Below are 72,089 nucleotides of genomic sequence, written 5' to 3'. Positions count from 1 at the left end.
TACTAGAGCTCCCTCGTGGTCAGAGGTTATATGAGGCCGTTTACTGATATATTAATGTCCTCTGCCTTTTTTCTCCCTCTTTCTCACACATTTTCATTGTCTCTGTCTCTCTATCTCTCTCTGTCTCTCTGTCTCTCTCTCTCTCTCTGAATCTCTCCCTGTATCTCTGTGTATAAATATATATATGTATATCTCTATCTCTGTCTATCTCTGTATATCTCCCTCTCTGTCTCTCTCTCCCTCTCTCTCTCTCATTTTGTCTTTCTTTCTCTCTCTCTTCCCCCCTCTCTCTCTCTCCCTCATCTCTCTCTCTGCCCTACTGGACAACACTTGCTGACTGGCAGGAGGGTTCCATGGGGCTGCTATGGTAACAGAACCACGCTGCTGCCACGGCAACCTGCGGTGGAGTCGTTAGCGAGTCTTTTGAAATTAGATTGATTTTGATGACAACTTGTCCTCAGGCTGTATTGGTTCAATCTTGGTCTCCGTCCCAAATATAGGACAATACTTTTGGCCCGGGCTCTTGGCCTGGGCTCTGGTAAAAAGTATTGTCTTAGAAAAAAGGGTTCCAAAAGGATTCTTTGGCTGTCGCCAGGTGGAACTATTTTGGGTTCCATGTAGAACCCTCTGTGTAAAGGGCTCTACAAGGAACTCAAAATGGTTCTACCTTGAACCAAAAAGGGTTCTTCAAAGGGTTCTCCTATGGGGACAGCCAAAGAACCATGTTAGGTTCTAAGAAAACTTGTTTTTTTCTAAAAGTGTAGGGAATAGGGTTCCCTGGATCCGTTTTCACTTCAATGTGGATGGAAGCCTCAATGGATTGGATTTTCTATTGGAGTGTTCCATTCGGGTCACATATAAGGCTCTGGATTGGACAGATTCACTCACTCACTCACTCACTCACACACTCACTCACTCACTCACTCACTCACTCACTCACTCACTCACTCACTCACTCACACACTCACTCACACACTCACTCACTCACACACTCACTCACTCACTCACTCACTCACACACACACTCACTCACTCACTCACACACACTCACTCACACACTCACTCACTCACTCACTCACACACTCACTCACTCACACACTCACACACTCACTCACTCACACACTCACACACTCACTCACTCACTCACTCACTCACTCACTCACCACTCACACACTCACTCACACACTCACTCCCTCACTCAAACACTTACTCACACACTCACTCACACACTCACTCCCTCACACACTCACACACTCACTCACACACTCACTCCCTCACTCACACACTTACTCACACACTCACTCACTCACTCACACACTCACTCACTCACTCACACACTCACACACTCTCACACACACACACACAGTGGGGTTGGCAAGTAGCCTAGTGGTTAGAGCGTTGGGACAGTAACCAGCAGGTAGCCTAGTGGTTAGAGCGTTGGGACAGTAAACAGCAGGTAGCCTAGTGGTTAGAGCATTGGACTAGTAACCAGCAGGTAGCCTAGTGGTTAGAGCATTGGACTAGTAACCAGCAGGTAGCCTAGTGGTTAGAGTGTTGGACTAGTAACCAGCAGGTAGCCTAGTGGTTAGAGTGTTGGGACAGTAACCAGCAGGTAGCCTAGTGGTTAGAGCGTTGGGACAGTAACCAGCAGGTAGCCTAGTGGTTAGAGCGTTGGACTAGTAACCAGCAGGTATCTCAGTGGTTAGAGCGTTGGGACAGTAACCAGCAGGTAGCCTAGTGGTTAGAGCGTTGGGACAGTAACCAGCAGGTAGCCTAGTGGTTAGAGCATTGGACTAGTAACCAGCAGGTAGCCTAGTGGTTAGAGCATTGGACTAGTAACCAGCAGGTAGCCTAGTGGTTAGAGTGTTGGACTAGTAACCAGCAGGTATCCCAGTGGTTAGAGCGTTGGGACAGTAACCAGCAGGTAGTCTAGTGGTTAGAGCGTTGGGACAGTAACCAGCAGGTAGCCTAGTGGTTAGAGCATTGGACTAGTAACCAGCAGGTAGCCTAGTGGTTAGAGCATTGGACTAGTAACCAGCAGGTAGCCTAGTGGTTAGAGTGTTGGACTAGTAACCAGCAGGTATCCCAGTGGTTAGAGCGTTGGGACAGTAACCAGCAGGTAGCCCAGTGGTTAGAGCGTTGGGACAGTAACCAGCAGGTAGTCTAGTGGTTAGAGTGTTGGACTAGTAACCAGCAGGTAGCCTAGTGGTTAGAGAGTTGGACTAGTAACCAGCAGGTAGCCTAGTGGTTAGAGCGTTGGGACAGTAACCAGCAGGTAGCCTAGTGGTTAGAGCATTGGACTAGTAACCAGCAGGTAGCCTAGTGGTTAGAGCGTTGGGACAGTAACCAGCAGGTAGCCTAGTGGTTAGAGTGTTGGGACAGTAACCAGCGGTAGCCCAGTGGTTAGAGTGTTGGGCCAGTAACCAGCAGGTAGCCCAGTGGTTAGAGTGTTGGGACAGTAACCAGCAGGTAGCCTAGTGGTTAGAGTGTTGGGACAGTAACCAGCGGTAGCCCAGTGGTTAGAGTGTTGGGACAGTAACCAGCAGGTAGTCTAGTGGTTAGAGTGTTGGACTAGTAACCAGCAGGTAGCCTAGTGGTTAGAGTGTTGGGACAGTAACCAGCGGTAGCCCAGTGGTTAGAGTGTTGGGACAGTAACCAGCAGGTAGTCTAGTGGTTAGAGTGTTGGACTAGTAACCAGCAGGTATCCCAGTGGTTAGAGCGTTGGGACAGTAACCAGCAGGTAGCCCAGTGGTTAGAGCGTTGGGACAGTAACCAGCAGGTAGTCTAGTGGTTAGAGTGTTGGACTAGTAACCAGCAGGTAGCCTAGTGGTTAGAGAGTTGGACTAGTAACCAGCAGGTAGCCTAGTGGTTAGAGCGTTGGGACAGTAACCAGCAGGTAGCCTAGTGGTTAGAGCATTGGACTAGTAACCAGCAGGTAGCCTAGTGGTTAGAGTGTTGGGCCAGTAACCAGCAGGTAGCCTAGTGGTTAGAGTGTTGGACTAGTAACCAGCAGGTAGCCTAGTGGTTAGAGTGTTGGACTAGTAACCAGCAGGTAGCCTAGTGGTTAGAGCGTTGGGACAGTAACCAGCAGGTAGCCTAGTGGTTAGAGCGTTGGGACAGTAACCAGCAGGTAGTCTAGTGGTTAGAGTGTTGGGTCAGTAACCAGCAGGTAGCCTAGTGGTTAGAGTGTTGGACTAGTAACCAGCAGGTAGCCTGGTGGTTAGAGTGTTGGACTAGTAACCAGCAGGTAGCCTAGTGGTTAGAGCGTTGGGACAGTAACCAGCAGGTAGCCTAGTGGTTAGAGTGTTGGACTAGTAACCAGCAGGTAGCCTAGTGGTTAGAGTGTTGGACTAGTAACCAGCAGGTAGCCTAGTGGTTAGAGTGTTGGGCCAGTAACCAGCAGGTAGCCTAGTGGTTAGAGAGTTGGACTAGTAACCAGCAGGTAGCCTAGTGGTTAGAGCGTTGGGCCAGTAACCAGCAGGTAGCCTAGTGGTTAGAGAGTTGGACTAGTAACCAGCAGGTAGCCTAGTGGTTAGAGCGTTGGGACAGTAACCAGCAGGTAGCCTAGTGGTTAGAGTGTTGGGACAGTAACCAGCAGGTAACCTAGTGGTTAGAGCGTTGGGACAGTAACCAGCAGGTAGCCTAGTGGTTAGAGCATTGGGCCAGTAACCAGCAGGTAGCCTAGTGGTTAGAGCGTTGGGACAGTAACCAGCAGGTAGCCTAGTGGTTAGAGTGTTGGGACAGTAACCAGCAGGTAGCCTAGTGGTTAGAGCGTTGGGCCAGTAACCAGCAGGTAGACTAGTGGTTAGAGCGTTGGGTCAGTAACCAGCAGGTAGCCTAGTGGTTAGAGCGTTGGACTAGTAACCAGCAGGTAGCCTAGTGGTTAGAGCGTTGGGACAGTAACCAGCAGGTAGCCTAGTGGTTAGAGTGTTGGGTCAGTAACCAGCAGGTAGCCTAGTGGTTAGAGCGTTGGGACAGTAACCAGCAGGTAGCCTAGTGGTTAGAGTGTTGGACTAGTAACCAGCAGGTAGCCTAGTGGTTAGAGTGTTGGACTAGTAACCAGCAGGTAGCCTAGTGGTTAGAGTGTTGGGCCAGTAACCAGCAGGTAGCCTAGTGGTTAGAGAGTTGGACTAGTAACCAGCAGGTAGCCTAGTGGTTAGAGCGTTGGGCCAGTAACCAGCAGGTAGCCTAGTGGTTAGAGAGTTGGACTAGTAACCAGCAGGTAGCCTAGTGGTTAGAGCGTTGGGACAGTAACCAGCAGGTAGCCTAGTGGTTAGAGTGTTGGGACAGTAACCAGCAGGTAACCTAGTGGTTAGAGCGTTGGGACAGTAACCAGCAGGTAGCCTAGTGGTTAGAGCATTGGGCCAGTAACCAGCAGGTAGCCTAGTGGTTAGAGCGTTGGGACAGTAACCAGCAGGTAGCCTAGTGGTTAGAGTGTTGGGACAGTAACCAGCAGGTAGCCTAGTGGTTAGAGCGTTGGGCCAGTAACCAGCAGGTAGACTAGTGGTTAGAGCGTTGGGTCAGTAACCAGCAGGTAGCCTAGTGGTTAGAGCGTTGGACTAGTAACCAGCAGGTAGCCTAGTGGTTAGAGCGTTGGGACAGTAACCAGCAGGTAGCCTAGTGGTTAGAGTGTTGGGTCAGTAACCAGCAGGTAGCCTAGTGGTTAGAGTGTTGGACTAGTAACCAGCAGGTAGCCTAGTGGTTAGAGCGTTGGGCCAGTAACCAGCAGGTAGCCTAGTGGTTAGAGTGTTGCGTCAGTAACCAGCAGGTAGCCTAGTGGTTAGAGTGTTGGGTCAGTAACCAGCAGGTAGCCTAGTGGTTAGAGTGTTGGACTAGTAACCAGCAGGTAGCCTAGTGGTTAGAGCGTTGGGACAGTAACCAGCAGGTAGCCTAGTGGTTAGAGTGTTGGGCCAGTAACCAGCAGGTAGCCTAGTGGTTAGAGCGTTGGACTAGTAACCAGCAGGTAGCCTAGTGGTTAGAGCGTTGGGCCAGTAACCAGCAGGTAGCCTAGTGGTTAGAGCGTTGGGCCAGTAACCAGCAGGTAGCCTAGTGGTTAGAGTGTTGGGCCAGTAACCAGCAGGTAGCCTAGTGGTTAGAGCGTTGGACTAGTAACCAGCAGGTAGCCTAGTGGTTAGAGCATTGGGCCAGTAACCAGCAGGTAGCCTAGTGGTTAGAGCGTTGGGCCAGTAACCAGCAGGTAGCCTAGTGGTTAGAGCGTTGGGCCAGTAACCAGCAGGTAGCCTAGTGGTTAGAGCGTTGGGCCAGTAACCAGCAGGTAGCCTAGTGGTTAGAGTGTTGGGCCAGTAACCAGCAGGTAGCCTAGTGGTTAGAGAGTTGGACTAGTAACCAGCAGGTAGCCTAGTGGTTAGAGCGTTGGGACAGTAACCAGCAGGTAGCCTAGTGGTTAGAGCATTGGACTAGTAACCAGCAGGTAGCCTAGTGGTTAGAGTGTTGGGCCAGTAACCAGCAGGTAGCCTAGTGGTTAGAGTGTTGGACTAGTAACCAGCAGGTAGCCTAGTGGTTAGAGTGTTGGACTAGTAACCAGCAGGTAGCCTAGTGGTTAGAGCGTTGGGACAGTAACCAGCAGGTAGCCTAGTGGTTAGAGCGTTGGGACAGTAACCAGCAGGTAGTCTAGTGGTTAGAGTGTTGGGTCAGTAACCAGCAGGTAGCCTAGTGGTTAGAGTGTTGGACTAGTAACCAGCAGGTAGCCTGGTGGTTAGAGTGTTGGACTAGTAACCAGCAGGTAGCCTAGTGGTTAGAGCGTTGGGACAGTAACCAGCAGGTAGCCTAGTGGTTAGAGTGTTGGACTAGTAACCAGCAGGTAGCCTAGTGGTTAGAGTGTTGGACTAGTAACCAGCAGGTAGCCTAGTGGTTAGAGTGTTGGGCCAGTAACCAGCAGGTAGCCTAGTGGTTAGAGAGTTGGACTAGTAACCAGCAGGTAGCCTAGTGGTTAGAGCGTTGGGCCAGTAACCAGCAGGTAGCCTAGTGGTTAGAGAGTTGGACTAGTAACCAGCAGGTAGCCTAGTGGTTAGAGCGTTGGGCCAGTAACCAGCAGGTAGACTAGTGGTTAGAGCGTTGGGTCAGTAACCAGCAGGTAGCCTAGTGGTTAGAGCGTTGGACTAGTAACCAGCAGGTAGCCTAGTGGTTGGAGCGTTGGGACAGTAACCAGCAAGTAGCCTAGTGGTTAGAGTGTTGGGACAGTAACCAGCAGGTAGCCTAGTGGTTAGAGCGTTGGGTCAGTAACCAGCAGGTAGCCTAGTGGTTAGAGTGTTGGGCCAGTAACCAGCAGGTAGCCTAGTGGTTAGAGCGTTGGGACAGTAACCAGCAGGTAGCCTAGTGGTTAGAGCATTGGGCCAGTAACCAGCAGGTAGCCTAGTGGTTAGAGCGTTGGGACAGTAACCAGCAGGTAGCCTAGTGGTTAGAGTGTTGGGACAGTAACCAGCAGGTAGCCTAGTGGTTAGAGCATTGGGCCAGTAACCAGCAGGTAGACTAGTGGTTAGAGCGTTGGGTCAGTAACCAGCAGGTAGCCTAGTGGTTAGAGCGTTGGGCCAGTAACCAGCAGGTAGCCTAGTGGTTAGAGTGTTGGGCCAGTAACCAGCAGGTAGCCTAGTGGTTAGAGCGTTGGACTAGTAACCAGCAGGTAGCCTAGTGGTTAGAGCATTGGGCCAGTAACCAGCAGGTAGCCTAGTGGTTAGAGCGTTGGGCCAGTAACCAGCAGGTAGCCTAGTGGTTAGAGCGTTGGGCCAGTAACCAGCAGGTAGCCTAGTGGTTAGAGCGTTGGGCCAGTAACCAGCAGGTAGCCTAGTGGTTAGAGTGTTGGGCCAGTAACCAGCAGGTAGCCTAGTGGTTAGAGAGTTGGACTAGTAACCAGCAGGTAGCCTAGTGGTTAGAGCGTTGGGACAGTAACCAGCAGGTAGCCTAGTGGTTAGAGCATTGGACTAGTAACCAGCAGGTAGCCTAGTGGTTAGAGTGTTGGGCCAGTAACCAGCAGGTAGCCTAGTGGTTAGAGTGTTGGACTAGTAACCAGCAGGTAGCCTAGTGGTTAGAGTGTTGGACTAGTAACCAGCAGGTAGCCTAGTGGTTAGAGCGTTGGGACAGTAACCAGCAGGTAGCCTAGTGGTTAGAGCGTTGGGACAGTAACCAGCAGGTAGTCTAGTGGTTAGAGTGTTGGGTCAGTAACCAGCAGGTAGCCTAGTGGTTAGAGTGTTGGACTAGTAACCAGCAGGTAGCCTGGTGGTTAGAGTGTTGGACTAGTAACCAGCAGGTAGCCTAGTGGTTAGAGCGTTGGGACAGTAACCAGCAGGTAGCCTAGTGGTTAGAGTGTTGGACTAGTAACCAGCAGGTAGCCTAGTGGTTAGAGTGTTGGACTAGTAACCAGCAGGTAGCCTAGTGGTTAGAGTGTTGGGCCAGTAACCAGCAGGTAGCCTAGTGGTTAGAGAGTTGGACTAGTAACCAGCAGGTAGCCTAGTGGTTAGAGCGTTGGGCCAGTAACCAGCAGGTAGCCTAGTGGTTAGAGAGTTGGACTAGTAACCAGCAGGTAGCCTAGTGGTTAGAGCGTTGGGCCAGTAACCAGCAGGTAGACTAGTGGTTAGAGCGTTGGGTCAGTAACCAGCAGGTAGCCTAGTGGTTAGAGCGTTGGACTAGTAACCAGCAGGTAGCCTAGTGGTTGGAGCGTTGGGACAGTAACCAGCAAGTAGCCTAGTGGTTAGAGTGTTGGGACAGTAACCAGCAGGTAGCCTAGTGGTTAGAGCGTTGGGTCAGTAACCAGCAGGTAGCCTAGTGGTTAGAGTGTTGGGCCAGTAACCAGCAGGTAGCCTAGTGGTTAGAGCGTTGGGACAGTAACCAGCAGGTAGCCTAGTGGTTAGAGCGTTGGGCCAGTAACCAGCAGGTAGCCTAGTGGTTAGAGCGTTGGGACAGTAACCAGCAGGTAGCCTAGTGGTTAGAGTGTTGGGACAGTAACCAGCAGGTAGCCTAGTGGTTAGAGCGTTGGGCCAGTAACCAGCAGGTAGACTAGTGGTTAGAGCGTTGGGTCAGTAACCAGCAGGTAGCCTAGTGGTTAGAGCGTTGGACTAGTAACCAGCAGGTAGCCTAGTGGTTAGAGCGTTGGGACAGTAACCAGCAGGTAGCCTAGTGGTTAGAGTGTTGGGTCAGTAACCAGCAGGTAGCCTAGTGGTTAGAGTGTTGGACTAGTAACCAGCAGGTAGCCTAGTGGTTAGAGCGTTGGGCCAGTAACCAGCAGGTAGCCTAGTGGTTAGAGTGTTGGGTCAGTAACCAGCAGGTAGCCTAGTGGTTAGAGTGTTGGACTAGTAACCAGCAGGTAGCCTAGTGGTTAGAGCGTTGGGACAGTAACCAGCAGGTAGCCTAGTGGTTAGAGTGTTCTTAATAACTGACTTGATAATAAATAAACTCAGTCACAGAAGAACACATGCCAGTGTGTGGCTTTTGCAGATATTATATACAGATATTGACCCCTTCAGCTCTGATAGTCTCCTGAGAAAGTAACCTACATACTATATTAAAGCTCAACACAGACATGTCTGATGGGAGAACTCCACAGGGGCAATTCTGAGTGTGAGTGAGTGAGTGAGTGAGTGAGTGAGTGAGTGAGTGAGTGAGTGAGTGAGTGAGTGAGTGAGTGAGTGAGTAAGTGCGTACCAGCCGGCTTCATTGATCGTTCTCTCTCTCCCAGGGTAAATGGTCAATAGGTAGCCGCAGCCTAAAGCATGGACATGCATGGTCCTTCACAATTACCTAACATCCACCCAAAACACAAGCCTTGTCATAGACATGTTTAACACAAACTGTGTGATGCTTATGTATTTTAAAAATACAGTAGATGACTAGTGACAGTGTTCCTGAACTACAGTAGATGACTAGTGACAGTGTTCCTCCTGAACTACAGTAGATGACTAGTGACAGTGTTCCTCCTGAACTACAGTAGATGACTAGTGACAGTGTTCCTGAACTACAGTAGATGACTAGTGACAGTGTTCCTCCTGAACTACAGTAGATGACTAGTGACAGTGTTCCTGAACTACAGTAGATGACTAGTGACAGTGTTCCTCCTGAACTACAGTAGATGACTAGTGACAGTGTTCCTGAACTACAGTAGATGACTAGTGACAGTGTTCCTCCTGAACTACAGTAGATGACTAGTGACAGTGTTCCTGAACTACAGTAGATGACAAGTGACAGTGTTCCTCCTGAACTACAGTAGATGACTAGTGACAGTGTTCCTCCTGAACTACAGTAGATGACCAGTGACAGTGTTCCTGAACTACAGTAGATGACTAGTGACAGTGTTCCTCCTGAACTACAGTAGATGACTAGTGACAGTGTTCCTCCTGAACTACAGTAGATGACTAGTGACAGTGTTCCTCCTGAACTACAGTAGATGACTAGTGACAGTGTTCCTGAACTACAGTAGATGACTAGTGACAGTGTTCCTGAACTACAGTAGATGACTAGTGACAGTGTTCCTCCTGAACTACAGTAGATGACTAGTGACAGTGTTCCTCCTGAACTACAGTAGATGACTAGTGACAGTGTTCCTCCTGAACTACAGTAGATGACTAGTGATAGTGTTCCTGAACTACAGTAGATGACTAGTGACAGTGTTCCTCCTGAACTACAGCAGATGACTAGTGACAGTGTTCCTCCTGAACTACAGTAGATGACTAGTGACAGTGTTCCTGAACTACAGTAGATGACTAGTGACAGTGTTCCTGAACTACAGTAGATGACTAGTGACAGTGTTCCTGAACTACAGTAGATGACTAGTGACAGTGTTCCTGAACTACAGTAGATGACTAGTGACAGTGTTCCTGAACTACAGTAGATGACTAGTGACAGTGTTCCTGAACTACAGTAGATGACTAGTGACAGTGTTCCTCCTGAGCTACAGTAGATGACTAGTGACAGTGTTCCTGAACTACAGTAGATGACTAGTGACAGTGTTCCTCCTGAACTACAGTAGATGACTAGTGACAGTGTTCATCCTGAACTACAGTAGATGACTAGTGACAGTGTTCCTCCTGAACTACAGTGGATGACTAGTGACAGTGTTCCTCCTGAACTACAGTAGATGACTAGTGACAGTGTTCCTGAACTACAGTAGATGACTAGTGACAGTGTCCCTGAACTACAGTAGATGACTAGTGACAGTGTTCCTGAACTACAGTAGATGACTAGTGACAGTGTTCCTCCTGAACTACAGTAGATGACTAGTGACAGTGTTCCTCCTGAACTACAGTAGATGACTAGTGACAGTGTTCCTCCTGAACTACAGTAGATGACTAGTGACAGTGTTCCTGAACTACAGTAGATGACTAGTGACAGTGTTCCTGAACTACAGTAGATGACTAGTGACAGTGTTCCTCCTGAACTACAGTAGATGACTAGTGACAGTGTTCCTCCTGAACTACAGGAGATGACTAGTGACAGTGTTCCTCCTGAACTACAGTAGATGACTAGTGACAGTGTTCCTGAACTACAGTAGCTGACTAGTGACAGTGTTCCTGAACTACAGTAGATGACTAGTGACAGTGTTCCTCCTGAACTACAGTAGATGACTAGTGACAGTGTTCCTGAACTACAGTAGATGACTAGTGACAGTGTTCCTGAACTACAGTAGATGACTAGTGACAGTGTTCCTGAACTACAGTAGATGACTAGTGACAGTGTTCCTCCTGAACTACAGTAGATGACTAGTGACAGTGTTCCTCCTGAACTACAGTAGATGACTGGTGACAGTGTTCCTCCTGAACTACAGTAGATGACTAGTGACAGTGTTCCTCCTGAACTACAGGAGATGACTAGTGACAGTGTTCCTGAACTACAGTAGATGACTAGTGACAGTGTTCCTCCTGAACTACAGTAGATGACTAGTGACAGTGTTCCTCCTGAACTACAGTAGATGACTAGTGACAGTGTTCCTCCTGAACTACAGTAGATGACTAGTGACAGTGTTCCTGAACTACAGTAGATGACTAGTGACAGTGTTCCTGAACTACAGTAGATGACTAGTGACAGTGTTCCTCCTGAACTACAGTAGATGACTAGTGACAGTGTTCCTCCTGAACTACAGGAGATGACTAGTGACAGTGTTCCTCCTGAACTACAGTAGATGACTAGTGACAGTGTTCCTGAACTACAGTAGCTGACTAGTGACAGTGTTCCTGAACTACAGTAGATGACTAGTGACAGTGTTCCTCCTGAACTACAGTAGATGACTAGTGACAGTGTTCCTGAACTACAGTAGATGACTAGTGACAGTGTTCCTGAACTACAGTAGATGACTAGTGACAGTGTTCCTGAACTACAGTAGATGACTAGTGACAGTGTTCCTCCTGAACTACAGTAGATGACTAGTGACAGTGTTCCTCCTGAACTACAGTAGATGACTGGTGACAGTGTTCCTCCTGAACTACAGTAGATGACTAGTGACAGTGTTCCTCCTGAACTACAGGAGATGACTAGTGACAGTGTTCCTGAACTACAGTAGATGACTAGTGACAGTGTTCCTCCTGAACTACAGTAGATGACTAGTGACAGTGTTCCTCCTGAACTACAGTAGATGACTGGTGACAGTGTTCCTCCTGAACTACAGCAGATGACTAGTGACAGTGTTCCTCCTGAACTACAGTAGATGACTAGTGACAGTGTTCCTGAACTACAGTAGATGACTAGTGACAGTGTTCCTGAACTACAGTAGATGACTAGTGACAGTGTTCCTGAACTACAGTAGATGACTAGTGACAGTGTTCCTCCTGAACTACAGTAGATGACTAGTGACAGTGTTCCTGAACTACAGTAGATGACTAGTGACAGTGTTCCTCCTGAACTACAGTAGATGACTAGTGAAAGTGTTCATCCTGAACTACAGTAGATGACTAGTGACAGTGTTCCTCCTGAACTACAGTGGATGACTAGTGACAGTGTTCCTCCTGAACTACAGTAGATGACTAGTGACAGTGTTCCTGAACTACAGTAGATGACTAGTGACAGTGTCCCTGAACTACAGTAGATGACTAGTGACAGTGTTCCTGAACTACAGTAGATGACTAGTGACAGTGTTCCTCCTGAACTACAGTAGATGACTAGTGACAGTGTTCCTCCTGAACTACAGTAGATGACTAGTGACAGTGTTCCTCCTGAACTACAGTAGATGACTAGTGACAGTGTTCCTCCTGAACTACAGTGGATGACTAGTGACAGTGTTCCTCCTGAACTACAGTAGATGACTAGTGACAGTGTTCCTGAACTACAGTAGATGACTAGTGACAGTGTCCCTGAACTACAGTAGATGACTAGTGACAGTGTTCCTGAACTACAGTAGATGACTAGTGACAGTGTTCCTCCTGAACTACAGTAGATGACTAGTGACAGTGTTCCTGAACTACAGTAGCTGACTAGTGACAGTGTTCCTGAACTACAGTAGATGACTAGTGACAGTGTTCCTCCTGAACTACAGTAGATGACTAGTGACAGTGTTCCTGAACTACAGTAGATGACTAGTGACAGTGTTCCTGAACTACAGTAGATGACTAGTGACAGTGTTCCTGAACTACAGTAGATGACTAGTGACAGTGTTCCTCCTGAACTACAGTAGATGACTAGTGACAGTGTTCCTCCTGAACTACAGTAGATGACTGGTGACAGTGTTCCTCCTGAACTACAGTAGATGACTAGTGACAGTGTTCCTCCTGAACTACAGGAGATGACTAGTGACAGTGTTCCTGAACTACAGTAGATGACTAGTGACAGTGTTCCTCCTGAACTACAGTAGATGACTAGTGACAGTGTTCCTCCTGAACTACAGTAGATGACTAGTGACAGTGTTCCTCCTGAACTACAGTAGATGACTAGTGACAGTGTTCCTGAACTACAGTAGATGACTAGTGACAGTGTTCCTGAACTACAGTAGATGACTAGTGACAGTGTTCCTCCTGAACTACAGTAGATGACTAGTGACAGTGTTCCTCCTGAACTACAGGAGATGACTAGTGACAGTGTTCCTGAACTACAGTAGATGACTAGTGACAGTGTTCCTCCTGAACTACAGTAGATGACTAGTGACAGTGTTCCTGAACTACAGTAGCTGACTAGTGACAGTGTTCCTAAACTACAGTAGATGACTAGTGACAGTGTTCCTCCTGAACTACAGTAGATGACTAGTGACAGTGTTCCTGAACTACAGCAGATGACTAGTGACAGTGTTCCTCCTGAACTACAGTAGATGACTGGTGACAGTGTTCCTCCTGAACTACAGTAGATGACTAGTGACAGTGTTCCTCCTGAACTACAGGAGATGACTAGTGACAGTGTTCCTGAACTACAGTAGATGACTAGTGACAGTGTTCCTCCTGAACTACAGTAGATGACTAGTGACAGTGTTCCTCCTGAACTACAGTAGATGACTGGTGACAGTGTTCCTCCTGAACTACAGCAGATGACTAGTGACAGTGTTCCTCCTGAACTACAGTAGATGACTAGTGACAGTGTTCCTGAACTACAGTAGATGACTAGTGACAGTGTTCCTCCTGAACTACAGTAGATGACTAGTGACAGTGTTCCTGAACTACAGTAGATGACTAGTGACAGTGTTCCTCCTGAACTACAGTAGATGACTAGTGACAGTGTTCCTGAACTACAGTAGATGACTAGTGACAGTGTTCCTCCTGAACTACAGTAGATGACTAGTGACAGTGTTCATCCTGAACTACAGTAGATGACTAGTGACAGTGTTCCTCCTGAACTACAGTGGATGACTAGTGACAGTGTTCCTCCTGAACTACAGTAGATGACTAGTGACAGTGTTCCTGAACTACAGTAGATGACTAGTGACAGTGTCCCTGAACTACAGTAGATGACTAGTGACAGTGTTCCTGAACTACAGTAGATGACTAGTGACAGTGTTCCTCCTGAACTACAGTAGATGACTAGTGACAGTGTTCCTCCTGAACTACAGTAGATGACTAGTGACAGTGTTCCTCCTGAACTACAGTAGATGACTAGTGACAGTGTTCCTGAACTACAGTAGATGACTAGTGACAGTGTTCCTGAACTACAGTAGATGACTAGTGACAGTGTTCCTCCTGAACTACAGTAGATGACTAGTGACAGTGTTCCTCCTGAACTACAGGAGATGACTAGTGACAGTGTTCCTCCTGAACTACAGTAGATGACTAGTGACAGTGTTCCTGAACTACAGTAGCTGACTAGTGACAGTGTTCCTGAACTACAGTAGATGACTAGTGACAGTGTTCCTCCTGAACTACAGTAGATGACTAGTGACAGTGTTCCTGAACTACAGTAGATGACTAGTGACAGTGTTCCTGAACTACAGTAGATGACTAGTGACAGTGTTCCTGAACTACAGTAGATGACTAGTGACAGTGTTCCTCCTGAACTACAGTAGATGACTAGTGACAGTGTTCCTCCTGAACTACAGTAGATGACTGGTGACAGTGTTCCTCCTGAACTACAGTAGATGACTAGTGACAGTGTTCCTCCTGAACTACAGGAGATGACTAGTGACAGTGTTCCTGAACTACAGTAGATGACTAGTGACAGTGTTCCTCCTGAACTACAGTAGATGACTAGTGACAGTGTTCCTCCTGAACTACAGTAGATGACTAGTGACAGTGTTCCTCCTGAACTACAGTTTTATATCTGACAGCCTTATATCTGATGACTAAACTAAATGTTCACATGGTATTTCACAGAAAAGTTCTGTTCTGACCTTAGTTCTTTTTGTTGTCTTTGTGTTAGTATGGTCAGGGCGTGAGTTGGGTGGGTTGTCTTTTATTATGTCTTTGTGTTAGTATGGTCAGGGCGTGAGTTGGGTGGGTTGTCTTTTATTATGTCTTTGTGTTAGTATGGTCAGGGAGTTGGGTGGGTTGTCTTTTATTATGTCTTTGTGTTAGTATGGTCAGGGAGTTGGGTGGGTTGTCTTTTATTATGTCTTTGTGTTAGTATGGTCAGGGAGTTGGGTGGGTTGTCTTTTATTATGTCTTTGTGTTAGTATGGTCAGGGCGTGAGTTGGGTGGGTTGTCTTTGTTTTAGTATGGTCAGGGCGTGAGTTGGGTGGGTTGTCTTTTATTATGTCTTTGTGTTAGTATGATCAGGGCGTGAGTTGGGTGGGTTGTCTTTTATTATGTCTTTGTTTTAGTATGGTCAGGGCGTGAGTTGGGTGGGTTGTCTTTTATTATGTCTTTGTTTTAGTATGGTCAGGGCGTGAGTTGGGTGGGTTATCTATGTTAGTTTTTCTATGATTTTCTATTTCTATGTTCGGCCTGGTATGGTTCTCAATCAGAGGCAGCTGTTTATCGTTGTCCCTGATTCAGAACCATATTTAGGGAGCCTGGTTTCTATTTTGTTTCGTGGGTGATTATTTTCTGTCTTTGTGTATGTTACCAGACAGGACTGTTTCGTTTCCTGTCATTCTTGTTTATCGTTTTGTTGTTTTGTTGGAGTATTCGTTTTCATTAAAAGGCATAATGAATACTTACCACGCTGCACCATGGTCCTCCTCTCTTTCTCCCAACGACGAACGTTACAATAAGGTATCTTAGAATGTGTGTTTGAGGGAACATTAGTTTCTGGTTTGAATTAGAAAGGGGGAGAGAGAGAAAGATGGAGAGAGAGAGAGAGAAAGAGAGAGACAAATATGGAGAGAGAGATAGAGAGAGGAAGAGAGAGAAAGATGGAGAGAGAGAGGGAGAGAGCGAGAGATTGGGGAGAGAGAGAGAGAGATGGGGAGAGAGAGAGAGAGAGATGGGGAGAGAGAGAGAGAAAGATGGTGAGAGAGATGGTGAGAGAGAGAGAGATGGTGAGAGAGAGAAAGATGGTGAGAGAGAGAAAGATGGTGAGAGAGAGAAAGATGGAGATGGAGAGAGAGAGAAAGAAAGATGGAGAGAGAGAGATGGTGAGAGAGAGAGAAAGATGGAGAGAGAGAGATGGTGAGAGAGAGAGAAAGATGGAGAGAGAGATGGTGAGAGAGAGAGAGAAAGATGGAGAGAGAGATGGTGAGAGAAAGATGGAGAGAGAGATGGTGAGAGAGAGAGAAAGATGGTGAGAGAGAGAGAAAGATGGAGAGAGATGGTGAGAGAGAGAGAAAGATGGAGAGAGATGGTGAGAGAGAGAGAAAGATGGAGAGAGAGAGAGAGAGAGAGAGAGAGAGAGAGAGAGAGAGAGAGAAGAGATGGTGAGAGAGAGAAAAGATTGAGAGAGAGAGAAAGATGGAGAGAGAGATGGTGAGAGAGAGACAGATGGAGAGAGAGATGGTGACATTTACATTTACATTTAAGTCATTTAGCAGACGCTCTTATCCAGAGCGACTTACAAATTGGTGCATACACCTTATGACAACCAGTGGAACAGCCACTTGCATCTAAATCTTGTTGGGGGTGAGAAGGATTACTTACCCTTACTTACCCTATCCTAGGTATTCCTTGAAGAGGTGGGGTTTCAGGTGTCTCCGGAAGGTGGTGATTGACTCCGCTGTCCTGGCGTCGTGAGGAGTTTGTTCCACCATTGGGGGCCAGAGCAGCGAACAGTTTTGACTGGGCTGAGCGGGAACTGTACTTCCTCAGTGGTAGGGAGGCGAGCAGGCCAGAGGTGGATGAACGCAGTGTCCTTGTTTGGGTGTAGGGCCTGATCAGAGCCTGGAGGTACTGAGGTGCCGTTCCCCTCACAGCTCCGTAGGCGAGCACCATGGTCTTGTAGCGGATGCGAGCTTCAACTGGAAGCCAGTGGAGAGAGCGGAGGAGCGGTGACGTGAGAGAACTTGGGAAGGTTGAACACCAGACGGGCTGCGGCGTTCTGGATGAGTTGTAGGGGTTTAATGGCACAGGCAGGGAGCCCAGCCAACAGCGAGTTGCAGTAATCAAGACGGGAGATGACAAGTGCCTGGATTAGGACCTGCGCCGCTTCCTGTGTGAGGCAGGGTCGTACTCTGCGGATGTTGTAGAGCATGAACCTACAGGAACGGGACACCGCCTTGATGTTAGTTGAGAACGTCAGGGTGTTGTCCAGGATCACGCCAAGGTTCTTAGCGCTCTGGGAGGAGGACACAATGGAGTTGTCAACCGTGATGGCGAGATCATGGAACGGGCAGTCCTTCCCCGGGAGGAAGAGGAGCTCCGTCTTGCTGAGGTTCAGCTTGAGGTGGTGATCCGTCATCCACACTGATATGTCTGCCAGACATGCAGAGATGCGATTCGCCACCTGGTCATCAGAAGGGGGAAAGGAGAAGATTAATTGTGTGTCGTCTGCATAGCAATGATAGGAGAGACCATGTGAGGTTATGACAGAGCCAAGTGACTTGGTGTATAGCGAGAATAAGAGAGGCCTAGAACAGAGCCCTGGGGGACACCAGTGGTGAGAGCGCGTGGTGAGGAGACAGATTCTCGCCACGCCACCTGGTAGGAGCGACCTGTCAGGTAGGACGCAATCAAGCGTGGGCCGCGCCGGAGATGCCCAACTCGGAGAGGGTGGAGAGGAGGATCTGATGGTTCACAGTATCGAAGGCAGCCGATAGGTCTAGAAGGATGAGAGCAGAGGAGAGAGAGTTAGCTTTAGCAGTGCGGAGCGCCTCCGTGATACAGAGAAGAGCAGTCTCAGTTGAATGACTAGTCTTGAAACCTGACTGATTTGGATCAAGAAGGTCATTCTGAGAGAGATAGCGGTAGAGCTGGCCAAGGACGGCACGCTCAAGAGTTTTGGAGAGAAAAGAGAGAAGGGATACTGGTCTGTAGTTGTTGACATCGGAGGGATCGAGTGTAGGTTTTTCAGAAGGGGTGCAACTCTCGCTCTCTTGAAGACGGGAGGGACGTAGCCAGCGGTCAGGGATGAGTTGATGAGCGAGGTGAGGTAAGGGAGAAGGTCTCCGGAAATGGTCTGGAGAAGAGAGGAGGGGATAGGGTCAAGCGGGCAGGTTGTTGGGCGGCCGGCCGTCACAAGACGCGAGATTTCATCTGGAGAGAGAGGGGAGAAAGAGGTCAGAGCATAGGGTAGGGCAGTGTGGGCAGAACCAGCAGTGTCGTTTGACTTAGCAAACGAGGATCGGATGTCATCGACCTTCTTTTCAAAATGGTTGACGAAGTCATCTGCAGAGAGGGGAGGAGGGAGGGGGGAGGATTCAGGAGGGAGGAGAAGGTGGCAAAGAGCTTCCTAGGGTTAGAGGCAGATGCTTGGAATTTAGAGTGGTAGAAAGTGGCTTTAGCAGCAGAGACAGAGGAGGAAAATGTAGAGAGGAGGGAGTGAAAGGATGCCAGGTCCGCAGGGAGCGGAGTTTTCCTCCATTTCCGCTCGGCTGCCCGGAGCCCTGTTCTGTGAGCTCGCAATGAGTCGTCGAGCCACGTAGCGGGAGGGGAGGATCGAGCCGGCCTGGAGGATAGGGGACATAGGGAGTCAAAGGATGCAGTAAGGGAGGAGAGGAGGGTTGAGGAGGCAGAATCAGGAGATAGGTTGGAGAAAGTTTGAGCAGAGGGAAGAGAAGATAGAATGGAAGAGGAGAGAGTAGCGGGGAGAGAGAGCGAAGGTTGGGACGGCGCGATACCATCCGAGTAGGGGCAGTGTGGGAAGTGTTGGATGAGAGCGAGAGGGAAAAGGATACAAGGTAGTGGTCGGAGACTTGGAGGGAGTTGCAATGAGGTTAGTGGAAGAACAGCATCTAGTAAAGATGAGGTCAAGCGTATTGCCTGCCTTGTGAGTAAGGGGGAAGGTGAGAGGTGAGGTCAAAAGAGGAGAGGAGTGGAAAGAAGGAGGCAGAGAGGAATGAGTCAAAGGTAGACGTGGGGAGGTTAAAGTCGCCCAGAACTGTGAGAGGTGAGCCGTCCTCAGGAAAGGAGCTTATCAAGGCATCAAGCTCATTGATGAACTCTCCAGGGAACCTGGAGGGCGATAAATGATAAGGATGTTAAGCTTGAAAGGGCTGGTAACTGTGACAGCATGGAATTCAAAGGAGGCAATAGACAGATGGGTAAGGGAGAAAGAGAGAAAGACCACTTGGGAGAGATGAGGATCCCGGTGCCACCACCCCGCTGACCAGAAGCTCTCGGGTGTGCGAGAACACGTGGGCGGACGAGGAGAGAGCAGTAGGAGTAGCAGTGTTATCTGTGGTGATCCATGTTTCCGTCAGTGCCAAGAAGTCAAGGGACTGGAGGGAGGCATAGGCTGAGATGAACTCTGCCTTGTTGGCCGCAGATTGGCAGTTCCAGAGGCTACCAGAGACCTGGAACTCCACGTGGGTCGTACGCGCTGGGACCACCAGGTTAGGGTGGTCGCGGCCACGCGGTGTGTGGAGCGTTTGTATGGTCTGTGCAGAGAGGAGAGAACAGGGATAGACAGACACATAGTTGACAGGCTACAGAAAAGGCTACGCTAATGCAAGGAAATTGAATGACAAGCGGACTACACGTCTCGAATGTTCAGAAAGTTAAAGCTTACGTAGCAAGAATCTATTGACTAAAATGATTAAAATGATACAGTACTGCTAAAGTAGGCTAGCTGGCAGTAGCTGCGTTGTTGACACTACACTAATCAAGTCGTTCCGTTGAGTGTAATAATTTCTACAGTGCTGCTGTTCGGGGGCTAGCTGGCTAGCTAGCAGTGTTGTTTACGTTACGTTGAGTTAAAAGAACGACAATAGCTGGCTAGCTAACCTAGGAAATCGGTCTAGACTACACAATTATCTTTGAAACAAAGACGGCTATGTAGCTAGCTATGTAGCTAGCTACGATCAAACAAATCAAACCGTTGTACTGTAATGAAATGAAAAATGTGAGAGAGAGAAAGATGGTGAGAGAGAGAGAAAGATGGAGAGAGAGAGAGATGGAGAGAGAGAAAGATGGAGAGAGAGATGGTGAGAGAGAGAGAAAGATGGAGAGAGAGATGGTGAGAGAGAGAGAAAGATGGAGAGAGAGATGGTGAGAGAGAGAGAAATATGGTGAGAGAGAGAGAAAGATGGAGAGAGAGATGGAGAGAGAGAGAGAAAGATGGTGAGAGAGAGAGAAAGATGGAGAGAGATGGTGAGAGAGAGAGAAAGATGGACATATTTCCCCCAGATCACACAGATCCACAAAGAATTCGAAAACATATCCAATTTTGAAAAACTCCCATATCTACTGGGTGAAATTCCACAGTGTGCCATCACAGCAGCAAGATTTGTGACCTGTTGCCACGAGAAAAGGGCAACCAGTGAAGAACAAACACCATTGTAAATACAACCCATATTTATGCTTATTTATTTTATCTTGTGTCCTTTAATTATTTATACATTGTGTATATATATATATATATATATATATATATATATATATATATATATATATATATATAATATGACATTTGTAATGTCTTTACTGTTTTGAAACTGTTGTATGTGCGCTTGTAACGCCAGGGTAGTGGGTTCGATTCCCGGGACCACCCATACTTAGAATGTATGCACACATGACTGTAAGTCACTTTGGATAAAAGCGTCAGCTAAATGGCATATATTATTATTATTATTGTTGTTTTTCACTTTATATATTCACTTTGTATGTTGTCTACCTCACTTGCTTTGGCAATGTTAACACATGTTTCCCATGCCAATAAAGCCCTTGAATTGAATTGAATTGAATTGAGAGAAAGATGGTGAGAGAGAGAGAAAGATGGAGAGAGAGATGGAGAGAGAGAGAGAAAGTTGGAGAGAGATTGTGAGAGAGAGAGAAAGATGGAGAGAGAGATGGTGAGAGAGAGAGAGATGGAGAGAGAGAGAAAGATGGAGAGAGAGATGGTGAGAGAGAGAGATGGTGAGAGAAAGAGAAAGATGGAGAGAGAGATGGAGAGAGAGAGAGAGATGGAGAGAGAGAGAAAGATGGAGAGAGAGATGGTGAGAGAGAGATGGTGGGAGAGAGAGATGGAGAGAGAGAGAGAGATGGAGAGAGAGAGAAAGATGGAGAGAGATGGTGAGAGAGAGAGAGAGAGAGAGAGATGGTGAGAGAGAGAGAAAGATGGAGAGAGAGATGGTGAGAGAGATGGTGAGAGAGACAAAGAGAAATAGATAGAAAGGGAGAAAGACAGAGAGAAAGATAAAGCGAAGGGTTTAACAGTTATTTTCCTCACCAATTGATGTGTCTCCCTGTAGAGGTGACCTCTATTACTAAGTATAGCAGATCAATGCCTTCTCTCCTCACATTGATCCCATAGTTTTATGATGCAACGCGAGTATTACATTCGGGAAGGAGGCATATCCTTGTAAAACCTGTTTGGCTGGCTAACACTGAGTGTACAAAACATTAGGAACACTCTGCTCTTTCCATGACAGAGACTGACCAGGTGAATCCAGGTGTCTTTCCATGACAGAGACTGACCAGGTGAATCCAGGTGTCTTTCCATGACAGAGACTGACCAGGTGAATCCAGGTGTCTTTCCATGACAGAGACTGACCAGGTGAATCCAGGTGATCCCTTAAAGTAACATTGTGATTGCAACAATCCTTGATTTACTGATGTCATCAAATCAACTGTTATGTGCAGAATACAATAGGTGTAGTAGAGTGAAATACTTCATTACAAGGCCTTAACTCTATTTTCTTAAAACGGCATTGTTGGTTTAAGAAAATATTTACTAAATAAACTCAAGTTTTTAAAAACTTTATCACAATAAAATAACAATAACGAGGCTCTGTACAGGAGGTACCGGTACCAAGTCATTGTGGAGGCTATATATAGGGGATACCGGTACAGAGTCAATGTGGAGGCTATATACAGGGGGTACCGGTACAGAGTCAATGTGGAGGCTATATACAGGGGGTACCGATACAGAGTCAATGTGGAGGCTATATACAGAGGGTACCGGTACAGAGTCAATGTGGAGGCTATATACAGGGGGTACCGGTACTGAGTCAATGTGGAGGCTATATACAGGGGGTACCGGTACTGAGTCAATGTGCGGGGGTATATACAGGGGGTACTGGTACAGAGTCAATGTGGAGGCTATATACAGGGGGTACTGGTACAGAGTCAATGTGGAGGCTATATACAGGGGGTACTGGTACAGAGTCAAATCAAATCAAATCAAATTTATTTATATAGCCCTTCATACATCAGCTGATATCTCAAAGTGCTGTACAGAAACCCAGCCTAAAACCCCAAACAGCAAGCAATGCAGGTGTAGAAGCACGGTGGCTATGAAAAACTCCCTAGAAAGGCCAAAACCTAGGAAGAAACCTAGAGAGGAACCAGGCTATGTGGGGTGGCCAGTCCTCTTCTGGCTGTGCCGGGTGGAGATTATAACATAACATGGCCAAGATGTTAAAATGTTCATAAATAATAGTAAGGCAGAACAGTTTAAACTGGAGCAGCAGCATGGCCAGGTGGACTGGGGACAGCAAGGAGTCGTCATGTCAGGTAGTCCTGGGGCATGGTCCTAGGGCTCAGGTCAGTTGAAACTGGAGCAGCAGCATGGCCAGGTGGACTGGGGACAGCAAGGAGTCATAATGTCAGGTAGTCCTGGGGCATGGTCCTAGGGCTCAGGTCCTCCGAGAGAGAGAAAGAAAGAAGGAGAGAATTAGAGAACGCACACTTAGATTCACACAGGACACCGAATAGGACTAGGGTGGCTGGAGTCTCTGTAAAAAAAATTTTGGGGGGGGGCCTTTTCTCCGACACCAGATAGTATAGAGGTCCTGGATGGCAGGAAGCTTGGCCCCAGTGATGTACTGGGCCGTACGCACTACCCTCCGTAGAGCATTACGGTGGAATGCCCAACAGTTGTCACGATGCTCAGACCCTAGTCTACAGACAAGGTAGTCCTGTAGAACTTAGTAGGGGAAGTCTCTCCTCACATTGATATTCTACCATGCTGCTCAGATAAAGACCAAGAAGAAGGGGAAATTAAGTGTTACTTGTAAAACGAAATCTTTGTAGAAACATCCAGCCAACAGGAAGGAAGAACAACAATTGGGTTTTTTTTGTGTGTGAAGGAAGAAGCACAACGTAAAGGAGAGAGGATGGATGGATGTTCCACAGCTTATTGTATCGACTCTGCAGTTTCAGCATGCTTTTGCTGCACAGTCGAAAGCGCGCTGGACTTCGGGCTAGAAGGTCGAGGGATCGAGACCCGCTCCCTTCCTGTTTCATTACAATATCTAAATTTAACAGATCTCGAGCCTCTCAACATTTGTAGCCCAGTGAAGGCCACTATATCTATAATGGAAACGTATTTCCGTATTGCCCCAATAGTCGTATCAGAAGTAAATGTAGCTGTTTGCTTCTCCTCTTGTGGTATATTGTAAAACCGTCTACAGTTGAGGACCATTCAATATCGCAGTTTTGTTTCCACGGATACGTGTCTAGGGGGGATACGGGGAGAGAGAAAGCACAGGGAGACGACCGGATTACGCTCAGACAGACACGATGCGCGCTTTGGGTGATTCGCGACCTTAAACCATTTTCTGGTAAGGCTCCAGTTGATCGGATTTATGTTGTTTGATGTACTGCATGTTTAACTGTCGGATATGTATAGTAACTTGATGTTTAAGGCTATGATGCAATTCGTCACACTTAAAACGTACACCCCGCAGACGCAGATGGTTTAACGGTTTATGAATAGGCGAATTTGATTTGATTCCTAAACCACTTCGTTAGAAAAGCGGATTGGCTTGGGAGTTACTTCAATAATCGACCATGTGGTATTACAATGATTACATTGGCCACTGACAGTCGCCTAAATAGGCTAAGAGAGAAGGCAGTGAGGGGAATTTAGTCTGTTTACCTGATATGTGTTTGGCTTGAGGTCTATCCTCTTGCCTCTGAACATTGAATGCAGGTTATCGTCTTTTGTTGTCATGAATCTTGTTCTGGATGCAGCTCTGCGGAGTGGTCACTAGCTGGCCACAAAGTCTTTACAATCAGATTAACCTACACTCTAACCTTAACCACACTGTGCTAACACTAATACCTAACCCATACTCTTAAATTAAGACCAACGTGCTCATTTTGGTATTTTCATACTTTAAAAAAAAACATTATTAGAAAATTTTAACTTTGCAGCTGGCCCATCTACAGAAGCAGAAATCGTTTAGTTATGCCTCCATGACAAGACTCATCACAATAAATGTCAACCTGGCATCTTGAAGACCTTTGGCTGTTTCAGTCTATGCGTGGGCAGCGCAATAGCAGTGCTAAACGTATTGTGTCAGTGGTAATATGCTAAGTTGAAGTTTGCTGCCACAAATGCATTTTGTAGCTTACTTTTCTGCGTCTTAAATAGCCCACTTCAGTGAGTCATAGCACTTCAGCAGCGGACATAGCAGGTCTAGTTTGAATTGAGGCAGAACTGGTGAATGTTTGTCATCAAAGTCTGCATGTGTGAAACTCAAGTGAGGACTGGAAAATATATGTTTTGGTTTAGTATGAGAGGCGGATGTCTGTTGAAAACAGGTCTGGACCTTCTCACCCCCTCTCCAGGTCAACTGTCACACGGACTCACGCTAAGCAGAAGAAAAACAGTCTCTTGGGGAAAGCAACAATAGATGTTTCATGCATCTCTGTCCACAGAATAAGTAGGTCTATTTTAACTCTCATCTTTCAGAAACTAATAATACTAATAAAGACAGATACCAGATAATTCAGAGAGGTTGGGTTAAATGTGAAAGACACATTATAGTTGAAGGCATTCAGTTGTACTGACTAGGTATCCCCCCTTGCATTCAGTTGTACTGACTAGGTATCCCGCCTTTCATTCAGTTGTACTGACTAGGTATCCCGCCTTTCATTCAGTTGTACTGACTAGGTATCCCCCTTTCATTCAGTTGTACTGACTAGGTATCCCGCCTTTCATTCAGTTGTACTGACTAGGTATCCCGCCTTTCATTCAGTTGTACTGACTAGGTATCCCGCCTTTCATTCAGTTGTACTGACTAGGTAACCCGCCTTTCATTCAGTTGTACTGATTAGGTATCCCGCCTTTCATTCAGTTGTACTGACTAGGTATCCCGCCTTTCATTCAGTTGTACTGACTAGGTATCCCGCCTTTCATTCAGTTGTACTGACTAGGTATCCCGCCTTTCATTCAGTTGTACTGACTAGGTATCCCCCCTTTCATTCTGTTGTACTGACTAGGTATCCCGCCTTTCATTCAGTTGTACTGACTAGGTATCCCCCCTTTCATTCAGTTGTACTGACTAGGTATCCCGCCTTTCATTCAGTTGTACTGACTAGGTATCCCGCCTTTCATTCAGTTGTACTGACTAGGTATCCCGCCTTTCATTCAGTTGTAATGACTAGGTAACCCGCCTTTCATTCAGTTGTACTGATTAGGTATCCCGCCTTTCATTCAGTTGTACTGACTAGGTATCCCGCCTTTCATTCAGTTGTACTGACTAGGTATCCCCCCTTTCATTCTGTTGTACTGACTAGGTATCCCGCCTTTCTTTCAGTTGTACTGACTAGGTATCCCCCCTTTCATTCAGTTGTACTGACTAGGTATACCCCCTTTCATTCAGTTGTACTGACTAGGTATCCCGCCTTTCATTCAGTTGTACTGACTAGGTATCCCGCCTTTCATTCAGTTGTACTGACTAGGTATCCCGCCTTTCATTCAGTTGTACTGACTAGGTATCCCCCCTTTCATTCAGTTGTACTGACTAGGTATCCCCCCTTTCATTCAGTTGTACTGACTAGGTATCCCCCCTTTCATTCAGTTGTACTGACTAGGTATCCCGCCTTTCATTCAGTTGTACTGACTAGGTATCCCGCCTTTCATTCAGTTGTACTGACTAGGTATCCCCCCTTTCATTCTGTTGTACTGACTAGGTATCCCGCCTTTCTTTCAGTTGTACTGACTAGGTATCCCCCCTTTCATTCAGTTGTACTGACTAGGTATCCCCCCTTTCATTCTGTTGTACTGACTAGGTATCCCCCCTTTCATTCTGTTGTACTGACTAGGTATCCCGCCTTTCATTCAGTTGTACTGACTAGGTATCCCGCCTTTCATTCAGTTGTACTGACTAGGTATCCCGCCTTTCATTCAGTTGTACTGACTAGGTATCCCCCCTTTCATTCAGTTGTACTGACTAGGTATCCCGCTTTTCATTCAGTTGTACTGACTAGGTATCCCGCCTTTCATTCAGTTGTACTGACTAGGTATACCCCCTTTCATTCAGTTGTACTGACTAGGTATCCCGCCTTTCATTCAGTTGTACTGACTAGGTATCCCGCCTTTCATTCAGTTGTACTGACTAGGTATCCCGCCTTTCATTCAGTTGTACTGACTAGGTATCCCCCCTTTCATTCAGTTGTACTGACTAGGTATCCCGCCTTTCATTCAGTTGTACTGACTAGGTATCCCCCCTTTCATTCAGTTGTACTGACTAGGTATCCCCCCCCTTTCATTCAGTTGTACTGACTAGGTATCCTACCCTTCTTCCATCTTCAGCAAGCTTGCTGCCCTTCTTCTTCTTATTCTTCTTCTTCTTCTTCTTCTTCTTCTTCTTCTTCTTCTTCTTCTTTTTAAATCATGTTTTATGACTGTCAAACTGGACAATCAAAATCACATTAACTCCCTAATTGCCACTGTGAATAGTCATTTGAGTTCAAAAGTTATTCATGAATGTGAACCTAAGAACTAGGATAATGAAGACTTAATAGCGTGATTAAACACCTACTGAGGGAGTCAGGGGTGGACGAGGCATTAGTCTCTCTGAATAATAGAGACAATCAATGGTTACGTTCCAAATGGGAGCCTAATTCCCTATCGAGTGCACTACTTTTGACCGGAGCCCTATGGGCCATGGCACCCTATTCCCTATGGGTCCTGGCCAAAAGTAGTGCACTACGTTTGACCGGAGCCCTATGGGCCATGGCACCCTATTCCCTATGGGTCCTGGCCAAAAGTAGTGCACTACTTAGGAAATAGGGTGCCAATTGAGACCAAAGACAATCTTCTATTCACATGAATATTCATATATTATCTTCATATTAATATTCATATATTCTCTTCACATTAATATTCATATCCCTGTGATTGGAACTCATCAACAGCAGACGTCTGCAATCACTAATTAGTGGTTGTTAGTAAAAACTGGACTTGAAAGAAGCGAGAATATTGGTAGAATTGGAATGGGAGGGAGAGAGAGTGGAAGGGATAGAGTGGAAGGGAGAGAGAGAGTGGAAGGGAGAGAGAGTGGAAGGGAGAGAGAGTGGAAGGGAGAGAGAGTGGAAGGGAGAAAGAGTGGGAGGGAGAGAGAGTGGAAGGGAGAGAGAGAGTGGAAGGGAGAGAGAGAGTGGAAGGGAGAGAGAGTGGAAGGGAGAGAGAGAGTGGAAGGGAGAGAGAGTGGAAGGGAGAGAGAGAGTGGAAGGGAGAGAGAGTGGAAGGGAGAGAGAGTGGAAGGGAGAGAGCGAATGGAAGGGAGAGAGAGTGGAAGGGAGAGAGAGTGGAAGGGAGAGAGAGTAGAAGGGTGAGAGAGTGGAAGGGAGAGAGAGTAGAAGGGTGAGAGAGTGGAAGGGAGAGAGAGAGTGGAAGGGAGAGAGAGTGGAAGGGAGAGAGAGTGGAAGGGAGAGAGAGTAGAAGGGTGAGAGAGTGGAAGGGAGAGAGAGTGGAAGGGAGAGAGAGAGTGGAAGGGAGAGAGAGTGGAAGGGAGAGAGAGTGGAAGGGAGAGAGAGTAGAAGGGAGAGAGAGTGGAAGGGAGAGAGAGTGACAGGGAGAGAGAGAGTGGAAGGGAGAGAGAGTGGGAGGGAGAGAGAGTGGAAGGGAGAGAGGGTGGAAGGGAGAGAGAGTGGAAGGGAGAGAGAGTAGAAGGGATAGAATGGGAGGGAGAGAGAGTGGAAGGGAGAGAGAGTGGAAGGGATAGAATGGGAGGGAGAGAGAGTGGAAGGGAGAGATAGTGGAAAGGAGAGAGAGTGGACGGGAGAGAGTGAGTGGAAGGGAGAGAGAGTGGAAGGGAGAGAAAGTGGAAGGGAGAGAGAGAGTGGAAGGGAGAGAGAGTGGAAGGGGTCCTTCTGTAGCTCAGTTGGTAGAGCATGGCGCTTGTAACGCCAGGGTAGTGGATTCGATTCCCGGGACCACCCATACGTAGAATGTATGCACACATGACTGTAAGTCGCTTTGGATAAAAGCGTCAGCTAAATGGCATATATTATTATTATTATTATATTATATTATTATATATTATTATTATATTATTATTATTATTATATTATTATTTATTATTATTATAGTGGGAGGGAGAGAGAGTGGAAGGGAGAGAGAGTGGAAGGGAGAGAGAGTGGAAGGGATAGAGAGTGGAAGGGAGAGAGAGTGGAAGGGAGAGAGAGTGGAAGGGAGAGAGTGGACAGGAGAGAGAGAGTGGACGGATGGGAGAGAGAGTGGAAGGGAGAGAGAGAGTGGAAAGAAGAGAGAGTGGACGGGAGAGAGTGAGTGGAAGGGAGAGAGTGGAAGGGAGAGAGAGTGGAAGGGAGAGAGAGAGTGGAAGGGAGAGAGAGTGGAAGGGAGAGAGAGTGGGAGGGAGAGAGAGTGGAAGGGAGAGAGAGTGGAAGGGAGAGAGAGTGGAAGGGATAGAGAGTGGAAGGGATAGAGAGTGGAAGGGAGAGAGAGATTGGAAAGAAGAGAGAGTGGAAGGGAGAGAGAGTGGAAGGGAGAGAGAGTGGAAGGGAGAGAGAGAGTGGAAGGGAGAGAGAGAGTGGAAGGGAGAGAGAGTGGAAGGGAGAGAGAGTAGAAGGGAGAGAGAGAGTGGAAGGGAGAGAGAGTGGAAGGGAGAGAGAGAGTGGGAGGGAGAGAGAGTGGAAGGGAGAGAGAGTGGAAGGGAGAGAGAGTAGAAGGGATAGAATTGGAGGGAAAGAGAGTGGAAGGGATAGAATGGGAGGGCGAGAGAGTGGAAGGGAGAGAGAGTGGAAGGGATAGAATGGGAGGGAGAGAGAGTGGAAGGGAGAGAGAGTGGAAGGGAGAGAGAGTGGAAGGGAGAGAGAGTGGGAGGGAGAGAGAGTAGAAGGGAGATAGAGAGTGGAAGGGATAGAGAGTGGGAGGGAGAGAGAGTGGAAGGGAGAGAGAGAGTGGAAAGGAGAGGGAGTGGACGGGAGAGAGAGAGTGGAAGGGAGAGAGAGTGGAAGGGAGAGAGAGAGTGGAAGGGAGAGAGAGTGGAAGGGAGAGAGAGAGTGAAAGGGAGAGAGAGTGGAAGGGATAGAATGGGAGGGAGAGAGAGTGGAAGGGAGAGAGAGTGGAAGGGAGAGAGAGTGGAAGGGAGAGAGAGTGGGAGGGAGAGAGAGTAGAAGGGAGAGAGAGAGTGGAAGGGATAGAGAGTGGGAGGGAGAGAGAGTGGAAGGGAGAGAGAGAGTGGAAAGGAGAGAGAGTGGACGGGAGAGAGAGAGTGGAAGGGAGAAAGAGTGGAAGGGAGAGAGAGAGTGGAAGGGAGAGAGAGTGGAAGGGAGAGAGAGTGGAAGGGAGAGAGAGTGGAAGGGTGAGAGAGTGGAAGGGAGAGAGAGTGGAAGGGAGAGAGAGTGGAAGGGAGAGAGAGTGGAAGGGTGAGAGAGTGGAAGGGAGAGAGAGTGGAAGGGAGAGAGAGAGTGGAAGGGAGAGAGAGAGTGGAAGGGAGAGAGAGTGGAAGGGAGAGAGAGTAGAAGGGAGAGAGAGTGGAAGGGTGAGAGAGTGGAAGGGAGAGAGAGTGGAAGGGAGAGAGAGAGTGGAAGGGAGAGAGAGAGGGAAGGGAGAGAGAGTGGAAGGGAGAGAGAGTAGAAGGGAGAGAGAGTGGAAGGGAGAGAGAGTGACAGGGAGAGAGAGAGTGGAAGGGAGAGAGAGTGGGAGGGAGAGAGAGTGGAAGGGAGAGAGGGTGGAAGGGAGAGAGTGGAAGGGATAGAATGGGAGGGAGAGAGGGTGGAAGGGAGAGAGAGTGGAAGGGATAGAATGGGAGGGAGAGAGAGTGGAAGGGAGAGATAGTGGAAAGGAGAGAGAGTGGACGGGAGAGAGTGAGTGGAAGGGAGAAAGAGTGGAAGGGAGAGAGAGAGTGGAAGGGAGAGAGAGTGGAAGGGAGAGAGAGTGGAAGGGAGAGAGAGAGTGGGAGGGAGAGAGAGTGGAAGGGAGAGAGAGTAGAAGGGAGAGAGAGTGGAAGGGAGAGAGAGTGACAGGGAGAGAGAGAGTGGAAGGGAGAGAGAGTGGGAGGGAGAGAGAGTGGAAGGGAGAGAGGGTGGAAGGGAGAGAGTGGAAGGGAGAGAGAGTAGAAGGGATAGAATGGGAGGGAAAGAGAGTGGAAGGGATAGAATGGGAGGGAGAGAGGGTGGAAGGGAGAGAGAGTGGAAGGGATAGAATGGGAGGGAGAGAGAGTGGAAGGGAGAGATAGTGGAAAGGAGAGAGAGTGGACGGGAGAGAGAGAGTGGAAGGGAGAAAGAGTGGAAGGGAGAGAGAGAGTGGAAGGGAGAGAGAGTGGAAGGGAGAGAGAGTGGAAGGGAGAGAGAGTGGAAGGGTGAGAGAGTGGAAGGGAGAGAGAGTGGAAGGGAGAGAGAGAGTGGAAGGGAGAGAGAGTGGAAGGGAGAGAGAGTAGAAGGGAGAGAGAGTGGAAGGGAGAGAGAGTGACAGGGAGAGAGAGAGTGGAAGGGAGAGAGAGTGGGAGGGAGAGAGAGTGGAAGGGAGAGAGGGTGGAAGGGAGAGAGTGGAAGGGAGAGAGAGTAGAAGGGATAGAATGGGAGGGAAAGAGAGTGGAAGGGATAGAATGGGAGGGAGAGAGGGTGGAAGGGAGAGAGAGTGGAAGGGATAGAATGGGAGGGAGAGAGAGTGGAAGGGAGAGATAGTGGAAAGGAGAGAGAGTGGACGGGAGAGAGTGAGTGGAAGGGAGAGAGAGTGGAAGGGAGAGAGAGTGGAAGGGAGAGAAAGTGGAAGGGAGAGAGAGAGTGGAAGGGAGAGAGAGTGGGAGGGAGAGAGAGTGGAAGGGAGAGAGAGTGGAAGGGAGAGAGAGAGTGGAAAGGAGAGAGTGGACAGGAGAGAGAGAGTGGACGGATGGGAGAGAGAGTGGAAAGAAGAGAGAGTGGACGGGAGAGAGTGAGTGGAAGGGAGAGAGAGTGGAAGGGAGAGAGAGTGGAAGGGAGAGAGAGAGTGGAAGGGAGAGAGAGTGGAAGGGAGAGAGAGGGAGGGAGAGAGAGTGGAAGGGAGAGAGAGAGTGGAAGGGAGAGAGAGTGGAAGGGATAGAGAGTGGAAGGGAGAGAGAGTGGAAGGGAGAGAGAGATTGGAAAGAAGAGAGAGTGGAAGGGAGAGAGAGTGGAAGGGAGAGAGAGAGTGGAAGGGAGAGAGAGAGTGGAAGGGAGAGAGAGAGTGGAAGGGAGAGAGAGTGGAAGGGAGAGAGAGATTGGAAAGAAGAGAGAGTGGAAGGGAGAGAGAGTGGAAGGGAGAGAGAGAGTGGAAGGGAGAGAGAGTGGAAGGGAGAGAGAGTGGAAGGGAGAGAGAGAGTGGAAAGGAGAGAGTGGACAGGAGAGAGAGAGTGGACGGACGGGAGAGAGAGTGGAAGGGAGAGAGGGAGTGGAAAGAAGAGAGAGTGGACAGGAGAGAAAGAGTGGACGGACGGGAGAGAGAGTGGAAGGGAGAGAGATTGAGGGAGTGAGAGATTAATAATGACAGAGAGAGGGAGAGCGAAAGAAAGAGAGAAGGTGTGATTGAGCTGGACATGGAGATGCCTGCTGGGTGGTTGTGTGATTGAGCTGGACATGGAGATGCCTGCTGGGTGGCTGTGTGATTGAGCTGGACATGGAGATGCCTGCTGGGTGGCTGTGTGATTGAGCTGGACATGGAGATGCCTGCTGGGTGGCTGTGTGATTGAGCTGGACATGGAGATGCCTGCTGGGTGGCTGTGTGATTGAGCTGGACATGGAGATGCCTGCTGGGTGGTTGTGTGATTGAGCTGGACATGGAGATGCCTGCTGGGTGGCTGTGTGATTGAGCTGGACATGGAGATGCCTGCTGGGTGGCTGTGTGATTGAGCTGGACATGGAGATGCCTGCTGGGTGGCTGTGTGATTGAGCTGGACATGGAGATGCCTGCTGGGTGGCTGTGTGATTGAGCTGGACATGGAGATGCCTGCTGGGTGGTTGTGTGATTGAGCTGGACATGGAGATGCCTGCTGGGTGGTTGTGTGATTGAGCTGGACATGGAGATGCCTGCTGGGTGGTTGTGTGATTGAGCTGGACATGGAGATGCCTGCTGGGTGGCTGTGTGATTGAGCTGGACATGGAGATGCCTGCTGGGTGGTTGTGTGATTGAGCTGGACATGGAGATGCCTGCTGGGTGGTTGTGTGATTGAGCTGGACATGGAGATGCCTGCTGGATGGCTGTGTGATTGAGCTGGACATGGAGATGCCTGCTGGGTGGTTGTGTGATTGAGCTGGACATGGAGATGCCTGCTGGGTGGTTGTGTGATTGAGCTGGACATGGAGATGCCTGCTGGGTGGCTGTGTGATTGAGCTGGACATGGAGATGCCTGCTGGGTGGTTGTGTGATTGAGCTGGACATGGAGATGCCTGCTGGGTGGTTGTGTGATTGAGCTGGACATGGAGATGCCTGCTGGGTGGTTGTGTGATTGAGCTGGACATGGAGATGCCTGCTGGGTGGCTGTGTGATTGAGCTGGACATGGAGATGCCTGCTGGGTGGTTGTGTGATTGAGCTGGACATGGAGATGCCTGCTGGGTGGTTGTGTGATTGAGCTGGACATGGAGATGCCTGCTGGGTGGTTGTGTGATTGAGCTGGACATGGAGATGCCTGCTGGGTGGTTGTGTGATTGAGCTGGACATGGAGATGCCTGCTGGGTGGTTGTGTGATTGAGCTGGACATGGAGATGCCTGCTGGGTGGCTGTGTGATTGAGCTGGACATGGAGATGCCTGCTGGGTGGCTGTGTGATTGAGCTGGACATGGAGATGCCTGCTGGGTGGTTGTGTGATTGAGCTGGACATGGAGATGCCTGCTGGGTGGTTGTGTGATTGAGCTGGACATGGAGATGCCTGCTGGGTGGTTGTGTGATTGAGCTGGACATGGAGATGCCTGCTGGGTGGTTGTGTGATTGAGCTGGACATGGAGATGCCTGCTGGGTGGTTGTGTGATTGAGCTGGACATGGAGATGCCTGCTGGGTGGTTGTGTGATTGAGCTGGACATGGAGATGCCTGCTGGGTGGTTGTGTGGTCTCAAGTGTTTCCCAGGTTTGACATCCGACTGAATACAGACTGATTATAGATACATGTTTATCATGTATCTGATATTATCATGTATCTCTGTTTCTGCCTGTTTATATCTGATATTATCATGTATCTGATATTATCATGTATCTGATATTATCATGTATCTGATATTATCATGTATCTCTGTTTCTGCCTGTTTATATCTGATGTTATCATGTATCTGATATTATCATGTATCTGATATTATGTATCTGATATTATCATGTATCTGATATTATCATGTATCTGATATTATCATGTATCTGATATTATCATGTATCTGATATTATCATGTATCTGATATTATCATGTATCTGATATTATGTATCTGATATTATCATGTATCTGATATTATCATGTATCTGATATTATGTATCTGATATTATCATGTATCTGATATTATCATGTATCTGATATTATGTATCTGATATTATCATGTATCTGATATTATGTATCTGATATTATCATGTATCTGATATTATCATGTATCTGATATTATCATGTATCTGATATTATCATGTATCTGATATCATGTATCTGATATTATCATGTATCTGATATTATCATGTATCTGATATTATCATGTATCTGATATTATCATGTATCTGATATCATGTATCTGATGTTATCATGTATCTGATATTATCATGTATCTGATATCATGTATCTGATGTTATCATGTATCTGATATTATCATGTATCTGATATTATGTATCTGATATTATCATGTATCTGATATTATCATGTATCTGATATTATCATGTATCTGATATTATGTATCTGATATTATTATGTATCTGATATTATCATGTATCTGATATTATGTATCTGATATTATCATGTATATCTGTTTCTGCCTGTTTATATCTGATATTATCTTGTATCTGATATTATCATGTATCTGATATTATCATGTATCTGATATTATGTATCTGATATTATCATGTATCTGATATTATGTATCTGATATTATCATGTATCTGATATTATGTATCTGATATTATCATGTATCTGATATTATCATGTATCTGATATTATGTATCTGATATTATCATGTATCTGATATTATCATGTATCTGATATTATCATGTATCTGATATTATCATGTATCTGATATTATTTTGTATCTGATATTATCATGTATCTGATATTATCATGTATCTGATATTATCTTGTATCTGATATTATCATGTATCTGATATTATCATGTATCTCTGTCTATGAAACAGGATTCTGCAGTCATTTATCTACCCAACAGTGACAGATTCATCTGATTTCTTAGATATTTTTGTTGTTGTTGATGCGTTTTGTTTTTGAAAATCTGTTTTGATATAATATCATATCAAGTATTTATTATTTATATCAAGATATGCCTCAATTAATACTAGAATGGTTGTAGGTATGAAGTCATCATTTCGGGGGATGTACTGAGAAACTACTGTAAATGTAGCAAAGAGTCTTCATCGACACGGCCGACTGACCTCCCTGTTTTCCCCCTCGCCCCTCCCTCTTCTCCCAGGTTGATTGACAAGCCCGTCGTCCAATCAAATCGAATCGTCGACCATGATTGCAACAGGGGGCCTCCTGCGTATAAACCGGTGCCAGGACTCCCAGCACTCTAAGAACCAAGCTGAGAACAAGAGGAAGAGGAAACAAGCCAAGAGAAAGAAGAACGATGTAGTTGTGGTGGGTTAGCATGATGTACTACAATACCCATCATGCTCTGTACTACAGTACCCATAATGTTTTGTGTATTGTATTTAGTTTAGAACGATGTAGTTGTGGTGGGTTAGCATGATGTACTACAATACCCATCATGCTCTGTACTACAGTACCCATAATGTTTTGTGTATTGTATTTAGTTTAGAACGATGTAGTGGTGGTGGGTAGCATGATGTACTACAATACCCATCATGCTCTGTACTACAGTACCCATAATGTTTTGTGTATTGTATTTAGTTTAGAACGATGTGGTGGTGGTGGGTAGCATGTTGGACTACAGTACCCATGATGCTTTGTATATTGCATCAGGTTTAGAACGATATGGTGGTGATGGGTAGCATGATGGACTACAGTACCCATGATGCTTTGTATATTGCATCAGGTTTAGAACGATATGGTGGTGGTGGGTAGCATGATGGACTAAACTGAAGAAGTAAAAATCTTCTTTAGCTTTTAATTTTCTCGATGAAAAGCACAAACTTGTAATGCATCAGTTTAGAAGCGATGGTGGTTCTGGGAGCTTATGATGGACTACCAAGACCCATGATGGCATTTCTATAGGAGAAGAAGCAGTTTCTAGGTTTCATAAACCATCTTTGACATGTGGTGGTGGTGGGTAGCATGATGGACTACAGTACCCAGAAGAATTATACAGTTGTTTGCAGTACAGGTTTAGAACCATAGGTGGTGGTGGGAAAACCTTGGTAGCATGATGGACTCATTTTACCCTGACTTTTTTCATCTTTTATCCTGCCTCACTTCAGTTCTGACTTAAAACAAGAGCTGTGTTGGAATACCCATACTACAATGATGGATACAATGAGTATATACTACATTCTGTAAACTATTAGTTCATTTTAGTGGTGGTGGGTAGCATGATGGACTGCAGAACCCATGATGTCTACCGGAAGTTGATGCTGTTGCATCAACCTTTGTTAGCATAACAAATGTAGCTGGTGGTGGGTTCAGCATGATGGGGTGCCAGAGTGCACTCTGGGCATTTGTAAATCCAGAGCGTTGTCAGATTGTCATTTGTAAATTCAGAGCGCACACTGCTACTGGACGCATTCAAAGGCAGTCAAGCACCCAAGCTAACTGGCTCACTGGCTCACTGGCTCACTGGCTCACTGTGACCATTTTACTCGCCCTATCAGAGCTGGTTAGGCTGTTTTCATGTTATCAAATCAAATCCAATGTTATTTGTCACATGCACCAAATACAACAGGTGTAGTAGACCTTACAGTGAAATGCTGAATACAACAGGTGTAGTAGACCTTAGTGAAATGCTGAATACAACAGGTGTAGTAGACCTCACAGTGAAATGGAATACAACAGGTGTAGTACCCATGAAATGCTGAATACAACAGGTGTAGTAGACCTTTTGCTGAATAAAAGGTGTACCTACAAAAATGCTGTAGATAACAGGTGTAGTAGACCTGTGAAATGCTGAATACAACAGGTGGTAGACCTTATGAAATGCTGACAACAGGTGTAGTAGACCCACAGTGAAATGCTGAATACAACAGGTGTAGTAGACCTTGTAATGCTGAATACATGTAGTAGACCTTAGTGAAATGCTAATACAACAGGTGTAGTAGACCTCACAGTGAAATGCTGAATACAACAGGTGTAGTAGACCTTAGTGAAATGCTGAATACAACAGGTGTAGTAGACCTTACAGTGAAATGCTGAATACAACAGGTGTAGTAGACCTCACAGTGAAATGCTGTATACAACAGGTGTAGCTTACAGTGAAATGCTTACAACAGGTGTAGTAGAACTTACAGTGAAATGCTGAATACAACAGGTGTAGTAGACCTTACAGTGAAATGCTGAATACAACAGGTGTTGTAGACCTCACAGTGAAATGCTGAATACAACAGGTGTAGTAGACCTCACAGTGAAATGCTGAATACAACAGGTGTAGTAGACCTTTACAGTGAAATACTTACTTACAAACCCTTAACCAACAACGCAGTTTTTAGAAAATACCTACAAAAAGTAAGATAACAATAGCGAGACTATATACAGGGGGGTACCGCTACAGGGACAATGTGCGGGGGTACCGGTGTCGAGGTAATTGAGGTAATATGTACATGTAGGTAGAGTTATTAAAGTGATTAATGCATAGATAATAAACAGAGAGTAGCAGTGGTGTAGAAGAGGGGGTGGGGGAAATGCAAATAGTCTGGGAAGCTATTTGATGAGATGTTCAGGAGCTTTATGGCTTGGAGGTAGAAGCTGTTTAGAAGCATCTTGGACCTAGACTTGGCGCTCCGGTACCGCTTGCCGTGCGGTAGCAGAGAGAACAGTCTAGGACTAGGGTGGCTGGAGGCTTTGACCATTTTTAGGGCCTTCCTCTGAAGGTGGTCCTTCTGCCAGTGGTAGAGATATCCTGTAGCTAACATACTGGTACATACTGCTGTAATGCTATGTGGTCCATATATATTATTAACATATTATTATTACACCGCCTGGTATAGAGGTCCTGGATAGCTAACATACTGGTACATACTGCTGTAATGCTATGTGGTCCATAAGGATATAGTAGCTAACATACTGGTACATACTGCTGTAATGCTATGTGGTTCATAAGGATAGAGTAGCTAACATACTGGTACATACTGCTGTAATGCTATGTGGTCCATAAGGATAGAGTAGCTAACATACTGGTACATACTGCTGTAATGCTATGTGGTCCATAAGGATAGAGTAGCTAACATACTGGTACATACTGCTGTAATGCTATGTGGTCCATAAGGATAGAGTAGCTAACATACTGGTACATACTGCTGTAATGCTATGTGGTCCATAAGGATATAGTAGCTAACATACTGGTACATACTGCTGTAATGCTATGTGGTCCATAAGGATAGAGTAGCTAACATACTGGTACATACTGCTGTAATGCTATGTGGTCCATAAGGATAGAGTAGCTAACATACTGGTACATACTGCTGTAATGCTATGTGGTCCATAAGGATATAGTAGCTAACATACTGGTACATACTGCTGTAATGCTATGTGGTCCATAAGGATATAGTAGCTAACATACTGGTACATACTGCTGTAATGCTATGTGGTCCATAAGGATAGAGTAGCTAACATACTGGTACATACTTCTGTAATGCTATGTGGTCCGTAAGGATAGAGTAGCTAACATACTGGTACATAATGCTGTAATGCTATGTGGTCCATAAGGATATAGTAGCTAACATACTTCTGTAATGCTATGTGGTCCATAAGGATAGAGTAGCTAACATACTGGTACATACTGCTGTAATGCTATGTGGTCCATAAGGATAGAGTAGCTAACATACTGGTACATAATGCTGTAATGCTATGTGGTCCATAAGGATAGAGTAGCTAACATACTGGTACATACTGCTGTAATGCTATGTGGTCCATAAGGATATAGTAGCTAACATACTGGTACATACTGCTGTAATGCTATGTGGTCCATAAGGATAGAGTAGCTAACATACTGGTACATACTGCTGTAATGCTATGTGGTCCATAAGATAGAGTAGCTAACATACTGGTACATACTGCTGTAATGCTATGTGGTCCATAAGATAGAGTAGCTAACATACTGGTACATACTGCTGTAATGCTATGTGGTCCATAAGGATATAGTAGCTAACATACTGGTACATACTGCTGTAATGCTATGTGGTTCATAAGGATAGAGTAGCTAACATACTGGTACATACTGCTGTAATGCTATGTGGTCCATACGGATACAGTAGCTAACATACTGGTACATACTGCTGTAATGCTATGTGGTCCATAAGTATATAGTAGCTAACATACTGGTACATACTGCTGTAATGCTATGTGGTCCATAAGGATATAGTAGCTAACATACTGGTACATACTGCTGTAATGCTATGTGGTCCATAAGGATAGAGTAGCTAACATACTGGTACATACTGCTGTAATGCTATGTGGTCCATAAGAATAGAGTAGCTAACATACTGGTACATACTGCTGTAATGCTATGTGGTCCATAAGAATAGAGTAGCTAACATACTGGTACATACTGCTGTAATGCTATGTGGTCCATAAGAATAGAGTAGCTAACATACTGGTACATACTGCTGTAATGCTATGTAACATACCGGTCCATAAGGATATAGTAGCTAACATACTGGTACATACTGCTGTAATGCTATGTGGTCCATAAGGATACTGCTGTAATGCTAGCTAACATACTGGTACATACTGCTGTAATGCTATGTGGTCCATAAGAATAGAGTAGCTAACATACCGGTACTTACTGCTGTAATGCTAGAGTAGCTAACATACCGGTACTTACTGCTGTAATGCTAGAGTAGCTAACATACTGGTACATACTGCTGTAATGCTATGTGGTCCATAAGAATAGAGTAGCTAACATACTGGTACATACTGCTGTAATGCTATGTGGTTCATAAGGATATAGTATCTAACATACTGGTACATACTGCTGTAATGCTATGTGGTCCATAAGGATATAGTAGCTAACATACTGGTACATACCGCTGTAATGCTATGTGGTCCATAAGAATAGAGTAGCTAACATACCGGTACTTACTGCTGTAATGCTAGAGTAGCTAACATACCGGTACTTACTGCTGTAATGCTAGAGTAGCTAACATACCGGTACTTACTGCTGTAATGCTATGTGGTCCATAAGAATAGAGTAGCTAACATACCGGTACTTACTGCTGTAATGCTATGTGGTCCATAAGAATAGAGTAGCTAACATACTGGTACTTACTGCTGTAATGCTAGAGTAGCTAACATACCGGTACTTACTGCTGTAATGCTAGAGTAGCTAACATACCGGTACTTACTGCTGTAATGCTAGAGTAGCTAACATACCGGTACTTACTGCTGTAATGCTATGTGGTCCATAAGAATAGAGTAGCTAACATACTGGTACTTACTGCTGTAATGCTAGAGTGGTCCATAACATAGAGTAGCTAACATACTTACTGCTGTAATGCTAGAGTAGCTAACATACCGGTACTTACTGCTGTAATGCTAGAGTAGCTAACATACCGGTACTTACTGCTGTAATGCTAGAGTAGCTAACATACCGGTACTTACTGCTGTAATGCTAGAGTAGCTAACATACCGGTACTTACTGCTGTAATGCTATGTGGTCCATAAGAATAGAGTAGCTAACATACTGGTACTTACTGCTGTAATGCTAGAGTAGCTAACATACCGGTACTTACTGCTGTAATGCTAGAGTAGCTAACATACCGGTACTTACTGCTGTAATGCTAGAGTAGCTAACATACTGGTACTTACTGCTGTAATGCTAGAGTAGCTAACATACCGGTACTTACTGCTGTAATGCTAGAGTAGCTAACATACTGGTACTTACTGCTGTAATGCTAGAGTAGCTAACATACCGGTACTTACTGCTGTAATGCTATGCGTAGCTAACAAATTGTCAGCCAACATAACGTGTAACGTAACTTATTTGAAAAGTCATTACTTTATTACATTGCTCAACAGTTTCTTAACATTTTGTCATAATTAGTTAAAGCAATGAATTTGTATCCGCCTCTCGTCGGACTGCATATTTTCCGCCATTCTCTGAAGAAATGCATTATGGGCCCTTAAAAGCATGGAAATAGTGTCCACTGCTTGTATACTTCATATTTTGGCAAATTTAGTACGACATCCAGGAACTATTGGCTCACTAACTATATCTATACTATGACCAATAAGCATACTAACTATATCTATACTATGACCAATAAGCATACTAACTATATCTATACTATGACCATTAAGCATACTAACTATATCTATACTATGACCAATAAGCATACTAACTATATCTATACTATGACCAATAAGCATACTAACTATATCTATACTATGACCATTAAGCACACTAACTATATCTATACTATGACCAATAAGCATACTAACTATATCTATACTATGACCAATAAGCATACTAACTATATCTATACTATGACCATTAAGCACACTAACTATATCTATACTATGACCATTAAGCATACTAACTATATCTATACTATGACCAATAAGCATACTAACTATATCTATACTATGACCATTAAGCACACTAACTATATCTATACTATGACCATTAAGCACACTAACTATATCTATACTATGACCATTAAGCATACTAACTATATCTATACTATGACCAATAAGCATACTAACTATATCTATACTATGACCATTAAGCACACTAACTATATCTATACTATGACCATTAAGCATACTAACTATATCTATACTATGACCAATAAGCATACTAACTATATCATGACCAATAAGCACACTAACTATATCTAAACTATGACCAATAAGCATACTAACTACATCATGACCAATAAGCATACTAACTATATCTATACTATGACCAATAAGCATACTAACTACATCATGACCAATCAGCATACTAACTACATCATGACCAATAAGCATACTAACTATATCTATACTATGACCAATAAGCATACTAACTACATCATGACCAATAAGCATACTAACTATATCTATACTATGACCAATAAGCATACTAACTATATCTATACTATGACCATTAAGCACACTAACTATATCTATACTATGACCAATAAGCATACTAACTATATCTATACTATGACCAATAAGCACACTAACTATATCTATACTATGACCAATAAGCATACTAACTATATCTATACTATGACCAATAAGCATACTAACTATATCTATACTATGACCAATAAGCACACTAACTATATCTATACTATGACCAATAAGCATACCAACTATATCTATACTATGACCAATAAGCATACTAACTATATCTATACTATGACCAATAAGCACACTAACTATATCTATACTATGACCAATAAGCACACTAACTATATCTATACTATGACCAATAAGCATACCAACTACATCATGACCAATAAGCATACTAACTATATCTATACTATGACCAATAAGCACACTAACTATATCTATACTATGACCAATAAGCATACTAACTACATCATGACCATTAAGCATACTAACTATATCTATACTATGACCAATAAGCACACTAACTATATCTATACTATGACCAATAAGCATACTAACTATATCTATACTATGACCAATAAGCATACTAACTATATCTATACTATGACCAATAAGCACACTAACTATATCTATACTATGACCAATAAGCATACTAACTATATCTATACTATGACCAATAAGCATACTAACTATATCTATACTATGACCAATAAGCATACTAACTATATCTATACTATGACCAATAAGCATACTAACTATATCTATACTATGACCAATAAGCATACTAACTATATCTATACTATGACCAATAAGCACACTAACTATATCTATACTATGACCAATAAGCATACTAACTATATCTATACTATGACCATTAAGCACACTAACTATATCTATACTATGACCATTAAGCATACTAACTATATCTATACTATGACCAATAAGCATACTAACTATATCTATACTATGACCAATAAGCATACTAACTATATCTATACTATGACCATTAAGCATACTAACTATATCTATACTATGACCATTAAGCACACTAACTATATCTATACTATGACCAATAAGCATACTAACTATATCTATACTATGACCATTAAGCATACTAACTATATCATGACCAATAAGCACACTAACTATATCTATACTATGACCAATAAGCATACTAACTATATCTATACTATGACCAATAAGCATACTAACTACATCATGACCAATAAGCATACTAACTATATCTATACTATGACCAATAAGCATACTAACTATATCTATACTATGACCAATAAGCATACTAACTATATCTATACTATGACCAATAAGCATAGTAACTATATCTATACTATGACCAATAAGCATACTAACTATATCTATACTATGACCAATAAGCATACTAACTACATCATGACCAATAAGCATACTAACTATATCTATACTATGACCAATAAGCATACTAACTATATCTATACTATGACCAATAAGCATACTAACTATATCTATACTATGACCAATAAGCATACTAACTATATCTATACTATGACCAATAAGCATACTAACTATATCTATACTATGACCAATAAGCACACTAACTATATCTATACTATGACCAATAAGCATACTAACTATATCATGACCAATAAGCATACTAACTATATCTATACTATGACCAATAAGCATACTAACTATATCTATACTATGACCAATAAGCACACTAACTATATCTATACTATGACCAATAAGCATACTAACTACATCATGACCAATAAGCATACTAACTATATCTATACTATGACCAATAAGCATACTAACTATATCATGACCAATAAGCATACTAACTATATCTATACTATGACCAATAAGCATACTAACTATATCTATACTATGACCAATAAGCACACTAACTATATCTATACTATGACCAATAAGCATACTAACTACATCATGACCAATAAGCATACTAACTATATCTATACTATGACCAATAAGCATACTAACTATATCTATACTATGACCAATAAGCACACTAACTATATCTATACTATGACCATTAAGCATACTAACTATATCTATACTATGACCAATAAGCATACTAACTATATCTATACTATGACCAATAAGCATACTAACTATATCTATACTATGACCAATAAGCATACTAACTATATCTATACTATGACCAATAAGCATACTAACTATATCTATACTATGACCAATAAGCATACTAACTATATCTATACTATGACCAATAAGCATACTAACTATATATATACTATGACCAATAAGCATACTAACTATATCTATACTATGACCATTAAGCATACTAACTATATCTATACTATGACCAATAAGCATACTAACTATATCTATACTATGACCAATAAGCATACTAACTATATCTATACTATGACCAATAAGCACACTAACTATATCTATACTATGACCATTAAGCATACTAACTATATCTATACTATGACCAATAAGCATACTAACTACATCATGACCAATAAGCATACTAACTATATCTATACTATGACCAATAAGCATACTAACTACATCATGACCAACAAGCATACTAACTATATCTATACTATGACCAATAAGCATACTAACTATATCTATACTATGACCAATAAGCATACTAACTACATCATGACCAATAAGCATACTAACTATATCTATACTATGACCAATAAGCATACTAACTACATCATGACCAATAAGCATACTAACTATATCTATACTATGACCAATAAGCATACTAACTACATCATGACCAATAAGCACACTAACTATATCTATACTATGACCAATAAGCATACTAACTATATCTATACTATGACCAATAAGCATACTAACTATATCTATACTATGACCATTAAGCACACTAACTACATCATGACCAATAAGCACACTAACTATATCTATACTATGACCAATAAGCATACTAACTATATCCATACTATGACCAATAAGCATACTAACTATATCTATACTATGACCAATAAGCATACTAACTATATCTATACTATGACCAATAAGCATACTAACTATATCTATACTATGACCAATAAGCATACTAACTATATCTATACTATGACCAATAAGCATACTAACTATATCTATACTATGACCAATAAGCATACTAACTATATCTATACTATGACCAATAAGCACACTAACTATATCTATACTATGACCAATAAGCACACTAACTATATCTATACTATGACCAATAAGCATACTAACTATATCTATACTATGACCAATAAGCATACTAACTATATCTATACTATGACCAATAAGCATACTAACTATATCTATACTATGACCAATAAGCATACTAACTATATCTATACTATGACCAATAAGCATACTAACTATATCTATACTATGACCAATAAGCACACTAACTATATCTATACTATGACCAATAAGCATACTAACTATATCTATACTATGACCAATAAGCATACTAACTATATCTATACTATGACCAATAAGCATACTAACTACATCATGACCATTAAGCATACTAACTATATCTATACTATGACCAATAAGCATACTAACTATATCTATACTATGACCAATAAGCATACTAACTATATCTATACTATGACCAATAAGCATACTAACTACATCATGACCAATAAGCATACTAACTATATCTATACTATGACCATTAAGCACACTAACTATATCTATACTATGACCAATAAGCATACTAACTATATCTATACTATGACCAATAAGCATACTAACTACATCATGACCAATAAGCATACTAACTATATCTATACTATGACCAATAAGCATACTAACTATATCTATACTATGACCAATAAGCATACTAACTATATCTATACTATGACCAATAAGCATACTAACTATATCTATACTATGACCAATAAGCATACTAACTATATCTATACTATGACCAATAAGCATACTAACTACATCATGACCAATAAGCATACTAACTATATCTATACTATGACCAATAAGCATACTAACTATATCTATACTATGACCAATAAGCATACTAACTACATCATGACCAATAAGCATACTAACTATATCTATACTATGACCAATAAGCATACTAACTACATCATGACCAATAAGCACACTAACTATATCTATACTATGACCAATAAGCATACTAACTATATCTATACTATGACCAATAAGCATACTAACTATATCTATACTATGACCATTAAGCACACTAACTACATCATGACCAATAAGCACACTAACTATATCTATACTATGACCAATAAGCATACTAACTATATCCATACTATGACCAATAAGCATACTAACTATATCTATACTATGACCAATAAGCATACTAACTATATCTATACTATGACCAATAAGCATACTAACTATATCTATACTATGACCAATAAGCATACTAACTATATCTATACTATGACCAATAAGCATACTAACTATATCTATACTATGACCAATAAGCATACTAACTATATCTATACTATGACCAATAAGCACACTAACTATATCTATACTATGACCAATAAGCACACTAACTATATCTATACTATGACCAATAAGCATACTAACTATATCTATACTATGACCAATAAGCATACTAACTATATCTATACTATGACCAATAAGCATACTAACTATATCTATACTATGACCAATAAGCATACTAACTATATCTATACTATGACCAATAAGCATACTAACTATATCTATACTATGACCAATAAGCACACTAACTATATCTATACTATGACCAATAAGCATACTAACTATATCTATACTATGACCAATAAGCATACTAACTATATCTATACTATGACCAATAAGCATACTAACTACATCATGACCATTAAGCATACTAACTATATCTATACTATGACCAATAAGCATACTAACTATATCTATACTATGACCAATAAGCATACTAACTATATCTATACTATGACCAATAAGCATACTAACTACATCATGACCAATAAGCATACTAACTATATCTATACTATGACCATTAAGCACACTAACTATATCTATACTATGACCAATAAGCATACTAACTATATCTATACTATGACCAATAAGCATACTAACTACATCATGACCAATAAGCATACTAACTATATCTATACTATGACCAATAAGCATACTAACTATATCTATACTATGACCAATAAGCATACTAACTATATCTATACTATGACCAATAAGCATACTAACTATATCTATACTATGACCAATAAGCATACTAACTATATCTATACTATGACCAATAAGCATACTAACTACATCATGACCAATAAGCATACTAACTATATCTATACTATGACCAATAAGCATACTAACTATATCTATACTATGACCAATAAGCATACTAACTACATCATGACCAATAAGCATACTAACTATATCTATACTATGACCAATAAGCATACTAACTATATCTATACTATGACCAATAAGCATACTAACTATATCTATACTATGACCAATAAGCATACTAACTATATCTATACTATGACCAATAAGCATACTAACTACATCATGACCAATAAGCATACTAACTATATCTATACTATGACCAATAAGCATACTAACTATATCTATACTATGACCAATAAGCATACTAACTATATCTATACTATGACCAATAAGCATACTAACTATATCTATACTATGACCAATAAGCACACTAACTATATCTATACTATGACCAATAAGCATACTAACTATATCATGACCAATAAGCATACTAACTATATCTATACTATGACCAATAAGCATACTAACTATATCTATACTATGACCAATAAGCACACTAACTATATCTATACTATGACCAATAAGCATACTAACTACATCATGACCAATAAGCATACTAACTATATCTATACTATGACCAATAAGCATACTAACTATATCATGACCAATAAGCATACTAACTATATCTATACTATGACCAATAAGCATACTAACTATATCTATACTATGACCAATAAGCACACTAACTATATCTATACTATGACCAATAAGCATACTAACTATATCTATACTATGACCAATAAGCATACTAACTATATCTATACTATGACCAATAAGCATACTAACTACATCATGACCATTAAGCATACTAACTATATCTATACTATGACCAATAAGCATACTAACTATATCTATACTATGACCAATAAGCATACTAACTATATCTATACTATGACCAATAAGCATACTAACTATATCTATACTATGACCAATAAGCATACTAACTATATATATACTATGACCAATAAGCATACTAACTATATCTATACTATGACCATTAAGCATACTAACTATATCTATACTATGACCAATAAGCATACTAACTATATCTATACTATGACCAATAAGCATACTAACTATATCTATACTATGACCAATAAGCATACTAACTATATCTATACTATGACCAATAAGCATACTAACTATATCTATACTATGACCAATAAGCATACTAACTACATCATGACCAATAAGCATACTAACTATATCTATACTATGACCAATAAGCATACTAACTATATCTATACTATGACCAATAAGCATACTAACTATATCTATACTATGACCAATAAGCATACTAACTATATCTATACTATGACCAATAAGCACACTAACTATATCTATACTATGACCAATAAGCATACTAACTATATCATGACCAATAAGCATACTAACTATATCTATACTATGACCAATAAGCATACTAACTATATCTATACTATGACCAATAAGCACACTAACTATATCTATACTATGACCAATAAGCATACTAACTACATCATGACCAATAAGCATACTAACTATATCTATACTATGACCAATAAGCATACTAACTATATCATGACCAATAAGCATACTAACTATATCTATACTATGACCAATAAGCATACTAACTATATCTATACTATGACCAATAAGCACACTAACTATATCTATACTATGACCAATAAGCATACTAACTATATCTATACTATGACCAATAAGCATACTAACTATATCTATACTATGACCAATAAGCATACTAACTACATCATGACCATTAAGCATACTAACTATATCTATACTATGACCAATAAGCATACTAACTATATCTATACTATGACCAATAAGCATACTAACTATATCTATACTATGACCAATAAGCATACTAACTACATCATGACCAATAAGCATACTAACTATATCTATACTATGACCATTAAGCACACTAACTATATCTATACTATGACCAATAAGCATACTAACTATATCTATACTATGACCAATAAGCATACTAACTACATCATGACCAATAAGCATACTAACTATATCTATACTATGACCAATAAGCATACTAACTATATCTATACTATGACCAATAAGCAAACTAACTATATCTATACTATGACCAATAAGCATACTAACTATATCTATACTATGACCAATAAGCATACTAACTATATCTATACTATGACCAATAAGCATACTAACTACATCATGACCAATAAGCATACTAACTATATCTATACTATGACCAATAAGCATACTAACTACATCATGACCAATAAGCATACTAACTATATCTATACTATGACCAATAAGCATACTAACTATATCTATACTATGACCAATAAGCATACTAACTATATCTATACTATGACCAATAAGCACACTAACTATATCTATACTATGACCAATAAGCATACTAACTATATCATGACCAATAAGCATACTAACTATATCTATACTATGACCAATAAGCATACTAACTATATCTATACTATGACCAATAAGCACACTAACTATATCTATACTATGACCAATAAGCATACTAACTACATCATGACCAATAAGCATACTAACTATATCTATACTATGACCAATAAGCATACTAACTATATCATGACCAATAAGCATACTAACTATATCTATACTATGACCAATAAGCATACTAACTATATCTATACTATGACCAATAAGCACACTAACTATATCTATACTATGACCAATAAGCATACTAACTACATCATGACCAATAAGCATACTAACTATATCTATACTATGACCAATAAGCATACTAACTATATCTATACTATGACCAATAAGCATACTAACTATATCTATACTATGACCAATAAGCATACTAACTATATCTATACTATGACCATTAAGCATACTAACTATATCCATACTATGACCAATAAGCACACTAACTATATCTATACTATGACCATTAAGCATACTAACTATATCTATACTATGACCAATAAGCATACTAACTATATCTATACTATGACCAATAAGCATACTAACTATATCTATACTATGACCAATAAGCATACTAACTATATCTATACTATGACCAATAAGCATACTAACTATATCTATACTATGACCAATAAGCATACTAACTATATCTATACTATGACCAATAAGCATACTAACTATATCTATACTATGACCATTAAGCATACTAACTATATCTATACTATGACCAATAAGCATACTAACTATATCTATACTATGACCATTAAGCATACTAACTATATCTATACTATGACCAATAAGCACACTAACTATATCTATACTATGACCAATAAGCACACTAACTATATCCATACTATGACCATTAAGCATACTAACTATATCTATACTATGACCAATAAGCATACTAACTATATCTATACTATGACCAATAAGCATACTAACTATATATATACTATGACCAATAAGCATACTAACTATATCTATACTATGACCATTAAGCATACTAACTATATCTATACTATGACCAATAAGCATACTAACTATATCTATACTATGACCAATAAGCATACTAACTATATCTATACTATGACCAATAAGCACACTAACTATATCTATACTATGACCATTAAGCATACTAACTATATCTATACTATGACCAATAAGCATACTAACTACATCATGACCAATAAGCATACTAACTATATCTATACTATGACCAATAAGCATACTAACTACATCATGACCAACAAGCATACTAACTATATCTATACTATGACCAATAAGCATACTAACTATATCTATACTATGACCAATAAGCATACTAACTACATCATGACCAATAAGCATACTAACTATATCTATACTATGACCAATAAGCATACTAACTACATCATGACCAATAAGCATACTAACTATATCTATACTATGACCAATAAGCATACTAACTACATCATGACCAATAAGCATACTAACTATATCTATACTATGACCAATAAGCACACTAACTATATCTATACTATGACCAATAAGCATACTAACTATATCTATACTATGACCAATAAGCATACTAACTACATCATGACCAATAAGCATACTAACTATATCTATACTATGACCAATAAGCATACTAACTACATCATGACCAATAAGCACACTAACTATATCTATACTATGACCAATAAGCATACTAACTATATCTATACTATGACCAATAAGCATACTAACTATATCTATACTATGACCATTAAGCACACTAACTACATCATGACCAATAAGCACACTAACTATATCTATACTATGACCAATAAGCATACTAACTATATCCATACTATGACCAATAAGCATACTAACTATATCTATACTATGACCAATAAGCATACTAACTATATCTATACTATGACCAATAAGCATACTAACTATATCTATACTATGACCAATAAGCATACTAACTATATCTATACTATGACCAATAAGCATACTAACTATATCTATACTATGACCAATAAGCATACTAACTATATCTATACTATGACCAATAAGCACACTAACTATATCTATACTATGACCAATAAGCACACTAACTATATCTATACTATGACCAATAAGCATACTAACTATATCTATACTATGACCAATAAGCATACTAACTATATCTATACTATGACCAATAAGCATACTAACTATATCTATACTATGACCAATAAGCATACTAACTATATCTATACTATGACCAATAAGCATACTAACTATATCTATACTATGACCAATAAGCACACTAACTATATCTATACTATGACCAATAAGCATACTAACTATATCTATACTATGACCAATAAGCATACTAACTATATCTATACTATGACCAATAAGCATACTAACTACATCATGACCATTAAGCATACTAACTATATCTATACTATGACCAATAAGCATACTAACTATATCTATACTATGACCAATAAGCATACTAACTATATCTATACTATGACCAATAAGCATACTAACTACATCATGACCAATAAGCATACTAACTATATCTATACTATGACCATTAAGCACACTAACTATATCTATACTATGACCAATAAGCATACTAACTATATCTATACTATGACCAATAAGCACACTAACTACATCATGACCAATAAGCATACTAACTATATCTATACTATGACCAATAAGCATACTAACTATATCTATACTATGACCAATAAGCATACTAACTACATCATGACCAATAAGCATACTAACTATATCTATACTATGACCATTAAGCACACTAACTATATCTATACTATGACCAATAAGCATACTAACTATATCATGACCAATAAGCATACTAACTATATCTATACTATGACCAATAAGCATACTAACTATATCTATACTATGACCAATAAGCATACTAACTATATCTATACTATGACCAATAAGCACACTAACTATATCTATACTATGACCATTAAGCATACTAACTATATCTATACTATGACCAATAAGCATACTAACTACATCATGACCAATAAGCATACTAACTATATCTATACTATGACCAATAAGCATACTAACTACATCATGACCAATAAGCATACTAACTATATCTATACTATGACCAATAAGCATACTAACTATATCTATACTATGACCAATAAGCATACTAACTACATCATGACCAATAAGCATACTAACTATATCTATACTATGACCAATAAGCATACTAACTACATCATGACCAATAAGCATACTAACTATATCTATACTATGACCAATAAGCATACTAACTATATCTATACTATGACCAATAAGCATACTAACTACATCATGACCAATAAGCATACTAACTATATCTATACTATGACCAATAAGCATACTAACTACATCATGACCAATAAGCATACTAACTATATCTATACTATGACCAATAAGCATACTAACTACATCATGACCAATAAGCATACTAACTATATCTATACTATGACCAATAAGCATACTAACTATATCTATACTATGACCAATAAGCATACTAACTACATCATGACCAATAAGCATACTAACTATATCTATACTATGACCAATAAGCATACTAACTACATCATGACCAATAAGCACACTAACTATATCTATACTATGACCAATAAGCATACTAACTATATCTATACTATGACCAATAAGCATACTAACTACATCATGACCAATAAGCATACTAACTATATCTATACTATGACCAATAAGCATACTAACTATATCTATACTATGACCAATAAGCATACTAACTATATCTATACTATGACCATTAAGCACACTAACTATATCTATACTATGACCAATAAGCATACTAACTACATCATGACCAATAAGCATACTAACTATATCTATACTATGACCAATAAGCATACTAACTATATCTATACTATGACCAATAAGCATACTAACTACATCATGACCAATAAGCATACTAACTATATCTATACTATGACCAATAAGCATACTAACTATATCTATACTATGACCAATAAGCATACTAACTATATCTATACTATGACCATTAAGCACACTAACTATATCTATACTATGACCAATAAGCATACTAACTATATCATGACCAATAAGCATACTAACTATATCTATACTATGACCAATAAGCATACTAACTATATCATGACCAATAAGCATACTAACTATATCTATACTATGACCAATAAGCATACTAACTATATCTATACTATGACCAATAAGCATACTAACTATATCTATACTATGACCAATAAGCATACTAACTATATCTATACTATGACCAATAAGCATACTAACTACATCATGACCAATAAGCATACTAACTATATCTATACTATGACCAATAAGCATACTAACTATATCTATACTATGACCAATAAGCATACTAACTATATCTATACTATGACCATTAAGCACACTAACTATATCTATACTATGACCAATAAGCATACTAACTACATCATGACCAATAAGCATACTAACTATATCTATACTATGACCAATAAGCATACTAACTATATCTATACTATGACCAATAAGCATACTAACTATATCTATACTATGACCAATAAGCATACTAACTATATCTATACTATGACCAATAAGCATACTAACTATATCTATACTATGACCAATAAGCATACTAACTACATCATGACCAATAAGCATACTAACTATATCTATACTATGACCAATAAGCATACTAACTATATCTATACTATGACCAATAAGCATACTAACTATATCTATACTATGACCATTAAGCACACTAACTATATCTATACTATGACCAATAAGCATACTAACTATATCATGACCAATAAGCATACTAACTATATCTATACTATGACCAATAAGCATACTAACTATATCATGACCAATAAGCATACTAACTATATCTATACTATGACCAATAAGCATACTAACTATATCTATACTATGACCAATAAGCATACTAACTATATCCATACTATGACCATTAAGCATACTAACTATATCTATACTATGACCATTAAGCATACTAACTATATCTATACTATGACCAATAAGCATACTAACTACATCATGACCAATAAGCATACTAACTATATCTATACTATGACCAATAAGCACACTAACTATATCCATACTATGACCAATAAGCATACTAACTACATCATGACCAATAAGCACACTAACTATATCTATACTATGACCAATAAGCATACTAACTATATCTATACTATGACCAATAAGCATACTAACCATATCTATACTATGACCAATAAGCATACTAACTATATCTATACTATGACCAATAAGCATACTAACTATATCTATACTATGACCAATAAGCATACTAACCATATCTATACTATGACCAATAAGCACATGACATACCCAATTCACCTCACAAATAGTACAGTTAGTATGAGTATGCAAAACACAGCTCTTGTTTCTGTGTTAAAATCTATGTTTATCCTGGAAAATACATTCCTGAACTATATTAAAATGATGTCATGTCTGTCTCCTTACGAATCCAGGTGAAGGGGAAACTCAACCTGTGTTCCCCGCCTGGGCTGGTGGCCACGGTGGGACTGGTGGTGTTGATGGTTGGGATAGCCATGGCTGTACTGGGCTACTGGCCACATGAAGGCCACAGCCAGGGGAAGGCATCCGGGGTATCACCAGGGGAGGAGTGGAGAGACAACGGCAGGATGAGCTACTCCAAGAGCCCCCTGGTGTCTGTCACCTGGAGCGATAATAAGGACAACAACACAGCCAACCAGACTGTTGAGGAGTTGACCAACCAGACTGTTGGGGAGTTGACCAACCAGACTGTTGGGGAGTTGACCAACCAGACTGTTGAGGAGTTGACCAACCAGACTGTTGAGGAGTTGACCAACCAGACTGTTGAGGAGTTGACCAACCAGACTGTTGAGGAGTTGACCAACCAGACTGTTGAGGAGTTGACCATCCAGACTGTTGAGGAGTTGACCATCCAGACTGTTGAGGAGTTGACCAACCTGACTGTTGAGGAGTTGACCAACCAGACTGTTGAGGAGTTGACCAACCAGACTGTTGAGGAGTTGACCAACCAGACTGTTGAGGAGTTGACCAACCTGACTGTTGAGGAGTTGACCAACCAGACTGTTGAGGAGTTGACCAACCTGACTGTTGAGGAGTTGACCAACCAGACTGTTGAGGAGTTGACCATCCAGACTGTTGAGGAGTTGACCATCCAGACTGTTGAGGAGTTGACCAACCTGACTGTTGAGGAGTTGACCAACCAGACTGTTGAGGAGTTGACCAACCAGACTGTTGAGGAGTTGACCAACCAGACTGTTGAGGAGTTGACCAACCAGACTGTTGAGGAGTTGACCAACCAGACTGTTGGGGAGTTGACCAACCAGACTGTTGAGGAGTTGACCAACCAGACTGTTGAGGAGTTGACCAACCAGACTGTTGAGGAGTTGACCAACCAGACTGTTGAGGAGTTGACCAACCAGACTGTTGAGGAGTTGACCAACCAGACTGTTGAGGAGTTGACCATCCAGACTGTTGAGGAGTTGACCAACCAGACTGTTGAGGAGTTGACCAACCAGACTGTTGAGGAGTTGACCAACCAGACTGTTGAGGAGTTGACCAACCAGACTGTTGAGGAGTTGACCAACCAGACTGTTGAGGAGTTGACCAACCAGACTGTTGAGGAGTTGACCATCCAGACTGTTGAGGAGTTGACCAACCAGACTGTTGAGGAGTTGACCAACCATACTGTTGAGGAGTTGACCATCCAGACTGTTGGGGAGTTGACCAACCAGACTGTTGAGGAGTTGACCATCCAGACTGTTGAGGAGTTGACCAACCAGACTGTTGAGGAGTTGACCAACCAGACTGTTGAGGAGTTGACCAACCAGACTGTTGGGGAGTTGACCAACCAGACTGTTGGGGAGTTGACCAACCAGACTGTTGAGGAGTTGACCAACCAGACTGTTGAGGAGTTGACCAACCAGACTGTTGAGGAGTTGACCAACCAGACTGTTGAGGAGTTGACCATCCAGACTGTTGGGGAGTTGACCAACCAGACTGTTGAGGAGTTGACCATCCAGACTGTTGAGGAGTTGACCAACCAGACTGTTGAGGAGTTGACCAACCAGACTGTTGAGGAGTTGACCAACCAGACTGTTGGGGAGTTGACCAACCAGACTGTTGGGGAGTTGACCAACCAGACTGTTGAGGAGTTGACCAACCAGACTGTTGAGGAGTTGACCAACCAGACTGTTGGGAGTTGACCAACCAGACTGTTGAGGAGTTGACCAACCAGACTGTTGAGGAGTTGACCAACCAGACTGTTGAGGAGTTGACCAACCAGACTGTTGAGGAGTTGACCAACCAGACTGTTGAGGAGTTGACCAACCAGACTGTTGAGGAGTTGACCAACCAGACTGTTGAGGAGTTGACCATCCAGACTGTTGAGGAGTTGACCAACCAGACTGTTGAGGAGTTGACCAACCAGACTGTTGAGGAGTTGACCATCCAGACTGTTGAGGAGTTGACCAACCAGACGAGTGTTGTTGTCAATGGAAGTTTATCTGTACTTGTATCTGTTAATGGTAGTGTACTTGTATCTGTTAATGGGAGTGTACTTGTATCTGGTAATGGGAGTGTACTTGTATCTGGTAATGGTAGTGTACTTGTATCTGTTAATGGTAGTGTACTTGTATATGTTAATGGTAGTGTACTTGTATCTGTTAATGGTAGTGTACTTGTATCTGTTAATGGTAGTGTACTTGTATCGGTATCTACCCCTCCTCCTCCTATACCCTCAGGTAGGTTATTTTTTACTGAGATATTTTTACTTACAAGACAAAACATTCATCAGGTTCTTCATTCTGTCTGCTTTGCAAAGGTTCTCTCGCTCTTATCTTGGTCAGGTCATTATTGTAAAAGAAAATGTGTTCTCAGTGACTAACTTGGTTAAATAAGGGGTAGTCATTTTTCTCCCCCCTCCATCTTCTTCCCATCCTTCAGGTGGGTTGCTCTCTGAGTTCTTGGACAACTATCTGTCCTCAGACCATCTGAAGGTGTTCGGACCCTTAGTCATGGGGATAGGCATATTTATCTTCATCTGTGCAAACGCCGTGCTTCACGAGAACAGGGACAAGAAGACCAATGTCATCAACCTTAGAGATATCTACTCCACGGTCATCGACCTCCACAGCACACGGAATACCAAGGAATACTCGCCGAGTAACGGACTGGTCAACTACGTGCAGTCCAGAGGTAGTGTTGATTTACAGTGGCAAGAGAAGAAAAAGGGGTTCTACCTGGAACCAAGAAGGGTTCTACCTGGAACCATAAAGGGTTCTACCTGGAACCAATAAGGGTTCTACCTGGAACCATAAAGGGTTCTACCTGGAACCAAGAAGGGTTCTACCTGGAACCATAAAGGGTTCTACCTGGAACCATAAAGGGTTCTTTAAAATGGTTCTCCTGTGGGGAAAGTCGAAGAACCCTTTTAGATTATAGATAGCATCTTATTTTCTAAGAGTGAATAGCTGTTGTTTTTAATGGTACAGAATAATGTACAGAATTACAGTGGCAAGGAAAAGGTGTGTGAACCCTCAGGAATTACCTGGATTTCTGCATAAATATGACATAACATGTGATCTGATCTTCATCTAAGTCACAACAATAGACAAACACAGTCTGCTTAAACTAATAACACAAATTATTGTATTTTTGTCTATATTGAATACATAATTTAAACATTCACATTGTAGGTTGGAAAAAGTATGTGAACCCCCCTAGGCTAATGACTTCTCCAAAAGATCATTGGAGTCAGGAGTCAGCTAACCTGAGACGAGATTGGACATTTTGTTTAGAGCTGCCATGTCCCATAAAAAACACTCACAAAATTTGAATTTGCTATTCACAAGAAGCGTTGCCTGATGTGAACCATGCCTCGAAGAAAAGAGATCTCAGAAGACCTGAGATTAAGAGTTGTTGCCCTGCATAAAGCTGGAAAGGGTTACAAAAGTAACTCTAAAAGTCAGTCCACGGTAAGACAAATTGTCTATAAATGGAGAAATTTCAGCACGGTTGCTACTCTCCCTATGAGTGGCCGTCCTGTAATGGGGGAGTCTAGCTGGATAACATGTTCTGTAACGGGGGAGTCTAACTGGATAACATGTTCTGTAATGGGGGAGTCTAACTGGATAACATGTTCTGTAATGGGGGAGTCTCCTCTAAACCACACGTCTCTACATCAGTCTAACATGGCCATCTAGTGGTGAAAATGTGTTATTGCTTTTTCTGTCAGCCTCAAGGTATTTTATGAAGCGCTCCTTCCTGTGGGTGTGCTTTGACCAGGGGTGCAACTTTCACCGGGGATGGGGTCGTCCCCCAAATTCTGAAATAGCATTTTTGCCCCCCTGTTTTATCATTGTAATGTGATATGAAATGTGTCAAGGCGACGAGGACGCCTCCGACTGGTCATGTTTGGAATGTTTATCAGACTGGATTTAAAAATAATATTAACACTTCACCCCCACACTTCTAACACTAAAAGTTGCACCCCTGGCTTTTACCAATTAATTTAACCAATAGGCCGTGTTTGAAATTAATGGGCAAACAATTGAAACCAAGAGAGGGTAGCGATAGAGCAGTCGGGAACGTTCCGTAGTAAGTAGCAAAGACGGTAACAGTATGACGATAGACTAAAACAAGCTTTATTTTATTTTTATTTTACCTTTATTTAACCAGGTAGGCTAGTTGAGAACAAGTTCTCATTTGCAACTGCGACCTGGCCAAGATAAAGCATAGCAGTGTGAACAGACAACACAGAGTTACACATGGAGTAAACAATTAGCAAGTCAATAACACAGTAGAAAAAAATGGGCAGTCTATATACAATGTGTGCAAAAGGCATGAGGAGGTAGGCGAATAATACAATTTTTCAGATTAACACTGGAGTGATAAATTATCAGATGGGCATGTACAGGTAGAGATATTGGTGTGCAAAAGAGCAGAAAAGTAAATAAATAAAAACAGTATAAAAACAGTATGGGAATGAGGTAGGTGAAAAACGGTGAGCTATTTACCTATAGACTAAGTACAGCTGCAGCGATCGGAGACTAAAACAAGCTTTTCCCAATAGAAAATCCTTGATCACACTTGTAGGCACTTTTCTGAGCTAAACTGACCAACAGATGCACCTCCAACAAAACATAAAAACTCACATAACACTGCTCCAATTTCTCTCTCAACCCTGAAAGAGCTTTTTTTCCCCCACGCCTCCCCAGAGTGCTTGTTAAGAGAGACGCATCGCTGCGGCGCCCCAAAAAACATTCTGTCCCCCCACAAAAGAATCGTACATAAATCATGTAGCAGATATAGGATGAGGTAGAAAGAGGATGTGGCCTTTTCTGTAGCTTACAGGCTGGAGATAAAATGGATGACATTGTTGTGAGACAGACACATTTTTAAATCATGCCCGGTTTCTCCGATAGAGAAACCTAAATGGCGCCCAATCAGGTCAGAATAAAATAGACAATATGGTATGGACAATCAGGCCACAGCTGCTGTCCAGGAGATTCATCCCGTGTGCTAAATTGTCATGATCAGGTGTTTTCAAGTTTGTATCTGTATCAATTTGACATAGCGTGTAAATGTAACCGATGTGAAATGGCTAGCTAGTTAGCGGTGGTGCGCGCTAACTGAGACCTTGAAGTAGTAGTTCCTCCTGTGCTCTGCAAGGGCAGTGACTTTTGTGGAGCGATGGGTAACGATGCTTCGTGGGTGACTGTTGTTGATGTGTGCAGAAGGTCCCTGGTTTGAGCCCGGGGCGAGGAGACGGTCTAAAGTTATACTGTTACACAAACACATTGCAAATAGGCTAAACAGGATAAATATAATAATAATATAATATATATATATATAATATACTCCTGATAAAGTTGGGTAACTGATATTCAGAGCTTAAATAGCCAAATGGATTAGTCACGGGAATAATATAATAATAATATATGCCATTTAGCAGACGCTTTTATCCATAGCGACTTACAGTCATGTGTGCATACATTCTACGTATGGGTGGTCCCGGGAATCGAACCCACTACCCTGGCGTTACAAGCGCCATGCTCTACCAACTGAGCTACAGAATAAAATCAATGCAATGGCCTGTTTTACAAATGTTGTCCCTACCACATTGCATTCATACAATTCCATTGTGGGCTGACATGGTAGACTCAGATTTTTATTAGGTTTGGACCAGCCTTGATTTGAACCAAAACATATATGTCTATAAGTGACGTCTTTTCACCTTTCATTCAGAACCGAAAATGAACCTGAATTCAACGTCTGGAAAATATATATATATATTTTAGACGTATTTTTAACGTCCTTTTTCTTATTGGGACTATTCTAGTAGGGAGCCGCAATTGTTTTGTCAGCGAAGGGCGGCAGAATGGTCAGCTACATGTATTGAAACACGCCTTTGGGTCTAATGGTCGTCTTGCACCGAACTGGCACTCCTTCGATATAACGTTTTTTTTTTAAACGAAAATCAATTAAAACGTGTCAAGTTTGTCACTCTTATTAGATTGGAGTAATAACATGATCGGAATCTAAATTGTGCCTTTAGATTTTGAGAAAATTAACGACCAAAGAAGATTTTTTTTTAAAACTTCTTGAAACCCCAAATCCCGTCCTGGTCCGTTTGGTCTGTTTCGCAAAAGCGTTCCAGGAAATCTCGCGATGTTGCGCCTCTGGGTTTAAAAACTCTGTGGTCGCAGTGCCTGTAAAAACCTTCCCACCCGAAGCAAGTTAGTTGTGAAGAAAACAACTCTGCGATCAGCGTCGCACTGTCGGAAATCCTTCTCCTTTTAGGACAGTTTTGTCACATCTGTGGTCGCGAAAGAGTTGTGCGAGGGTTTCTGAGAAGAACACGAGTCAGGTAACGTGCTTTTAGTTTGAGATAATGTGTGTGTTGTTTTTTTTTTTTTTTTTCATGGGACAGAATCAAATCTGGTGAAGTGTATTTTGTTAGAAGGAGCGACAGTGCTGATCTGACTGATTTGAACCAGATGTTGACTTGTCAAAATGTGTTGTGCCCTTTCATCTAGAGACTAAAAGCACGTTATGATTCAGCACCAAAACGACATTTCGGGAATACATATGATCATTTTGAGAAACAAATATGAGACTGCATATTTCACCACGTGTCAACGTTTTGAATATATATGTATCCCAAAATACAACTATAGGCTGCGGTTATTTGGTATATGTGAAAATGTGACCGACCCTGTGATCGCACTCTGTCTCAGGACACATTTCACTAAAAACTACTATTCCTTGCGCTTTTTTTTTTATACCTAAACTCTTCCCAGTACTAATGTCCATGCACTCAGTTTGACAATGAACGATCGAGGAGTTTTTTTGTTTAGGTTTTCATAGCAAAATCAATACATTTTGTAAATAGTGCACATATTAAATACTGCGGTGGTGAACAGGGGTACAATACATGGTGATATTAAGCGCGGGAGTTATTAACAGAATAGTTTTTGTCCTTCAACATGTTGGGACCTGTCTGTCTGGGACCTGTCTGTCTGGGACCTGTCTGTCTGGGACCTGTCTGTCTGCTACTGGCAACTGACATGGTGAGTACCACAGCAATATACTCCATGTAGCCTCAGGTTTTTTAAAATGTATTTTACAATAATTTTACATTTAATCTTGGCTATAACATTGTTCTCTCAACAAATGAAGATACTGTACACACTCTTAACATATATATTCTTCTTATCACCAGTTGAATTGAAACGCCATGCTAAACATCAAGATATTACACTGATGGATTTTAGTGAAAGACAGTTCCAGGAACTAATCGTACCAGACACGTTGTTATCTTGGTAGGCAGAATAAATACTCTCCTATATGGCATCTGATGACCCAAGCCTGTCCTGTGATTGTGACATCACATCAGATTGATATCAGCACTTTTAACAGAATTCCTTCAACATTAGACCTTCCTGAATTCACCTCCTTGTTTAAATTGCTGATCAAGCTCAACTTGTTTTCCTGTACAGACACACACACACACACACACACACACACACACACACACACACACACACACACACACACACACACACACACACACAGACACGCTCTTCTGACCGAGAGCAGATATCTTCGTATGCAACAGATGGGTTTAGGTTTGGAAAGGGGAAGTGTAATTCAGTCTGTTCTCATGTGATGTTTTCTACTTGTTTCTGAAGAGTGTCTTGAGGACTGAAGAAGTTATGTAACTAAGGTGCTGACCGTAGATAGACCGCCGACTGTTTTCTATGTCAATGGTGCTGACTATATCTGCTGACAATGAACTAGCGCCGACTAATCCTATTGGTTGTGGTACATATGTACGTGACTTATCATCATAATGGTTTTCAAATATGGATGTCGTTTTGACTCGAAACGGGGCATGTTATTTTGTTGTCTCGTTCTTTTTCACTATGAGCAATGGTCGGTGGTTGAAAATGGGGTTTATGAACTAGAAATATAGAAAGGGGAAGAAAAATAAAGGAATAGTATCAAACACATGTTTTTAAATATGTTTGATTCCATTCACTTCATTCCAGCCATTATCACGAGCCGTCCTCCCCTCAACAGCCACCACTGTTTAGGCGATAGGAGCTGGGTAAAGTCCATGGAACGTCACATTTATAGTTAACTTACTATTGAGACCTACTGTAGTGGGGTCAACACTGAGAGGTGAAACATGGTATTGAGAGTTAACACTGAGAGGAGAAACATGGTATTGAGACCTACTGTAGTGGGGTTAACACTGAGAGGTGAAACATGGTATTGAGAGTTAACACTGAGAGGTGAAACATGGTATTGAGACCTACTGTAGTGGGGTTAACACTGAGAGGTGAAACATGGTATTGAGAGTTAACACTGAGAGGTGAAACATGGTATTGAGAGTTAACACTGAGAGGTGAAACATGGTATTGAGAGTTAACACAGAGGAGAAACATGGTATTGAGACCTACTGTAGTGGGGTCAACACTGAGAGGAGAAACATGGTATTGAGACCTACTGTAGTGGGGTCAACACTGAGATATTAAACATTGTATTGAGACCTACTGTAGTAGGGTCAACACTGAGAGGTGAAACATGGTATTGAGACCTACTGTAGTGGGGTCAACACTGAGAGGAGAAACATGGTATTGAGACCTACTGTAGTGGGGTCAACACTGAGAGGCGAAACATGGTATTGAGACCTACTGTAGTGGGGTCAACACTGAGAGATGAAACATGGTATTGAGACCTACTGTAGTGGGGTCAACACTGAGAGATGAAACATGGTATTGAGACCTACTGTAGTGGGGTCAACACTGAGAGGTGAAACATGGTATTGAGACCTACTGTAGTGGGGTCAACACTGAGAGGTGAAACATGGTATTGAGACCTACTGTAGTGCGGTCAACACTGAGAGGTGAAACATGGTATTGAGAGTTAACACTGAGAGGTGAAACATGGTATTGAGACCTACTGTAGTGGGGTCAACACTGAGAAATGAAACATGGTATTGAGACCTACTGTAGTGGGGTCAACACTGAGAGGTGAAACATGGTATTGAGACCTACTGTAGTGGGGTCAACACTGAGAGGTGAAACATGGTATTGAGAGTTAACACAGAGGAGAAACATGGTATTGAGACCTACTGTAGTGGGGTCAACACTGAGAGGAGAAACATGGTATTGAGACCTACTGTAGTGGGGTCAACACTGAGAGGTGAAACATGGTATTGAGACCTACTGTAGTGGGGTCAACACTGAGAGGAGAAACATGGTATTGAGACCTACTGTAGTGGGGTCAACACTGAGAGGCGAAACATGGTATTGAGACCTACTGTAGTGGGGTCAACACTGAGAGATGAAACATGGTATTGAGACCTACTGTAGTGGGGTCAACACTGAGAGGTGAAACATGGTATTGAGACCTACTGTAGTGGGGTCAACACTGAGAGGTGAAACATGGTATTGAGACCTACTGTAGTGGGGTCAACACTGAGAGGTGAAACATGGTATTGAGACCTACTGTAGTGGGGTCAACACTGAGAGGTGAAACATGGTATTGAGACCTACTGTAGTGGGGTCAACACTGAGAGGAGAAACATGGTATTGAGACCTACTGTATTGGGGTCAACACTGAGAGGTGAAACATGGTATTGAGACCTACTGTAGTGGGGTCAACACTGAGAAATGAAACATGGTATTGAGACCTACTGTAGTGGGGTCAACACTGAGAGGTGAAACATGGTATTGAGACCTACTGTAGTGGGGTCAACACTGAGAGGTGAAACATGGTATTGAGACCTACTGTAGTGGGGTCAACACTGAGAGGTGAAACATGGTATTGAGACCTACTGTAGTGGGGTCAACACTGAGAGATGAAACATGGTATTGAGACCTACTGTAGTGGGGTCAACACTGAGAGGTGAAACATGGTATTGAGAGTTAACACTGAGAGGTGAAACATGGTATTGAGACCTACTGTAGCGGGGTCAACACTGAGAGGTGAAACATGGTATTGAGACCTACTGTAGTGGGGTCAACACTGAGAGGTGAAACATGGTATTGAGACCTACTGTAGTGGGGTCAACACTGAGAGGTGAAACATGGTATTGAGACCTACTGTAGTGGGGTCAACACTGAGAGGTGAAACATGGTATTGAGACCTACTGTAGTGGGGTCAACACTGAGAGATGAAACATGGTATTGAGACCTACTGTAGTGGGGTCAACACTGAGAGGTGAAACATGGTATTGAGAGTTAACACTGAGAGGTGAAACATGGTATTGAGACCTACTGTAGCGGGGTCAACACTGAGAGGTGAAACATGGTATTGAGACCTACTGTAGTGGGGTCAACACTGAGAGGTGAAACATGGTATTGAGACCTACTGTAGTGGGGTCAACACTGAGAGGTGAAACATGGTATTGAGACCTACTGTAGTAGGGTCAACACTGAGAGGTGAAAGAATAATAAGGTGTACTTTACTGTGTCTGTATGCTTGTGTTTACACAGGCAGCCTAGTTCTGATATTTTTTGTACAGTAATTGGCATTTTGACCAATCCGATGACCTCTTTTGACCGTATGGAACTAGGCTGCTTTTACACAGGTAGCCCATCTCGCTGAGGCATTTGAATCAATCATATTGTCATTTTGAGACTGTAATACTGACACAACATCGTATTTGTTCAGGAGGCAAAGTCACTCTCCTGTCTTACACTTGAGCTATTTGGCAGGACTGTGTGTGAGAGAGAGAGACACACAGATTGGGGTTAAAGGTCAGTCACGTGTGATAGCTGGTCTGTCTTTATCATGATGTAGCAATAAGCTGCACAAAGGTTGAAGAAACTCCACCACACGCACTCAGCATACCCTGACGCACTCAGCATACCCTGACGCACTCGCTGGTAGAGAAAGAGGGAAGGAGACAGTGGTGTATTCCACCTGCAATCACATGACAGCTGAGTAGAGTAGAGCTGAGTAGAGTAGAGCTGAGTAGAGTAGAGCTGAGTAGAGTAGAGCTGAGTAGAGCTGAGCTGAGTAGAGCTGAGCTGAGTAGAGCTGAGCTGAGCTGAGTAGAGCTGAGCTGAGTAGAGCTGAGCTGAGTAGAGCTGAGCTGAGTAGAGCTGAGCTGAGTAGAGCTGAGTAGAGCTGAGCTGAGTAGAGCCTGCACAGTGGCTGAGTAGAGTAGAGCTGAGCTGAGCTGAGTAGAGCTGAGCTGAGTAGAGCCTGCACAGTGGCTGAGTAGAGTAAAGCTGAGTAGAGCTGAGCAGAGCTGAGCAGAGCTGAGTAGAGCTCAGCAGAGCCTGGATAGTGGCTGAGTAGATCCTGGATAGTGGCTGAGCAGAGCCTGGATAGTGGCTGAGCAGAGCCTGGATAGTGGCTGAGTAGATCCTGGATAGTGGCTGAGTAGAGCCTGGATAGTGGCTGAGTAGAGCCTGGATAGTGGCTGAGTAGAGCCTGGATAGTGGCTGAGCAGAGCCTGGATAGTGGCTGAGTAGATCCTGGATAGTGGCTGAGTAGAGCCTGGATAGTGGCTGAGTAGAGCCTGGATAGTGGCTGAGTAGAGCCTGGATAGTGGCTGAGTAGAGCCTGGATAGTGGCTGAGTAGAGCCTGGATAGTGGCTGAGTAGAGCCTGGATAGTGGCTGAGTAGAGCCTGGATAGTGGCTGAGTAGAGCCTGGATAGTGGCTGAGTAGAGCCTGGATAGTGGCTGAGTAGAGCTTGGATAGTGGCTGAGTAGTGCCTGGATAGTGGCTGAGTAGTGCCTGGATAGTGGCTGAGTAGTGCCTGGATAGTGGCTGAGTAGTAGAATAGAGCTGAGTAGGTCGGTGTCGTCATCACAGACTTGTGCCATCAGCAGAGAGACTTTACCCCTCTCACCTTGCCTCAGTCCCTTCTGCCAGGTGTGTACAGACGCTGTCCTTCCCTCCTTCCCAGTCTCAATGTGGTCTGATCTCTAACTCTCTCTCACACACACACACACACACACACACACACACACACACACACACACACACACACACACACACACACACACACACACACACACACACACACACAGAGAGTGTGGTCTGGGCAACACGTGAGCATTAGCTTTGCGTAGGCTAGCAAAAACTTCCTTGTTGTCGGTGAAGAGGGGTGTGATACCGGATCAATCTCGCCTGGCACAGTGACGATAACCGTTATCTATCTCCCAACTCTTCAGTATGGCTTGGACCTTGGTTTCTGCCTTGTAAAGTGCTGGAGATGGTGGGTATCTATGGGTATTAATAGTGGAGTGGAGTGCTTGGGGTTGGCTTCTCTTTCAAGTGGGCCGTGGTGACGTCTTTGGCTGAGTCTGAAATGACTCCCTACCTACTCCCACAGGGCTCTGGTCTAAAGTAGTGCACTACATAGGGAATAGGGTCCCACAGGGCTCTGGTCTAAAGTAGTGCACTACATAGGGAATAGGGTCCCACAGGGCTCTGGTCTAAAGTAGTGCACTATATAGGGAAGAGGGTCCCACAGGGCTCTGGTCTAAAGTAGTGCACTATATAGGAAGAGGGTCCCACAGGCCTCTGGTCTAAAGTAGTGCACTATATAGGGAAGAGGGTCCCACAGGGCTCTGGTCAAAAGTAGTGCACTATGTAGGGAAGTCCCAGGGCTCTGGTCTAAAGTAGTGCACTATATAGGGAAGAGGGTCCCACAGGGCTCTGGTCTAAAGTAGTGCACTATGTAGGGAATAGGGTCCCATAGGGCTCTGGTCTAAAGTAGTGCACTATATAGGGAAGAGGGTCCCACAGGGCTCTGGTCTAAAGTAGTGCACTATATAGGGAAGAGGGTCCCACAGGGCTCTGGTCTAAAGTAGTGCACTATATAGGGAAGAGGGTCCCACAGGGCTCTGGTCAAAAGTAGTGCACTATGTAGGGAATAGGGTCCCATAGGGCTCTGGTCAAAAGTAGTGCACTATGTAGGGAAGAGGGTCCCACAGGGCTCTGGTCTAAAGTAGTGCACTATATAGGGAAGAGGGTCCCACAGGGCTCTGGTCAAAAGTAGTGCACTATGTAGGGAAGAGGGTCCCATAGGGCTCTGGTCTAAAGTAGTGCACTATGTAGGGAAGAGGGTCCCACAGGGCTCTGGTCAAAAGTAGTGCACTATATAGGGAAGAGGGTTCCATAGGGCTCTGGTCAAAAGTAGTGCACTATATAGGGAAGAGGGTTCCATAGGGCTCTGGTCTAAAGTAGTGCTCTATGTAGGGAATAGGGTTCCATAGGGCTCTGGTCTAAAGTAGTGCACTATGTAGGGAATAGGAATAGACCAGGCTTAACATTTTAAATGATTGTATTGGATAATTGTTAATAGCCATGCCTTCAATCCATAACTACCAATATGCCCACAGGAAGATCCCTGATGTACTTAGCTTTGATCTAATACTGTGGGTGTGCTTCAACCTGATCTATTATGTGTGACGTCGTGGTTCCTGTTCCTTTCAACCTGATCTATTCTGGTTCGCTGTGTGATGTCGTGGTTCCTGTTCCTTTCAACCTGATCTATTCTGGTTCGCTGTGTGATGTCGTGGTTCCTGTTCGTTTCAACCTGATCTATTCTGGTTCGCTGTGTGATGTCGTGGTTCCTGTTCGTTTCAACCTGATCTATTCTGGTTCGTTGTATGACGTCGTGGTTCCTGTTCGTTTAACATGAAAGCACGAGTAATTCAGAATGTGAGCTGAGGACAGTGGGATATAGGGAAGGGGTATTGGACAGTGGGATATAGGGAAGGGGTATTGGACAGTGGGATATAGGGAAGGGGTATTGTCACAAATGGCAATCTGTTCCAGGCACTAGACAAGTCGTTGAGAACTGGCCAATCAGAGGAGGGTATCGCTGACCACTCCCACAACCAGGGGTCCTACAGTTATGAGCAGCACATGGAGCGACAGCCACAATCATCACTTATCCCACTGCTTCACACACACACACACACACACACACACACACACACACACACACACACACACACACACGCATTTCAAAGGTTAGGATTACTCACTGCATTTATGAGGCACTATGCTTCTCCTGGAAGATTAGTGCTTGCGGCATACATGTGCAAGGCCAGGCAGTTCACCGTGAAGAGGACTGTCTACTCAAGAGGAGGATTGGGGCACAGTGGGCCAGTCGTCATATACTGAATCGGTGGGACTGAGGCCCCGACGAGTCCCACCTGTATGGATATCAGGACGTCAACAGGGTAACTAAAGGAACATGTTGGTGACACAGAGGTGCAAGGTGCATGCAGTTTTACGATAACGAAGAAGACAGGCTGTCTGACCATTCTCTGGTCAACTCTGTCCGCATGTTGAAAAGTGGTACGTTAGAGAGAAGAAATGGGATGATACTGAGGAACCAAAGATCCCTTTCAATGAATCATGTTCAATTAAGGAACCCAGATCTCTTTTAACACCCTTTTAAGTGCATTTGTTTGGGTGGGGGTGGGGGTTTGGGTGGGGGTGGATACTCCCCAGGGAGTACAGAACAGAGTCCAGTCCAGACACCACGTGTTGTACAGTATGTCTGTGTGTTGTTTTCTCATATAGTGCCTGTAGAGTATTTCAGGCTAATATACTATGCCAACATGCATCTTAAGCTGTTGTTAGCCTCTTGACCAACCAGGTTGTTGCTGTAAAACATCTATTGTTCTCACACACTTATCTAGCAAAATATATATATATATTTGTTTATCCTTTTACTTAACTAGGCAAGTCAGTTAAGAACAAATTCTTATTTTCAATGACGGCCCAGTGGGTTTAACTGCCTTGTTCAGGGGCAGAACGACAGATTTGACCTTGTCAGCTTGGGGGGATTTGATCTCGCAACCTTTGGGTTACTAGTCCCTACACTCTAACCACTAGGCTACCTGCCGTCCCTACACTCTAACCACTAGGCTACCTGCCGTCCCTACACTCTAACCACTAGGCTACCTGCCGTCCCTACACTCTAACCACTAGGCTACCTGCCGTCCCTACACTCTAACCACTAGGCTACCTGCCGTCCCTACACTCTAACCACTAGGCTACCTGCCTCTAACCACTAGGCTCCCTGCCGTCCCTACGCTCTAACCACTAGGCTACCTGCCGTCCCTCCGCCTCTAACCACTAGGCTACCTGCCGTCCCTACGCTCTAACCACTAGGCTCCCTGCCGTCCTCCCTGCCTCGCTCTAACCACTAGGCTACCTGCCGTCCCTACGCTCTAACCACTAGGCTACCTGCCGTCCCTACGCTCTAACCACTAGGCTACCTGCCGTCCCTACGCTCTAACCACTAGGCTACCTGCCGTCCCTGCGCTCTAACCACTAGGCTACCTGCCGTCCCTACGCTCTAACCACTAGTCTCCCTGCCGTGCCCTACGCTCTAACCACTAGGCTACCTGCCGTCCCTACGCTCTAACCACTAGGCTACCTGCCGTCCCTACGCCACTAACCACTAGTCTCCTGCCGTCCCTACGCTCTAACCACCCGGCTACCTGCCGTCCCAAATTAATGAGGAATGCTATTCCAACAGTCTTGAAGGAGTTCCCACATATGCTGAGCACTTGTTGGCTGCTTTTCCTTCACTCTGCGGTCCAACTCATCCCAAACCATCTCAATTGGGTCGAGGCTGGGTGATTGTGGAGGCCAGGTCATCTGATGCAGTGTGAGGTGTGCCTTGACCGGTAGTGTGTGTAAATATATAATATATAGTATATAACATATATATATATATATTAATATAATATATATTTAATATATATTATATAATATATATAAATATAATATATGGTATATTTATATATATAATGTATCTATATTATATATATGAATACATTATATATATACATTATATATATATACATTATATATATAAAATGGAACGTACTAATGTTACTGTCTCCACTACAACAAAAAAATACTTCAATACATGTAATTTTTCCCTTGAAACATTTAATTTAAATAGTGTAGAATTCCATTCATTCCTATGGTGGACTGCTCCTTCTTGGTCGTACCAATAATGGCCAACCGGAGGCTTCGAAGCCTCTCATTGGCCAATACAAAGCATCAGCAATCCATGGTTTCTATCATTGACACTAACCGCCAATTAGAGGTTTCACGGGTCCACCCAAATACCTGAGAACCGACCCGGGACCCAAGTGGGCCTGGGTTCAAAAATGCTAACTTTTTCCTGGAGGTCAGGTCTGTAAGTGTCTATGTAACTTTAAATGATAGACCTGACCACAGCTCTGTATATGTTTATGCTAATAAGGAGAATTTATTGATTTATAGAAGGCCTAGTCAACATTTTAAAGATGGTTTTGTTAACCAGAAGACCAACGTGGCTGAGAAACATGTCATTTTTTTTTGTCACTCTGGGCCAATTGGGCCTGGTCTAGGTTTGGTTGTCGTTTGGTCCTTGCGGGTTTGGTTGTTCTCGGGTCCGTCCGGGTCCCCCATGTATTTATTTATTTATTTTTATGATTGGGTGTGGGTCTGATTGTCCTCAGGTCCTAAAAGCTTTGGACCTGACGATCTCTTGCTCCAATCAATAGTAGAGAAATGCAAACTGATCTTAGATCAAGGACCACGACTCCAAAATATCACCTAGTCCTGGGCTGGGACTCGGGTTCCTTGGGAAGTCCAACTCCCACGTCACCCTATTTGAAGTTGACATTTAAACCGGTAAGGGTTTAGGGTAGGGACGTCCCGCGTATCCCTGATAACACTAACTGTATGCCAGGCAGAATCCCGAGCTGAGCTGCGTCTGTGACAGTCGGGTCTGATTGGCTGGTTGGACAACACCACGGCTGCTATAGCGGAGGCTCCGGAAGGAAGGTTCTACAGTCCACCGAAGCCAGGCGACACCACGGATCTACTGTTTTGCGCAATACCGAACCGACAGACCGAGAGGGAGAGAGAGAGAGAGCTTTACCATACATTTTTGTACCGGATACAGTTTCTATTCTGTTGTCGTTAAACCGATTGGAAGACGTGTTGTCTGGTATGTGAATATATATTTTTTTACGTGTGAAGGCGATGCTTCCCTGATTTCTCCCCGACCATTATAACTAGCGGACTTCGTTTTCTGTTTTGCAGAACCGGTCATGCGGTATAGCCAAAAATGACATTCAATATGTTTATTTCGTGTTTGGTCGTAACCTTTTCTGGCGCGTCTCTGTCTGTCACATTGTAAACGTTAATAACGATATATTGGTTTTCTAAAACGATGTTAGCCGGACGAGATCAT

General features: G+C 42.6%; 1 protein-coding gene across 1 annotated transcript; it reads left to right on the top strand.

Moving 5' to 3' along the window:
* The first annotated feature begins 23,363 nt into the window (after positions 1-23,363).
* On the top strand, positions 23,364-58,669 carry LOC127907725 (uncharacterized). Its single transcript, XM_052464312.1, has 6 exons — positions 23,364-23,445; positions 34,696-34,862; positions 54,797-56,437; positions 56,542-57,082; positions 57,285-57,536; positions 58,626-58,669. The coding sequence occupies exons 2-6, from the start codon at positions 34,740-34,742 to the stop codon at positions 58,667-58,669; spliced, it is 2,601 nt and encodes an 866-aa protein (XP_052320272.1). The 5' UTR covers positions 23,364-23,445; positions 34,696-34,739.
* The last annotated feature ends 13,420 nt before the right edge of the window (positions 58,670-72,089 follow it).

Source organism: Oncorhynchus keta, chromosome 15 (assembly GCF_023373465.1).
Source record: "Oncorhynchus keta strain PuntledgeMale-10-30-2019 chromosome 15, Oket_V2, whole genome shotgun sequence".
In the NCBI taxonomy this organism is placed as follows: Eukaryota; Metazoa; Chordata; class Actinopteri; order Salmoniformes; family Salmonidae; genus Oncorhynchus; species Oncorhynchus keta.
This window is presented reverse-complemented; position numbering and strand designations above follow the sequence as displayed.

Excerpts from the sequence above, each read along its gene's own strand:
- LOC127907725 (XM_052464312.1), top strand. The coding sequence starts at position 34,740 with ATGATTGCAACAGGGGGCCTCCTGCGTATAAACCGGTGCCAGGACTCC. Across the intron at positions 34,863-54,796 it reads AGAAGAACGATGTAGTTGTG|GTGAAGGGGAAACTCAACCT; the intron begins GTGGGTTAGCAT and ends TTACGAATCCAG. Across the intron at positions 57,537-58,625 it reads CAACTACGTGCAGTCCAGAG|GGGTGCAACTTTCACCGGGG; the intron begins GTAGTGTTGATT and ends TGCTTTGACCAG.